Consider the following 71,199-nt stretch of genomic DNA (forward strand, 5'->3'; position numbering starts at 1 on the left):
ACAAGAGCGGTGTGATACGGTTTCATTGGCTGTCCAGCTTTGCCCACCCCACTTTGCATATACCCCGCCTACTTTGCATATAAGCGGTTGTTGAGATGATTTTATCACTCTTGACGAAGATTAACGGAGGCGTGTGGCTGTGTCACATGTTATTAATCGAAACGTTGAGTCATTGTTTGTTCAATTAAAGTTTGGAGATCTTACCATGGAGTCATTTGGATTTACTCCCAACCGCAAATCTTTGCTTATATATATATATATATATATATATACACATATATATATGAAGGAGCGGCGCTCCAACGCGAGTCGAAAGAAGTGACCCGACCAAAGACGGAATTCGTCCGAGTTGCTTTATTGAAACAAAACAGCTCAGGTATTCTGACAAAAGCCCGTTTATCAGGCAGCAATATATATACACATTTATGTCGGGAAGTTTGCCCGGCACAAGCTATACCGGGCATGCCCGGGTGTCAAGGGCGAGCCTTGGAAAGGCGAGTCTGGACCTGCCCGGGCGTGTTTGGCTGCGGCCTGGCAAGTCGAGGCTGGGCGTGCCCGGGCGCTCTGGACGAGCACTGGAAAGGCGAGAGCGGGCATGCCCGGACGCTCTGGGTGAGCCCTGGAAAGGCGAGAGCGGGCATGCCCGGACGCTCTGGGCGAGCCCTGGAAAGGCGATAGCGGGCATGCCCGGACGCTCTGGGCGAGCCCTGGAAAGGCGATAGCGGGCATGCCCGGACGCTCTGGGCGAGCCCTGGAAAGGCGATAGCGGGCATGCCCGGACGCTCTGGGCGAGCCCTGGAAAGGCGAGAGCGGGCATGCCCGGGAAAGATGAGACCGAGCGTGCCCGGGAGGTTCGGGCGTGCCAGGGAACAGTGAGTCCGGGCATGCCCGGGAGAGGCGCGTCTGGCCGTGTTCTGGCCGGTGCAAGGCGATTGTGTGCATCCAGCGGTAACCACTACATATATATATATATATATATATATATATATATATATATACATATATATTGTTACAGACACGACTTTGATGTTAAGGTGGGCCGAGCGGAATGGCCGTCGTGTCCGCACAAATTACCCGATTGTACTCGAACGTTGACGGAGCCGCGCTACGCTGGATCAATAAGGAAAAAGAAGACACACGGCTGGATTATAATGACAGACACCAATGTTTCGATTCTCAATTATATTCGTACGGAAAAGGTTAGATTACAGGGGCTAGAGGTATATCACAGGAAGACAGGCACTTAGACACAGGCTTATCTTAACCCCGGACAGACGACAGGTAAACGGGACAACGGCTGACTCACACGGGGATTGATGGCAAGGAAAGGCAAGTAGCGATGGCTCAAGGTGCACTCTTGGCTCAAGGCAGGGTACAGTCCGGTCCAAAGATGCGGGGAGGTCACAGCGCTCGGGGGGGACGTTCTTTCTCAGGCGGGTCTTTCTCTCTCAGCGATCGCAGGCAACGTTCTTTCTCAGGTGGGGCGCATCTGACTCAGCGCTCGCAGGTACCTCTTTCTCCAGCTGGGGGCGCATCTCTTCTCACTTCCGGTCAGTCGCCACGTATATCCGGCGGGGAGTGACACGCCCTCGGCTCGCTAGCGCCGCCCCAGATGGAATCGGTCCGCCCTTCTGATTGGGTGCGGGGGGTTACCAGGCTCCGCCCTTGAGGAGGAGCTGACAGCCAGCCCCTCCGTGGTAACCCCGTGGAGCGCGTGGTCAATGGCGCTAATCGAGCCGGTGTGAGGACGCATCCTCCCCCGCGCCGCCGCCATCTCCTCTGTTGTTGTTGTAATTGTTGGGGAAGAGGATGGAAGGAGGTATGGGAAAGGTCCTAAACTCACTACTGATGCCATATAATCACATTCTGGTGCAACGAAGAGTCAGAATTAATGGAAACGAGTCCTTAACTGACATAGATTAAGAATAACTAGGAAGACGTCCTATAGTTGTCTACGTGTGTTGCGGTGGGACCTGGGCACGACATTTAATGGGGGAAAAAAAGGGGAAGGTCGGTTCTACAGAGTGTTATTTACATGCAATGGGACTAGGGAATGGGGGATTGGGGAAAGTTGGGGAGTATTGGAGAAATAGGGGAATATTTACAAGCGGATATGGAGGCCAAATTCCATATTCGCAACATTGCACCCTTCTCTACCCTCGGGGCGTCCCGACCCGATAAATTTTTACCTAGTTTAGTGTGGCACTCAGATGTAGTCCCTCTACTATTAACTCTACCCTGAGTGCGACAGTTTTACAGATGTTCACAAATGAGTAAATATGTCCCCCTGCGACGTTGCACCCTTCTCCTCACAGAAACACACCCACAGGATAACCGAATCCGGAAAGAATTCTCAAACTACACATACAGCCGGTAGGGAGCATTATTTACAAGACTACGCTGCTATTTACACTACGATCCAGGACCTGTTTTTGGAGGAACACATGCAGATGTTATGCATAGAGAGAGCGCGCTTGCCAACATCGATACACCAACCCACGAGTGCTCTGTGGCCGACGGCCTTTAATAACGTGCAGAGCACCCTTCCCGAGCATCAAAAGCACCACCCCACCACCAATCGGTGCAGTCACCATTGTTCATTGGAATAAAAATAAATTCGACAACCCCTAACCCTGCAGGTGTCTCTTGCTCTTCTTGTGGTGCACTTGGTGTTAACTAAAAGTGGTTCACCTGTATGGCATAGGTGCCACGTTGACCCATAGGTCCATCCCCGGGTGGTGCTTGGCCGCAAACGAACTGCGGTCCATTGTGGGTGGCCACAAACATTGCGGTCCATATGGTGTATCGATCCCGGCAGCAAACAGCGAAAGTGCAGGCCCACAACTGCGCAGCCAGCACCTCTCTCTCCTCTCTCTCTACCCCAAAGCCAGATCCTCGGAGGTGGGGGACAAAAGAAGCAGACAAGTGAGTAAGTTGGTAAGGGCGCAAAAGTGCACGCAATATAAGGTAATGCACACTGGGGGCACATGGGAACCAGGTGAGACAGGTACGTTCCTATCGTACGCCCCCCCCCACCAGGTAACCTACATGGCCCCTCCCTTACCCCTTACTGTATCCACACAACACAACACTACTCATAAACATCTACTTTACAAATCAACAAACATCCCTACTGTCTTCCCCGTTCCTCCCATATACCAAATTCGTCTTCTCTCCCTCCTAACCAATCAAATTTGCCATTTTCAACTCTCATCAAAATTTGCCATCTCCAACTGAACATCAAAATTTGCCATTACCAATTCATCATCAGTCCCTCCTAGGGAGGGAGAGATGGAATCACCCCAATGTCTCATCCACGTCGTGATGCGTCTCACAAATCCACACAGCGATTCATCTCCTGCAACAAAACAAAGAAAACACAGGTGTGGAGTCATCATCATCACCACAGGTAAGTGGCTGCGTATGGTGCGACAGGTTCATCAATCCTAACTATTTCCTAAGTGACTTTAACAACTTTACACTACCCGGGGTCTTTCTCCGGCCAAACCATTGGCCCTCTTACACTATGGGTTCTAAAAACCAATTCCCATTGGCCAAACTGTGGTGCGCTTCAATTTGGGGTCTCACTCCCCCGATTCATCTCCCGGTGCCCTCGCACAATTTCTGGGCTGCGGCGTGTACCTCTCCCAGTGGGTCTACCCACCTGCACACCTCCACCACTGCAGTTGCCTCCGAGCTTACCTGCTCCTTGCCCTAACCTAACTACTTGGGGAAGGCCCTCTGGCACTCTCCCCACTCGGTGCCCTCTCTGGCACTGGGCTACCCGGGTCCGTCCTCCGGATCCTCGGGCCCCATCCACAACTCTACCGGCTCCCAGAGCCCACCTGCGGCCTCACCTGGCCGACATCCTCACAGTGGTGGAGTGCCCAACCAACTACACGCACTAACAGGCTACACGCCCAGCCATTTCCACAACACTAATGCACCCATTCACAACACCATTCTGCAACCGCACCACAAGTGCCAATATCCAACCACAATTTACCTGTACCCTCTACCTAACACTTACACTACCCGCCCCGGGTACTCGTGAAAGGGGGTCCACTCTTCCCCCATCCACACCTTCGCACCATGCACACCACTCCGTACCACTTACTCCAACTCTCTCCACACACCTGTACTTGCACACCTGTGCTCTCACACCTGGTGCCACCTGCACCCTTCTCTCCCCAAGCGCATTCGCGCTGATCCACAACACCCACTACTCACACACTGCTCCACACACCTGTCCAGTTGCACACCTGTGCAATCACACCTGTTCAATTCTCACACATACGGCATCATCTCAGCTAACGACTCCCCTCTGAAACTTGCGCTTCCCAGTCGTCCCTTTAAACTATTGCGCTCCCACGTCATTATCATCCACACTAATCTACCTGCGTCCCCACTACAGGTATCAGTCACTAACTAAACTTAACGTCACCTAATGTCATCTTTCTAGATCCCTACAATATAACCTAACCCACCCGGGCTAGTTTTCACTGCCATACACCCCATAAACTATTGCTCCTTTGCCCCACACCTGTGAGGGATGGTGGATTTGCCATCCCACCACATCGGGGGTCTCTCACTACCAATTTTGCACATCAAATTTCAACAAATTAAAAATTTGCCAATCACTGCCCATCATCTGCCAATCACTACTGCCAATCCCTTGCCAATCATCAAATTTTGTTTTTCTCTAATTTTGGGTCCAAAACACTAACCTCATCACCCAGTCGACTCACTAATACCTCTCGGTGCGCCAATTCCTGTCCAAAGCCCGGCTTCGTAAAGCCAAGCAATGGATACTGGTTGTTTTGTGCCGGCGGCTGGATGCGTCCGGCATTCGGGGCAGGGACGGGGGCTTACCCGTGCCGAGATCCCACGCACCATCTCGGCACGGAGCCATCCAATGTCCCGCTCTCGACCTGCCGGCACGTCTCACCAAAAAGTGGTCGCCATGACGACCCTTTCTATCGGGCTGCCAGCTCCGCCTAGTGGAGCACAGACGCGGCCGTTCAAAGCGAGGCCCAGCGTGGATCGCGCACGGCGGTCCTTTCGAACCCGCCGTGGCTCGGATCCCCGCTGGTTCTCGCGGCACGCGAAGCCCGGCACGCACCGAGGGCCCGATTCGGCTATAAGTCGTTCTAAACTCTACCCCGTCTAACGTCGATGCTTCACCTGGACGCTTACACCCCGCAGCCCGTTCCTTGCTCACACATCCAGCCGTGCCCATGCTCCTCGTACCTTTCCTTACACACCCAGGTACCCTCATTCCACTCACAGCCTTGGTCACACACCTGACCACCGAACACTTTGGCACACATTCGTTGGTCGCACACCTCACCAAAACACCTCTTCGCGCCCCCTCCTCAGTCACCTCCTCTGTGACAATCACAGGTGTGCCCTCATTCGCACACCCAACCACGTGCCTCACTACCAATTCCAGCGTGCATTCCCACTCACGCTCTACCATTCCAGGTGTGCATCCTTCCATCCCAGGTGTACATCCTCGCTCACCTGTCACAACTAACTCACGCTCCATGTCACTCTCACTACTTTCACCTCCATTCCTGACAGCGCACTCACCCTTACTCTTGACAGCGCACTCTTTCCTCATGCACCTGTCCGTCACACACCTTTCTCGCGCACACTCTCCAGTTACACCCTCTGTAACACTCACCACAGGTGGACACTCTTCCTTACTTCTGACAGCGCACTCTTCCCTCATGCACCTGTCCGTCACACACCTTTCTCGCGCACACTCTTGCGCACACTCTCCCGTCACACCCTCTGCAACACTCACCACAGGCGTGCATTCTTCCTTGCCTTTGACAGCGCACTCTTTCCCCATGCACCTGTCCGTCACACACCTTTCTCGCGCACACTCCTGCACACACTCTCCCGTCACACCCTCTGTAACACTCACCACACCACGCTTCCATGTGCTCCCTCGCACACGCGCTACGACCGACTCACTCTCGCCAGCACCCTCACTCCTTGGCACGCACTTTTTCCTCACACACCCCAGAGTCGGACTTTCTCGCACACCTCTTTTTTCGCACACCAGACCTGTCGCACACTTCACCAACGGCCTCTCACGAACACCCGGGTCCATCTCGACCCCCAAGCTTCTTAAATCCCCTGGCGCATCATACGCACGACCATATTGGTCACCACTTACACCGGGTCCTCTTCCTCTTCGCTTCTCCTCCATCACCTGCGAATCCCTCATCCGGTTAATGAGCACATCATCACGATCCAAACACAGACTTTGGACCAATTCTTTTATCTCCTCTTTTATTTCTTTCTTATCCCCTCTCCGTCGCTTCTTAATTTCGCTCATCCCTTCTTCCACTTCTTCTAGTTTCTGCTTCACCTCTTTCACTCCCCGGTACGTCTCCTCCAGCTCATCCTCTAAGGCTACCTTGACCGTTTCCAGGTGCGTCCTCACCTGCCGGTCCTTCGTCTCCATTACCTCTATCACCTCGTCCAACCTCGTTGTCAGTCCCTCACGTACCATCTGACATTCCCTCTTCGTCGCTATCAAGTCGTTTTTTATGTCGTTTTGTGTCGCTTTTAAACCTCCTAATACCGCAGTGTTCCTTTGAACCTGCTCCACTAACTCCGTCTGTCCCACCGTCAGCTGCTCCACCTCCTGCGTCAGGTCCTCTATGCCCCCTTGTAACTTTACAGTCCCCTTTCTCACCTCCTTCTCCATGTGCTCCTTACAGTGCCTCACCTCCTCGCGCACTCCTCCGACCTCCTCACTCACTCCTCTTCTGATCTCCTCTCCCATCACTTGCATCTCCTGCCCAGATGCCACCCTCATCTGCTCCATTTCCTCCCTGTGAGCATCCAGTTTGGCTTCTACCCCCATTCTGACCCCCTCTATCTGCTGCCCCATTTGGTTAACTTCCCTTTCCGCTTGGTCCCTCATGTCCCTCAATTTGCCTTCCATGGTGTTTTCTAACCCCTCTAACCCTTTTTGCATCCCTTCCATTTGATTCTCTTGAGCGGCCATTCTGTTTTCTACCCCCGTTAACCCATGTTTCACTCCCTCTATCTGATTCTCTTGAGCGGCCATTCTGTTTTCTACCCCCATTAACCCATGTTTCACCCCTTCTATCCCATTGTCTAACCCCTCTAATTTCTTGTCTAATCCCTCACCGGTACCCCTCGCTTCGTCCCTCATTACCCCCATTTGGCCCTCCAATCGCTCACCCTGAGCATCCATCCGGTTCCCCATTCTGTTTGCCATTTCTTCATTATTCTGGGCCATAAGGGCCTTCATTTGTATAAAAAACAAGTTCCAATCCACCAGGGGCGCTGCCACGGTCGCCGGCGCGGTGACCAGCGAGGCGCCATTTTGCGTGCTTGCTACCCTCGCTGTTTCGCTCTCCTCACGTGTCTCAATTTGGTCCTGGACCGACCCTGCTTCACTCTCCCCTACCGGACCCCAGCCGTCTTGATCCGCCATAGCGCGACTTGCAAAATTCGAGTTTCGTAAAACAAATCCAAATTTTTTTTTTTTTTTTTCGTTATAATTTCGGCGAGCGCAGTAACCGCGGGACCGCGCTCCGAATCGATTCGGTCGAGCGCCGTACGCGCTCCGGCTCGATTTTCCCTCCCAAAATTTGGGCCTAACTAATTTAGTCCCGGGTCCGAATCCCACTCCTGACACCAATTGTTACAGACACGACTTTGATGTTAAGGTGGGCCGAGCGGAATGGCCGTCGTGTCCGCACAAATTACCCGATTGTACTCGAACGTTGACGGAGCCGCGCTACGCTGGATCAATAAGGAAAAAGAAGACACACGGCTGGATTATAATGACAGACACCAATGTTTCGATTCTCAATTATATTCGTACGGAAAAGGTTAGATTACAGGGGCTAGAGGTATATCACAGGAAGACAGGCACTTAGACACAGGCTTATCTTAACCCCGGACAGACGACAGGTAAACGGGACAACGGCTGACTCACACGGGGATTGATGGCAAGGAAAGGCAAGTAGCGATGGCTCAAGGTGCACTCTTGGCTCAAGGCAGGGTACAGTCCGGTCCAAAGATGCGGGGAGGTCACAGCGCTCGGGGGGGACGTTCTTTCTCAGGCGGGTCTTTCTCTCTCAGCGATCGCAGGCAACGTTCTTTCTCAGGCGGGGCGCATCTGACTCAGCGCTCGCAGGTACCTCTTTCTCCAGCTGGGGGCGCATCTCTTCTCACTTCCGGTCAGTCGCCACGTATATCCGGCGGGGAGTGACACGCCCTCGGCTCGCTAGCGCCGCCCCAGATGGAATCGGTCCGCCCTTCTGATTGGGTGCGGGGGGTTACCAGGCTCCGCCCTTGAGGAGGAGCTGACAGCCAGCCCCTCCGTGGTAACCCCGTGGAGCGCGTGGTCAATGGCGCTAATCGAGCCGGTGTGAGGACGCATCCTCCCCCGCGCCGCCGCCATCTCCTCTGTTGTTGTTGTAATTGTTGGGGAAGAGGATGGAAGGAGGTATGGGAAAGGTCCTAAACTCACTACTGATGCCATATAATCACATTCTGGTGCAACGAAGAGTCAGAATTAATGGAAACGAGTCCTTAACTGACATAGATTAAGAATAACTAGGAAGACGTCCTATAGTTGTCTACGTGTGTTGCGGTGGGACCTGGGCACGACATTTAATGGGGGGAAAAAAGGGGAAGGTCGGTTCTACAGAGTGTTATCTATCTATAATTCCAGTAATCTCTGTCTGTCTGTCTGTACGTTTGTCTGTGACCGCTGTTTCTCGACAACCACGGGTCCGATATACTTTTAACTTGCCAGGTATATTGCTGGGGACCCGAGGATGTGCCTTTTCAAGGTTTCATATTAATCGGACAATTACTTACCGAGCTATGTCCAAAAAACGATTCAACCAATCAGAGAGCAGCGAACGATCGCGTGTGCCAAACGTGGCGGGCACACTCTGCCTCGGATGGCACATTTGAGAGCGTATTCATTTATTTCACGTTTGCAAACTATGTTGGCGTTAAACTATGTTTTACAACTAATAAAAACGAATTTGCGATTCATTCGCTTTCCTGCGCGTTTGTGCACGCGATGGCGATTTCTTTACCAAACTCCGGAAGCCGTTCGCTTTGGACCAAACCATTGCATGTAAATAGAGGGGGGGGATTGTCACCACTCGCAAGCCGTTCGCTTTGGACCAAACCATTTCATGTAAATAGAGGGGGGGGATATAATTTTAGATATAGATATAGTACGGGCATGCCCTAGTTTACATGCAATGGGACTAGGGAATGGGGGATTGGGGAAAGTTGGGGAGTATTGGAGAAATAGGGGAATATTTACAAGCGGATATGGAGGCCAAATTCCATATTCGCAACAATATATATATATATATATATATATATATATATACATATATATATATATACATATATATATATACTGAAACGCAAAAGAAACTTACCACCTTTGAAACCTTTAAATATCAACAATAACACTGCGTGTAGTAAATGTGTGAACTTATTTGTGGACAATAGTGTCCTCACTGTCAGACAAAACAGTCACGGATGGTCACTTGAACCTTCAATGGTCACTTCATAGCACAGCTGTTGAACAGCCGTTTTGACTGTCAGTGATTAGCCAAGGGGTACGGGATGATTTTAATGAGCTGCACGTGATGTCTTGATATTGGCTTTAAAAAGGCCAGTGCAAAATGGGCATTTCAATCAACATGCCACGATTGTCAAGGGATCAACGGCAGCGTGCCCTGGGCATGCTGCAAGGTGGACTGAGCTACCGTGAGGTGGCACATCGCCTTGGCTGTTCACACCAGACGATATCGGCCCTGCTGGACAGAGACACCCTCCACAACTCTGCAGATGACAGACCTCGATCAGGGAGGCCAAGAGTCACCACTGCAAGGCAGGACAGGCAGATGGTCCGAAGTCACCTGCGGGATCGATTCCGTCCAGCATCCCGCACTGCGGCAGAAACTCCGGGGCGTGCAAACCCACGGATCTCCAATGATACTGCACGAAGACGACTGCATGACTATGGTCTGACTGCCAGAAGACCATACAGAGGCCCCGTGATGACGGTTGCCCATCGCCGCAACCGTCAGAGATGGTGCCAGCAGCATCAGCGGTGGACCTTGGCGCAGTGGAACGAGGTCGCTTTCAGCGATGAGTCAAGGTTCTGTGTGGACAGTCCTGATGGGCGTGAGTGTGTCTGGAGAAGAACTGGTGAGCGATATGCCGATTGTTGCGTGCGTCAAGCCAACAGGTGGGGTGGCCCAAGTGTGATGGTGTGGGCAGCCATATCAGGCCGGTACAGGACGCCACTGGTGGTTGTGGATGGGAATCTTAACGCCCAGCGGTATGTGGATAACATCCTGCGACCTCATCTGCTGCCATTCCTGCTAGACCACCCAGAACTGAGAACCTTTCAGCATGACAACGCTCGTCCCCATGCTGCTCGCTTTACCACTGCATTTCTCCAAGGCGAGAACATCAACACCATGCAGTGGCCTGCGCTCTCTCCTGACCTGAATCCCATAGAGCACCTGTGGGATGAGCTTGGGAGACGCGTAGTTGGCAGGGCCAGGACACGGGCAGAGCTGCTTCAGACATTGAGGACTGAGTGGGACAGAATCCAGCAGCAATCCATCCAAAGACTGGTAGGCAGTATACGCCGACGATGCACTGCCTGTATCCAAAACAATGGTGGCCATACACGCTATTGAAAGGGGACTGACATTGCATCCTGTGCTGTTCTGTACTGTAGAACAAACTGATGAGATGGTGTATCTTGGTCAAAAACTTGACATGTCATCAATAAAATGTCAATGTTTCAATTAGCAATTGTTGGTTTGTTTTATTTTGAACTGTTACAATTTTATTACATTTCAAACAAGTGGTAAATTTCTTTTGCGTTTTCGGTCTTTTTGAAGTTGGTCAAAATGGTCAAATTTTTCGGTCAAAATGCCCATTTTGCACTGGCCTTTTTAAAGCCAATATCAAGACATCACGTGCAGCTCATTAAAATCATCCCGTACCCCTTGGCTAATCACTGACAGTCAAAACGGCTGTTCAACAGCTGTGCTATGAAGTGACCATTGAAAGTTCAAGTGACCATCCGTGACCGTTTTGTCTGACAGCGAGGACACTATTGTCCACAAATAAGTTCACACATTTACTACACGCAGTGTTATTGTTGATATTTAAAGGTTTCAAAGGTGGTAAGTTTCTTTTGCGTTTCAGTATATATATATATATATATATATATATACATATATATTGTTACAGACACGACTTTGATGTTAAGGTGGGCCGAGCGGAATGGCCGTCGTGTCCGCACAAATTACCCGACTATACTCGACGTTGACGAAGTCGCGCGATGCTGGCTCAATAAGAAAAAGAAGACACCCGGCTGGATTACAATAACACAATACGACACCAGGGGTTCAGTTCTCAAGACCTCCGGAGGAGGTTATATTAAGGCGGAAGGTTAGATTACAACTACAAGAGGGACAGCATAGAAAGACAAGCACTTAGACACACTCTTATATTAACCCCGGACAGACGACAGACAAACGGGACAAGGCTGACTCACACGGGGGTTGATGAAAAGGACAGCCGGGTAGCGATGGCTCCAGGTGCACCTGGGCTCAAAGGTCAGAATCGACTCGGTCCGGTCCAGAGATGCAGGGAGGTCACAGCGCTCGGAAGGCGACGTTCTTTCTCCAAGCTGAGGCGCATCTGACTCAGCGCTCGCAGGTGGCTTTCCTTCTCCAAGCTGGGTGCGCATCTGACTCAGCGCTCGCAGGTGGCTTTCCTTCTCCAAGCTGGGTGCGCATCTCTCCTCAGCCTCAAAGGTTACTCGTGACTCCAAGCTGGGGGCGCATCTGACTCAGCGCTCGCAGGTGGCTTTCCTTCTCCAAGCTGGGTGCGCATCTGACTCAGCGCTCGCAGGTGGCTTTCCTTCTCCAAGCTGGGTGCGCATCTCTCCTCAGCCTCAAAGGTTACTCGTGACTCCAAGCTGGGGGCGCATCTGACTCAGCGCTCGCAGGTGGCTTTCCTTCTCCAAGCTGGGTGCGCATCTGACTCAGCGCTCGCAGGTGGCTTTCCTTCTCCAAGCTGGGTGCGCATCTCTCCTCAGCCTCAAAGGTTACTCGTGACTCCAAGCTGGGGGCGCATCTCACGTCACATCCGGCGCGGGGCCGCGTATATCCGGCGGGGAGTGACACGCCCTCGGCTCGTTAGCTCCGCCTCGTGGAATCGGCACGTTGCTTCTCATTGGGTGCGTGCGGGGGGTTTACCAGGCTCCGCCCTTGACGAGGAGCTGACAAGGAGCCCCTTCGTGGTAACCCCGTGGAGCGCATGGTCTATGGCGCTAATCGAGCCGGTGTGAGGACGCATCCTCCCCCGCTCCGCCGCCATCTCCTCTGTTGTTGTTGTAATTGTTGGGGAAGAAGATGGAAGGAGGTATGGGAAAGGTCCTAAACTCACTACTGATGCCATATAATCACATTCTGGTGCAACGAAGAGTCATAATTAATGGAGACGAGGCCTTAACTGACATAGAATAAGAATAACTAGGAAGATGTCCGAAAGTTGTCTACGTGTGGTGCGGTGGACCTGGGCACGACATTTAATGGGGGAATAAGGGGAAGGTCGGCTCTACTGATTGTTATTTACATGCAATGGGACTAGGGAATGGGGGATCGGGGAAAGTTGGGGAGTATTGGAGAAAATAGGGGAATATTTACAAGCGGATATGGAGGCCAAATTCCATATTCGCAACATTGCACCCTTCTCTACCCTCGGGGCGTCCCGACCCGATAAATTTTTACCTACTTTAGTGTGGCACGCAATGTAGTTCCCTCTACTATTAACTCTACCCTGAGTGCGACAGTTTTACAGATATTCACAAATGAGTAAATATGTCCCCCTGCGACGTTGCACCCTTCTCCTCACAGAAACACACCCACAGGATAACCGAATCCGGAAAGAATCCTCAAACTAAACATACAGCCGGTAGGGAGCATTATTTACAAGACTACGCTGCTATTTACACTACGATCCAGGACCTGTTTTTGGAGGAACACATGCAGATGTTATGCATAGAGAGAGCGCGCTTGCCAACATCGATACACCAACCCACGAGTGCTCTGTGGCCGACGGCCTTTAATAACGTGCAGAGCACCCTTCCCGAGCATCAACAGCACCACCCCACCACCAATCGGTGCAGTCACCATTGTTCATTGGAATAAAAATAAATTCGACAACCCCTAACCCTGCAGGTGTCTCTTGCTCTTCTTGTGGTGCACTTGGTGTTAACTAACAGTGGTTCACCTTTATGGCATAGGTGCCACGTTGACCCATAGGTCCATCCCCGGGTGGTGCTTGGCCGCAAACGAACTGCGGTCCATTGTGGGTGGCCACAAACATCGCGGTCCATATGGTGTATCGATCCCGGCAGCAAACAGCGAAAGTGCAGGCCCACAACTGCGCAGCCAGCACCTCTCTCTCCTCTCTCTCTACCCCAAAGCCAGATCCTCGGAGGTGGGAGACAAAAGAAGAAACAAGTGAGTAAGGTGGTAAGGGCGCAAAAGTGCACGCAATGTAAGGTGATGCACACTGGGGGCACATGGGAACCAGGTGAGACAGGTACGTTCCTATCGTACGCCCCCCCCCCCCCCACCAGGTAACCTACATGGCCCCTCCCTTACCCCTTACTGCATCCACAAAACACAACACTACCCATAAACATCTACTTTACAAATCGACAAACATCCCTACTGTCTTCCCCGTTCCTCCCATATACCAAATTCGTCTTCTCTCCCTCCTAACCAATCAAATTTGCCATTTTCAACTCTCATCAAAATTTGCCATCACCAACTCAACATCAAAATTTGCCATCACCAATTCATCATCAGTCCCTCCTAGGGAGGGAGAGATGGAATCACCCCAATGTCTCATCCACGTCGTGATGCGTCTCACAAATCCAACAGCAATTCTCATTTCTGCAACACAAACAAAGAAAACACAGGTGTGGAGTCATCATCATCACCACAGGTAAGTGGCTGCGTATGGTGCGACAGGTTCATCAATCCTAACTATCTCCTAAATGACTTTAACAACTTTACACTACCCGGGGTCTTTCTCCGGCCAAACCATTGGCCCTCTTACACTATGGGTTCTAAAAACCAATTCCCATTGGCCAAACTGTGGTGCTCTTCAATTTGGGGTCTCACTCCCCCGATTCATCTCCCGGTGCCCTCGTACAATTTCTGGGCTGCGACGTGTACCTCTCCCAGTGGGTCTACCCACCTGCACACCTCCACCACTGCAGTTGCCTCTGAGCTTACCTGCTCCTTACCCTAACCTAACTACCAGGGGAAGGCCCTCTGGCTCTCTCCCCACTCCGTGCCCTCTCTGGCACTGGGCTGCCCGATCCACACCCGGGATCCTCAGGCACCCACTCACAACTACCGGCTCCCAGAGCCCACCTGCGGCCTCACCTGGCCGACATCCTCACAGTGGTGGAGTGCCCAACCAACTACACACACTAACAGGCTACACGCCCAGCCATTTCCACAACACTAATGCACCCATTCACAACACCATTCTGCAACCGCACCACAAATGCCAATATCCAACCACAATTTACCTGCACCCTCTACCTATCACTTACACTACCCGCCCCGGGTGCTCGTGAAAGGGGTCCACTCTTCCCCCATCCACACCTTCGCACCATGCACACCACTCCGTACCACTCACTCCAACTCTCTCCACACACCTGTACCTGCACACCTGTGCTCTCACACCTGGTGCCACCTGCACCCTTCTCTCCCCAAGCGCATTCGCGCTGATCCACACACTCACTACTCATACACTGCTCCACACACCTGTCCAGTTGCACACCTGTGCAATCACACCTGTTCAATTCTCACAAACACGGCATCATCTCAGCTAACTACTCCCTTCTGAAACTTGCGCTTCCCAGTCGTCCCTTTAAACTATTGCGCTCCCTCGTCATTATCATCCACACTAATCTACCTGCGTCCCCACTACAGGTATCAGTCACTAACTAAACTTAACGTTACCTAATGTCAATCTCTTCTAGATCCCTATCATTATCCAAGCCCTCCCTGGCTCGGTTGTCATAGCCACCCCATAAACTATTGCGCATTTGCCCCCCACATGGGAAGGATGGTGGATTTGCCATCCCACCACATCGGGGGTCTCTCACTACCAATTTTGCACATCAAATTTCAATAAATCAAAAATTTGCCAATCACTGCCCATCATCTGCCAATCACTACTGCCAATCCCTTGCCAATCATCAAATTTTGCTTTTCTCTAATTTTGGGTCCAAAACACTAACCTCATCACCCAGTCTACTCACTAATACCTCTCGGTGCGCCAATCCCTGTCCAAAGCCCGGCTTCGTAAAGCCAAGCAATGGATGCTGGTTGTTTTGTGCCAGCGGCTGGATGCGTCCGGCACTCGGTGCAGGGACGGGGGCTTACCCGGGCCGAGATCCCACGCATCACCTCGGCGTGGAGCCATCCAATGTCCCGATCTCGACCTGCCGGAATGCCTCAACAAAAGGTGGTCGCCATGACGACCCTTTCTATCGGGCTGCCAGCTCCGCCTAGTGGAGCCTGGACGCGGCCGTTCAAAGCGAGGCCCGGCACGCACCGAGGGCCTGCTTCGGCTAAAAGTCGCTCTAACCTCTAACCCGTGTAACGTCGATGCTTCACCTGGACGCTTACACCCCGCAGCCCGTTCCTTGCTCACACATCCAGCTGTGCCCATGCTCCTCGTACCGTTCCTTACACACCCAGGCACACCCATTCCACTCACAGCCTTGGTCACACACCTGACCACCGAACACTTTGGCACACATTCGTTGGTAGCACACCTCACCAAAACACCTCTTCGCGCCCCCTCCTCTGTCACCTCCTCTGTGACAATCACAGGTGTGCTCTCATTCGCACACCCAACCACGTGCCTCACTACCAATTCCAGCGTGCATTCCCACTCACGCTCTACCATTCCAGGTGTGCATCCTTCCATCCCAGGTGTACATCCTCGCTCACCTGTCACAACTAACTCACGCTCCATGTCACTCTCACTACTCTCCCCTCCATTCCTGACAGCGCACTCACCCTTACTCTTGACAGCACACTCTTTCCTCATGCACCTGTCCGTCACACACCTTTCTCGCGCACACTCTCCCGTTACACCCTCTGTAACACTCACCACAGGTGTACACTCTCTCGTTACTTCCTCCGTAACACTCACCACACCGCGCTTCCATGTACCCCCTCGCACACTCACTCCTCGGCGTGCACTTTTTCCTCACACACCCCATGGTCGGACATTCTCGCACACCTCCTTTTTCGCACACCAGACCTTTCGCACACTTCACCAGTGGCCTCTCACGAACACCCGGGTCCATCTCGACCCCCAAGCTCATTAAATCCCCTGGCGCATCATACGCACGACCATATTGGTCACCACTTACACCGGGTCCTCTTCCTCTTTGCTTCTCCTCCATCACCTGCGAATCCCTCATCCGGTTAATGAGCACATCATCACGATCCAAGCACAGACTTTGGACCAATTCTTTTATCTCCTCTTTTATCTCTTTCTTATCCCCTCTCCGTCGCTTCTTAATTTCGCTCATCCCTTCTTCCACTTCTTCTAATTTGTGCTTCACCTCTTTTATTCCCCGGTACGTCTCCTCAAGCTCATCCTCTAAGGCTACCTTGACCGTTTCCATGTGCGTCCTCACCTGCCGGTCCTTCGTCTCCATAACCTCTATCACCTCGTCCAGCCTCGTTGTCAGTCCCTCATGTACCATCTGACATTCCCTCTTTGTCGCTATCAAGTCGTTTTTTATGTCGTTTTGTGTCGCTTTTAACCCTCCTAATACCGCAGTGTTCCTTTGAACCTGCTCCACTAACTCCGTTTGTCCCACCGTCAGCTGCTCCACCTCCTGCGTCAGGTCCTCTATGCCCCCTTGTAACTTTACAGTCCCCTTTCTCACCTCCTTCTCCATGTGCTCCTTACAGTGCCTCACCTCCTCGCGCACTCCTCCGACCTCCTCACTCACTCCTCCTCTGATCTCCTCTCCCATCACTTGCATCTCCTGCCCAGATGCCACCCTCATCTGCTGCATTTCCTCCCTGTGAGCATCCAGTTTGGTTTCTACCCCCATTCTGACCCCCTCTATCTGCTGCTCCATTTGTTTAACTTCCCTTTCCGCTTGGTCCCTCATGTCCCTCAATTTGCCTTCCATACTGTTTTCTAACCCCTCTAACCCATTTTTCACTCCCTCTATCTGATTCTCCTGGGCAGCCATTCTATTTTCTACCCCCTCTAACCCATGTTTCACCTCTTTTATCCCGTTGTCTAACCCCTCAAATTTCTTTTCTAATCCCTCACCGGTACCCCTCATTTGGCCCTCTAATCGCCCACTATTAACCCTCATTTGGCCCTCCAATCGCTCACGATTAACCCTCATTTGGCCCTCCAATCGCTCACTATTAACCCTCATTTGGCCCTCCAATCGCTCACCCTGAGCATCCATCCGGTTCCCCAATTGGTTACTCTGCAGTTTGAGGGACGCCTGCATTTGCGCCATAAATTGCTCCATGAGGACCTGCATCTGGGCCATCCCTCCCACTTGTGCAGCGGGTGCGGCCGCCGTAGCTATGTGCGAGGCGCCATTTCGCGCGTCTGCTACCCCCGCTGTTTCGCTCTCCTCATGTCCCTCATGTCCCTCAATTTGGTCCTGGACCGACCCTGCTTCACTCTCCCCTACCGGACCCCAGCCGTCTTGATCCGCCATAGCGCGACTTTCAAAATTCGGGTTTTGTAAAACAAAACGAATTTCGGCCGCTCCAAATTTTGACCAAATTTTTTTTTTCCTCTATTCGTTTTTTTTTTTTCAAAATTTGGTCGGGCCTCGAATCTCACTCCCGACACCAATTGTTACAGACACGACTTTGATGTTAAGGTGGGCCGAGCGGAATGGCCGTCGTGTCCGCACAAATTACCCGACTATACTCGACGTTGACGAAGTCGCGCGATGCTGGCTCAATAAGAAAAAGAAGACACCCGGCTGGATTACAATAACACAATACGACACCAGGGGTTCAGTTCTCAAGACCTCCGGAGGAGGTTATATTAAGGCGGAAGGTTAGATTACAACTACAAGAGGGACAGCATAGAAAGACAAGCACTTAGACACACTCTTATATTAACCCCGGACAGACGACAGACAAACGGGACAAGGCTGACTCACACGGGGGTTGATGAAAAGGACAGCCGGGTAGCGATGGCTCCAGGTGCACCTGGGCTCAAAGGTCAGAATCGACTCGGTCCGGTCCAGAGATGCAGGGAGGTCACAGCGCTCGGAAGGCGACGTTCTTTCTCCAAGCTGAGGCGCATCTGACTCAGCGCTCGCAGGTGGCTTTCCTTCTCCAAGCTGGGTGCGCATCTGACTCAGCGCTCGCAGGTGGCTTTCCTTCTCCAAGCTGGGTGCGCATCTCTCCTCAGCCTCAAAGGTTACTCGTGACTCCAAGCTGGGGGCGCATCTGACTCAGCGCTCGCAGGTGGCTTTCCTTCTCCAAGCTGGGTGCGCATCTGACTCAGCGCTCGCAGGTGGCTTTCCTTCTCCAAGCTGGGTGCGCATCTCTCCTCAGCCTCAAAGGTTACTCGTGACTCCAAGCTGGGGGGCGCATCTGACTCAGCGCTCGCAGGTGGCTTTCCTTCTCCAAGCTGGGTGCGCATCTGACTCAGCGCTCGCAGGTGGCTTTCCTTCTCCAAGCTGGGTGCGCATCTCTCCTCAGCCTCAAAGGTTACTCGTGACTCCAAGCTGGGGGCGCATCTCACGTCACATCCGGCGCGGGGCCGCGTATATCCGGCGGGGAGTGACACGCCCTCGGCTCGTTAGCTCCGCCTCGTGGAATCGGCACGTTGCTTCTCATTGGGTGCGTGCGGGGGGTTTACCAGGCTCCGCCCTTGACGAGGAGCTGACAAGGAGCCCCTTCGTGGTAACCCCGTGGAGCGCATGGTCTATGGCGCTAATCGAGCCGGTGTGAGGACGCATCCTCCCCCGCTCCGCCGCCATCTCCTCTGTTGTTGTTGTAATTGTTGGGGAAGAAGATGGAAGGAGGTATGGGAAAGGTCCTAAACTCACTACTGATGCCATATAATCACATTCTGGTGCAACGAAGAGTCATAATTAATGGAGACGAGGCCTTAACTGACATAGAATAAGAATAACTAGGAAGATGTCCGAAAGTTGTCTACGTGTGGTGCGGTGGACCTGGGCACGACATTTAATGGGGGAATAAGGGGAAGGTCGGCTCTACTGATTGTTATTTACATGCAATGGGACTAGGGAATGGGGGATCGGGGAAAGTTGGGGAGTATTGGAGAAAATAGGGGAATATTTACAAGCGGATATGGAGGCCAAATTCCATATTCGCAACAATATATATACATATATATATATATATATATATATATATATATATATATATATATATATATATATATATATATATATACAGTGGTACCTCGGCTTACGAGTGCCCCAACGTACGAGTTTTTCGGGATACGAGCCGTCGCTCGGGCGGTTTGTTGCTTTGGGATACGAGCCGAGATCCGATGTACGAGCTCAAAAAATTTATTTTTTTGAATTTTCCGGTTGTGGCTTCCGGTTCCGGTCACGTGGTTATCTTGCCGTGAAAGCATCTCTGCTTGGATATAAAACACGCAATCGTCGAAATACATTAGCGAGGAATCTCCTTGCTCCAGCCGGTGACGTCATCGGCGGGGATCCCCGCCTCCAGAGTGGCTGGTCACGTGACCGCCAAAGCGTGTCGCGCGTGCGGGTATAATGAGCTACACCTGTGGATCACGTGACCACGGAAGCACGCCTCGCTTGAGAGGCATGGCTTTCGGTTTGCGTTTTGCTTTATAAGGCGCGATAAATGGGCTTTTGAGTGTTAGCGGTTCATGGCGTTGACGGTTCATGACGGTTCATGGTCAAAAACCCATTACATCAATTTTACCAGGCACTGTACAGTAAGTACAGTGGACACCAAATGCACGGTGGAAGGCTAGAAGTAGAAGATCGTCCAAGACAAGTGAGAATAAGCCATACTTTGGAGATGACGTCATTCGCTGGTCCGATAACCAAAGATGTGGTATAAAAAACCAGGTGAGCTAACAATGCAGCAATGAAGGAATTCGGCCAAGGCACCGGCACACAACGACCTACCTACATCGAAAGACTCAATGCCAATGGTGACAGAAGCCAAGACGGCCGGCTTAAACACCGCCGAAAGACCACGGTGTACCAACTTACGATGCAGAACATCTTGCACTTAATATGATGACAACAGGTGCCATCCTCTGACGTACCATTACAGGTACAGGTACAGTACACGTGAGCACAGAGCAAAAGTTCACTGAAACCGAGATTAAGAAAAAAGAAAAAACACCTCGTGGTCCGTGCTCGATATCCGAGTTTCAATCTTTTCAAACACATGATGCTCTCGGTCACGGTATCTCCTGCGAGCTGCTTCTCCTTCAACCACACAAACAACAACTTCTCCATATCTTCATGGATAGAGGTCCAGTTTATTTCTTTACATTCTCTTGTATTATGTACAGTATATACGAGGTCGTGCTTGTTTATACATTATTTGTTATTTATAAAGTACATTTTTGTTATTTAAAAGCACCTAACAAAAAAAATTGGTGTTTTTTTTTTGAGGCTGGAACGGATTAATAGCATTTCAATGCATTTGAATGGGAAAATTTGCTTTGACTTACGAGCGATTTGGCTTACGAGCTCCGTCACGGAACGGATTAAACTCGTAAGCCGAGGTACCACTGTATATATATATAGATAGATAGATATATATATATATATATATATATATATATATATATATATATATATATATATATATATATAAATATATATAGATATATATAGATATATATATATATATATATATATATATATATATATATATATATACTGTATATATATATTGTTGCGGATTTCAGAATCCTGTGTCTTTTTTGTATTGTTGTAAGTGTCATGTGTAAAGGTAATAGGTCATCCTCCTAGTTACTCCATATACATACACGTAACCAATCATATACCCTCTTAAATAGTTATCTCCTTATTCTATGTAGTTGAAGGCTCTGTTCCCACTAGTTGAGACTGCATTGCATCAGATGACATAAGGTAGAATCCCCTGTCTAGTGCGAAGCCTCAATTGCCAACTGCAATTGCCTCCATTGAGCACGCGGTCGGTTCAGAGAAGAAAGGCGTGTCTCCACCTCGTCATCAAAGGGTGGAGCCAGGAGAGCCCTTGCCGACCAACCAAACACCAGGGGTTTGGCTTGGGAGGGGCGGAGAGAGAACGATAGGGGAGGTTCGAGGGTGTGGTCTATATAACCTGCGGCGGGACGCCCCCACACTCACAGGGAGATGAGCCCTTGGAGAGCACGCGACGCACCCCACCTGAGCGATACCTGCACCGATACCAATACCTGCACCCCACCGGAGCTGAACCACAGCAGCTTTGATTTCTGAACCACCGCAGCTTTGAACAAACCGGAGCTGAACCAACAGCAGTTTTGGCCACAGCAGCTTTGAGCGTCAAAGGCGGTTTTCGGCCGCGGCTACACTACGGCGGCTGCTCACTCCCGGCCCGACCATTCTCCTGCTCCAGCTGAACCTTCCTCTCCTTCCTGCCATTCCTGTCATCCATCCATTCGTGTGAGTCTGACCGTAGTCTGTCTTTTGTCTTGTCCTGGGGTTAACTAAGACTGTTTAGGTAAGTTAAAATTGCACTGTTTCCTTCTGGTTCTTCCATCCTTCTGTATTTATTTTATTATCTTTCCTCCTCCTTGGTTCTTTTGATTGTGTAAATAATAGTTAGTAATAAATCATATTTGTTCTTCCTACCTTTGCTCTTCTTTCCTTTACATCCGTTTCGTCCTTGTCTTTTCCCTCATTGAATACCTGTGGCACGATTTGGCCAACGTTACGAATCGGGTCAGTTCTTGTTAATAGTTCGTGCCGCGGTTGCTAAACCGCTCGGCAATTAACATCTGTCCGCGGTCGCGAAGGGGGTTGCGCTCCTGCCTCTCCGGAGGGAGCTGTGCAGCGTCAGGACTCACGTCGGTCAGTCACGAACAAGGGGACTAATCCCCCCTTCTTAAGGGGAAGAAGGCCGACATAGAGATCCGCAACAATATATATTATTTATTTATTTATTTGTATTTAGTTATTCATATTATTTAATTATTATTTCATTTTTATCATTTAATTATTTTATTGCCAATGTAGCCAAAAATTATCCTCACCACACGTGAGTATAAATTCATACACAATTTCTATGGAGACGGAGGAATGTCAGCAAGCATCTAACCACCATATGACCACTGTGGAAGTGAATCCAAATAACTTATTTAATTATTATTATTATTATTTTATTATTATTTAATTATTTTATTGCCAATGTGGCCAATTTATTTTCCTCACCACACGTGAGTATAAATTCATGCACACAATTTCTACAGAGACCGGATGTTGCGGTCCGGATGTTGCGGATGTCACAATTATTGCGGATCTCACCGTCGGCCCTTTTTCCCCTTACCAACGGGGGATTAATCCCCTTGTCTGCGACTGACCGATGTGAGTCCTGAAGCTGCCCAGCTCCCTCCAGAGAGGCAGGTGAGCAACCTTGTTCGAGACCGCGGACAAGATGTTATTTGCCGAGCAGATTAGCAGCCGCGGCTCGAACCATTAGCAATACTACACCCGATCCTAAACGTTGGCCAAATCGTGCCACAGGTGTTCAATGGGGAAATCACAAAGACGAACGGATGTGAAGAAAGGAAAGCAAAGGTAGGAAGAACAGGATATATTAACCAATTACTATTTACCTGGTGTTGGGCTAGCGGCTAGGGTGCCGGTTTAGGATACCTAGGATCCTGGGTTCGAATCCCGGTCAATTGCTGAATTAACGCCAGGGGGGTTGACTCAGCCTGTTCATCCTTCCGAGGTCGGCTAATTGAGTACCAGTTCACTGGTAATTCCCTGTTTGTCGTTAAAGGCGGCAAAAAGGGTTGGCGTCAGGAAGGGCATCCGGCCGTAAAACATTGCTTCAAAAAGGGGACCAAAAAACAACAACAACCACGGTGCCCGAAAAAGGCCAACCCCCTCTTGCGGGGAAAATGGCCTCTAAAGGTGGTTATATATCTATCTATAATTCCAGTAATCTCTGTACGTCTGTACGTCTGTACGTTTGTCTGTGACCGCTGTTTCTCGACAACCACGGGTCCGATATAATAATAATAATAATAATAATTCATTTATTTTGTATAGCACTTGAAACTTGCCAGGTATATTGCTGGGGACCCGAGGATGTGCCTTTTCAAGGTTTCATATTAATCGGACAATTACTTACCGAGCTATGTCCAAAAAACGATTCAACCAATCAGAGAGCAGCGAACGATCGCGTGTGCCGGCGTTGCGAATGGACCAAACCATTCCATGTAAATAGAGGGGGGGGTTATGTGGTCGTTGCGAATGGACGAAACCATTTCATGTAAATAGAGGGGGGGGGGGGGATTGTCACTGTACTCGCAAGCCGTTCGCCGTTCGCTTTGGCGTTGCGAATGGACCAAACCATTTCATGTAAATAGAGGGGGGGGATATAATTTTAGATAGATATATAGTACGGGCATATATATAGTACGGGCATGCCCTAGTTTACACAATCAAAGGAACCAAGGAGGAGGAAAGAAACGCAAATAATTTACAGAAGAGGGAGACACAGTGCAATACTACTTATCTATACAGGCTTAACTTATTCCCAGGGACAAGACTATGTACTATATTGCTTTGCTATGCATTATGTTTTGCACTCTGTCAAAGCGTCTTTGGGCTTCCTGAAAAGCGCTATATAAAATAAATGCATTATTATTATTATTAAGACACACAAAACAAACTCACGGACACAAATGGATGAATGAGGGCAGGAACGAAAGGCTGGAAGGGGAGGAAGGTTCAGCTGGAGCTCGCTCCCGCACGGGATGTCGGGCTGGACATTGACGGCCACCGATGCCACCGCAATCTGGTTCCCGCGTAGCAGCGGGTCGAAGCTGTGTGTCGAAGCTGCGTGTCAAAGCTGCGTGTCACAGGAGGGGCTGGACTGCGTCGTCTCTCTCCCGGCAGAACCGCAAGCCTGACTTGGTTCGGCGCAATGTTGTGGTGAGGCTATTGCCCAGAAACAACTTGCTTTCGTCTCCTGGAAAACAAATCCAATGGAAGGAAATCTCATTTCCTTTCACAAAGCCCGTAACAAGTGTGTGTCCACCCTCAGGAGAGCCAGGAAACAATATCTCTCCGTTCTCAGGACAGAACTCTCTTATCTGTCTCCCTCTTCCAAATCCTGGTGGCGTCTGGTCAAATCTGTTTCTGGTGTTTGTTCCCCCTCCATCCCCTCCCTCACCTCAAACGGCCACACGGCTGACTCCGCACGTGAAAAAGCTGAATGCCTCAACTCTGTGTTTGCCTCTAAATCTTGTGTCCCAAACCCATCCCTCTCTGTACCCACCGTACCCAGTCGTACCCAGCTGCTCCTGGACTCTGTGTCCTTTCCTCCTGACAAGGTGTTAAAGTTTCTGTCAACCCTCGACTCTGATTCTGCAACTGGACCTGACGGCATCAGCCCACGCCCCACGGGTCCTAAAATCTTGTTCTTCCGCTCTTTCACTCCCTCTCTCTGTTCTCTTCACCCTCTCTTTTGCTCAAGGTCATCTGCCATCTGTTTGGAAATCTGCCAACATCACCGCTTTGCACAAAAAAGGTGCAAAAACAGATCCCAGCAACTACAGACCAATCAGCCTTCTCCCAATTATCAGCAAAGTCATGGAATCCATCATTGCTTCAGATATGAAATCTTTCCTCTTCTCCAATGGCTTGATCTCTGATCATCAATTTGGTTTCAGACCTGGTCACTCTACTCTGGACATGCTGCTTCTGCTTTCTCAACAATGGATGGAGGTCCTCAATGCCAAACAGGAAATTAGAGCTGTCTCCCTTGACATATCACGTGCCTTCGATACGGTCTGGCACCCTGCTCTGCTCACCAAACTCTCCTCTTTTGGTATCCATGGAAATCTCCACGCATGGCTGGCGGACTTCCTCTCTAGTCGTAGTCAACGTGTGGCCCTGAATGGGTTTCTCTCATCTCCTCTTCCTGTTCAGGCTGGAGTTCCCCAAGGCAGTGTTCTGGGCCCTGTGCTTTTTCTGGTCTTCATCAATGATCTCTCTGACTCTCTTGAAAATCCTCTCTATCTCTTTGCTGATGACTCTACTCTCTGTCGCTCCATTCTTCATCCCTCAGATCGGCAGTCTGCAGCCTCCTCACTCTCTGCAGACCTTGACAAAATCACAGACTGGGCAAACAAGTGGAACATGTCTTTCAATCCTGACAAATCTCACACTCTTACGATGTCTCTCCGAAAAGACCGACTGGACAACCCTCCCATCCACTTTCTGAATAATCCTCTCCAAGAAGTTCTGTCACTCAAGTTTTTGGGTCTCACTATCTGCCATGATCTTTCCTGGGAAAACCATATTTCAAATCTGGCCTCCAAAGCCAGTCGCCGACTGGGCATCCTCCGTCGTGCGAAGTCCTTCGTTGGCACACCTGAGCTCCTCACCACATACAAGGCTTTGATCCGCAGCTCAATGGAATACTGCTCTCCCCTCTGGGCTGGTGCTCCTGCCTCACACCTAGCTCGTCTTCACGCTGTTGAAACCAAAGCATTCAGAATCATTGGAATCTCCCGCGATGAAGCTAACTCCAAGGGCCTCTCACTCACTCACCGCAGGCAGGTTGGTGGTCTTTCCGTCTTCTACCGACTCCTCTCTGGCCTTGCCCCCCCCCCAGCTCTCTCTGGGCTCTGTCCCGCAAATATTCCTACAGGTCGCACAAGATCTGCCTGCAACCCTCTTATGGTTAAACTGCCAAAATCAAGACTCTCTGCTCACCTTCACTCCTCTTTTCTCCCGCCCCTGGAACAAACTCCCTCACTCTCTTCAATCCCACTCTACCCTCCAGGTCTTTAAAACAGCTGTTCACCACCATCTCTTATCTTCCCCCATCCAAAACCTTGATCTTTTCTACCCCCGCTAATTTCACCCCAAACCACTTTTTTAAAATACCAACTTCTGTCCTGGAAGTCCTTGGTGTCCTTGTGTTTTATACTTCTCCCCCCCCCCCCCTTCCCACGCCTCCTCCCCCCAAGCCCTCGCCCTCCCACACATCTCCTTGCTCTTAAATGTTGTGTGCTCTCAAGTGTTTGTGTGCTTCCCCTTCTCTTGTCTTCCGCTCCCTCTTTTTATATATTTTGTTTGTCTAGTTGATTTGTTTGTGAAGTAAATGTCAGCTCTTTCACGAGCCTCGATTCAGTATCCAAAAAAAAAAAAAAAAAAAAAAAAAGAGACGGAGGAATGCCAGCAAGCATCTAACCACCGTATGACACGTGAGGAGAAATTCACACACCTAATTTCTACACATGCATATTCTTGGTAAGCTCCTCTTATTCCAAAACTAAGGTCTGTTTATGGTTTGTGAAAGCATTAACACTCCCAGAAGATTCGTCTGACCCCCAACATCTCCCCCAAGAGTCTGTCCACCCGCGAATCCAGCCAAATGGAGGGTTTGGTTTCATGATATCCCTCAAGATGATTCATCTGCAGGTATTCAAACTCAAACTGAGGTAGTTTCGTCGGTGGGTCAATGCCGGGCTTGCCGGCTCGACATAAATAATGTACAATCGAATAAATATTGATCATGATTTCGAGGAGCGAGATGCATCGCTTCACACACGATTAGATGAGATCGTACAACAACAAACAATCATCCTCACCTCATTATTATTGTCATCATCGTCGACCTTTTTTTCGTCAAACATACCGATGGAAAGACGGCTTCGAGCCGCACGAAATCGCAGTGGAATTGACGATAGTAAAGATTTCAGGAATGAAACTTGAATCTGTCGCGTCATTAATACCGGCATGCCAAGATGGCCACCGGACGGCATACCAAGATGGCCGCCGGACGGCACCCCAAGATGGCCACCCGACGGCACACCAAGATGGCCGCCGAACGTCACACCAAGATGGCCGCCGACGGCGCACCAAGATGGCCACCGACGGCGCACCAAGATGGCCGCTGGAGCACTTCAAATCGGCCTCACTCTCCCTAATGGAGAGACACGTTCTGCGCCTCCAGGTTTATTATAACATCTCCGTGGGTTGGTACAGTATCTTGGTTGCTGATCTATACAGTAAAGCTGGCATCTGGTAAGCCGTAAGGTTATCCTTGCATGAAATTATCCTTGCATGAAAGTTCTCATGTATTTTCTATTTTTAAAAAACATTATCATGAAAACAAAGCTTAAATCAATGAGCAAAGAATATGTTTTGTTATATGAAAAGAACATTCACTCGTCCTCTATATAATGGCCATGATAACGTAGTTAGCGAGAGAAGGTACATTTTATGTGACAGTGCTTCTTCGTCGGAAATCTTTAGTAATTATGCTAATAAAACTTAAAAAGTGAATCACAAACCAAATAATCGATGAATTAACGATATAAAGCAGATACTACAGTTTGTTGATTTCATGATGACGTCCGTCGTGTCCAACGTGGCTCGTGAGTGGCTTGAAGTTGAAGGTAATGTGGAGGTTTGGGCGCGTCTGTGACATATGCATGTACCAACACACACGTACACACACACACACACACACACACACACACACACACACACACACACACACACACACACACACACACACACACACACACATATTATATATATATGTATCTCACACACACACACATGTACCACTACCATTACCATTCGACCGCTACAAAACAACATAACAGTAACAGTAACATCCCCACCAACCCGCAACCGCTACTTCTACAACTACCCTATTCTCCCCACACCACCAACTACCATAGTCTCGTCCTCTCCACCAACTACCATAGTCTCACCCTCCCCACCAACTACCCTATCCTCGCTCTCCTCACCAACTACCATACTTTCACCCTCCCCACCAACTACCATATCCTCGTTCTTCTCACCAACTACCACTCTTCACCCTCCCCACCAACTACCCTATCCTCACTCTCCTCACCAACTACCATACTCTCACCTTCCCCACCAACTACCCTATCCTTGCTCTCCTCACCAACTACCATACTCTCACCCTCCCCACCAACTACCCCATCCTCACCCTTCCCACCAACTACCATACTCTCACCCTCCTCACCAACTACCCCATCCTCACCCTTCCCAACAACTACCATACTCTCACCCTCCCCACCAATTACCCTATCCTCACCCTCCCCACCAACTACCCCATCCTCACCCTCCCCACCAACTACCCTATCCTATCCTCGCTCTCCTCACCAACTACCATATTCTCACCTTCCCCACCAACTACCCTATCCTTGCTCTCCTCACCAACTACCATACTCTCACCCTCCCCACCAACTACCCCATCCTCACCCTTCCCACCAACTACCATACTCTCACCCTCCCCACCAACTACCCCATCCTCACCCTTCCCACCAACTACCATACTCTCACCCTCCCCACCAACTACCCTATCCTCACCCTCCCCACCAACTACCCCATCCTCACCCTCCCCACCAACTACCCTATCCTATCCTCGCTCTCCTCACCAACTACCATATTCTCACCTTCCCCACCAACTACCCTATCCTTGCTCTCCTCACCAACTACCATACACTCACCCTCCCCACCAACTACCCCATCCTCACCCTTCCCACCAACTACCATACTCTCACCCTCCCCACCAACTACCATATTCTCACCCTCCCCACCAACTACCCTATCCTTGCTCTCCTCACCAACTACCATACTCTCACCCTCCCCACCAACTACCCCATCCTCACCCTTCCCACCAACTACCATACTCTCACCCTCCCCACCAACTACCATATTCTCACCCTCCCCACCAACTACCCTATCCTTGCTCTCCTCACCAACTACCATACTCTCACCCTCCCCACCAACTACCCCATCCTCACCCTCCCCACCAACTACCATATTCTCACCCTCGCCACCAACTACCCTATCCTCACCCTCCCCACCAACTACCCTATCCTCACCCTGCCCACCAACTACCCCATCCTCACCCTCCCCACCAACTACCCCATCCTCACCCTCCCCACCAACTAACCCATCCTCACCCTTCCCACAAACTACCCTATCCTATCCTCACCCTTCCCACAAACTACCCTATCCTATCCTCACCCTCCCCACCAACTACCCTATCCTCGTCCTCCCCACAAACTACCCTATCCTCGTCCTCCCCACAAACTTCCCTTATCCTCGTCCTCCCCACAAACTACCCTATCCTCGCTCTCCTCACCAACTACCCCAGTCGCAACTCCCTTTGCTTGCCTCAGTTTCCTATCAATACATCTCCCCCCTTTTTCTAGTTAGGATGTGAAGTGATGGTGCAGGTTGTGAACCAATAATTAAAGAGTGCATTCGTGACCTTGTTGACCCAGATTGCGTCTCTCTGACCAGTGTGGTGATGTTTTTGCACACCTGTGTATTTGAGCTGTCAATAACTTTTCAGGTTGACATGAGCAACAAGCGAAGGTGGCTACCTGAAGCTTTCAAAACCAAACGACCACGGCTCGTGCCTGCGGCAAGTACCAGCGAAGACATCTGGGGCGAGGATCTGCCACCTGAAGGTAGTCGCTGGGCATCCAGCAGGGCTGGTTAGATGAGGAAAACTAAACATTCCATTGCAATTCTCATTTTCTTTGTAACTTTCTCCAAACCAATAGAGAAAAAGATTTTTGATATTTGAGTTTTTGAGTTTGCTTAAAAGGTCCAGTTTGCAGCAGAGAGGCTGAAATGACCTGTTTAATGAAGAGCAAAGGTAAATTTGAGGTTAAAGGTCAGGAAACTGAAGGTTGATATATATATATATATATATTTTTTTTTTTTTCTCTCATAATCCAACATTTCTCCAAGATGTCCCCAGTGATACACTTACAGCCCTACACCTCCTCGCGGACTTGTTGCCCAAGATCGTGCTCGACGAACTAGACTTCCCTCCCATCGTCTTGAAACACCAGCTGTACAGCTTGCTGCACGATCGCACCACCGTCGACCGACAACTGGTAGGGCGAGTGAGCCTTGGGAAGCGCTGTTGTCTGGTGCATTTAAAATGTTGTGCCAGTAGTCTGTTTGGCAAATCTGTTACGGATTTTTTGAGAAACAGCCGTTAACCATGAAACTCGACATGATTTGATCATGGCGAACTCGCTTGGTGCCGCAACGGTTCGAGCGTGCCCTCCGAGTCTGGGTGGTCAGTGGTTTTCACTGGATGAGTCGTACCAATGACTTTAAAAAACATCAATGGTACGTGCTGCTTCCTCATGCTCACCGCTTTAGAGCGTGGAGAGAAAAGAGACTTCATAAAGATGGCGTCGCCGGGTACCCATAGTGCACCGAGGTGTTACGTCACTTCCCCCAAGCTCAGCGGCTGTTTGTCTGAAGTGAAAATTGGTTTCTCATGGAATTGTCCACATGTGCGTACGTAACTTGTTACAACTCCTCCAGGAACCCAAGACTCGCTTAAAAAGGAAAACGGTTAATCGAAAACCTTACACGACACATTCTTGACAAAAAAAGGACATATCAAAAAGTTGTGGACGGATTCGGACGAAATGTGGAGGACAGGTTTGGTGTGTGACAAAGCCGAATTGACTGGATTTAGGTTCAGGTCCCAATCCAGATCCGGCCTATCAGTGGATCTACAAAACGTAAACTGTTAAGTCTGGCAGAGGTATGTGCTCTACCGAGTGCCTGTTCTATTTCCTTACTGCGTTTGTCTTCTGATCGCATTCGTATAAACCTTTGCACCAAGGAATCGCTACGCAAAAGTGGAAAGGTGCAGGTTTTGGCCTTGGGCTGTGCCCCGGATACCTACGCTGTGGTCACGGCATCCGGTTATGCAACGTGGGTCCGAGCCTCGTCGTCCGGCCAGCCCTGGGACGCCGTGGCCGAAAGGTTTCTACGCCAAGTCTGTGAAGTCTCCGAACACGGCGGTGACATCTGGTTGCCACGAGAACGTCTGATTGAGGATCTGAGATTCAGCGACGCTGATGTGACGTAAGCAGCACCTTTTGTATTTATTTATTTTGTCTCGACATTCACTTGCATCACTCGCGTCTTGATGATTGCACAAAAGCCGAGTGGCATTGTTGCCGCGTTTGGCAACTTTAACCAGACTTTTTGGAGTAAAGATTGGAGTTTCCGCTTTGAGTCTTGGAGGTCGAAGCAAACGGGGAGGTTCCTGAAGCTAATCTGTTCGACACTACTGCAGTCACATGATACAGTGGAGGATTTGGGAGGCCTTCGCGTAATAGTTTTTGAAATGATGCATTATTATTGAAGGTCTGGAAGGAAGAATGAGATTGAAGAATGTGGAAGTTGGTTCCACGGGTGGGGGGAAAAAGAGGAACAAATGAGTGGAGGTGAGCAGTGATTCTGGATTTTTGGAGGTACACCAGAAGGGGGTCGATGGTGGACCATGTGGGATATAGCACGTAGAGAGCAGAGTGTACAAGACCAGGAGGAGGTAGAATACAGACCACCAGATTGTCTGCAATGGTGAAGTGATAGGCCCTTTGATTAAGCTTCATTGTGGGAGATTCCAATGATCTTGAAGGCCTTGGTTTACACACAGAGCAAGATGTGAGGCAGGGGTCCAAGCCCAAAGGAAAGAGCAGTGCTCCATCAAGCTGTAGGTGGATAAGAGTTCAGGTGAACCAAGGAAGGACTTTGCATGACAGTAGCTGCCCAGTCAGTGACTGCCTGTGGAGGCCAACTTTGAAATACGGTTTGCCCAAGAAATATCATGGCTGATGGCGAGACACAGGTGTTTGACTGATTGAACGTCAAGATTATTGTAAATAAAGTAGATGGCGGAGTGGAGGTTGCCAGGTGGTCGTTTCGGAGAGGGTGAAGGTGAGTGTGAGACTTGTCAGGATTAATAGACACATTCTAAGTGTTTGACGAGGTTGTGGTTTTTTTTTAAAAAGTCTGAAGAGACAGAAGAGGTGGCTGTCTGTCTAAAGGATGAGTAATGTCATGGCAGAGGGTGGAGTTGTCAGCAAATAGATAATGAGGGTATTCCTGGGTGTCCAAGTGATCATTGAAGGAATAGGACTGGGCCCAGAACCCTGTCTTGGGACACTCCAGCCTTGACGGAGAGGAGATTAAAGGATTCCGTTAATGTTTCATATTCAGGCTGCTGGTTGCATCACTTTCTGGAAGCATGGCAGTACCGCTGATGCAGTGCCCGTTATCAGTAAGCTGGTACTAATTTTGCCGACCTCGGAAGGATGGCACGCTGAGTCAACCTACCCGGTGTTAATTCAACGGAATTGACAGGTGCTCAAACTCAGGACACCAAGATCTCAAGCCAGCCACGTCAATCGTTAAGCCAACACCAGGCTTAGGATTCCATTGAGAGCGACACGTTTGCTACGAGAATAGAGGAAGTCAGTAAGCCATGTGTGCAGTTGGCCTTGGAATTCCGTAGGCAGAGTTTGGAGAATAAGGCCGGATGCCAGACAGTATCAAATCCTCGAGATACGTCTAGAGAGACGGTCCTGATCTCATGTCTGACATTAAGGGCCTCCATCCATTGTTGGGAAGGTCTAAGTATCCCGTGCAAGGTAGAGTGACCTGGTCTACCCCCATTAAACCCCCACAAGGCCACCTTTCAAATTTCCAGTTTGTCCTTCCTGAGAGTTTGCTTCTGTATCCATCTTGTCAATCATGTGTCCCCCTCTCCTCCCTCTCATTGCTCCCCACATCCCTTACTTGTCCAAGTCTCCCTTCTTTATACTGTTCCTTTTGTTCCGTTACATTAAGGTTTGGATTGGCACAAAAATTGTTCCTCCTTTGCTTTTCAGCCAGCTCGTTAATGCGGGTTTGCTCACAGCCAGGGCCGTGGACAGCTGGTGGATTTCCATCCCCGGACTTGGGAAGTTCGTCAAACTCTACTTGAAAGGTGAATGCGTCTATAGAAGGGTCATGTTCTCCAAATGCGTTCTCGTCCATAAAACTTACCACATGGACTGCGTTACAGGCCGCAAGGCTGTACTGTTGGCAGTTCGGAAAAGTCGCCACCATGAGATTCTGGAGTCCGAGTTGAAGAACCGACGCCTGGGCCCTGGTGCACGCCTCGGTCTACCCTACTTGCTGCATGACGTCATTGGCGCAGACCTTATACGGTGGTGAGGATAGTCAAAATGGTGGACTGGTGGGTATTTCCTTGGAGGGGTGTTTGAGAAGATACGAGTCATAGTTTGCTGAAGGGACAGAGGGAGAAATTGATAATATCTCCATATTCAGAAAACAGGTATTAAGTGGTTATCTTTCCATCAGTTTGGTTCAAAACTTTTTGGCGTTGGCGACTGTTCCGTGAAGGTTCTTCCTGCCAGGTTTCTGGATTTGGATGGTGAAACTGCATTCTCTGAGATTGGATGAGATCGCCATCAAAATGGGCCACAAAGTGGTGACCATTTTGGGGATCGATCACAAAATGACATCCTCTCGCGGTGGATGATCAAATTTGTGGAAGAACTTTCTTCACTTCGCGGAGTCAAAACTTTCCTTCGCTGGCCTTTTGGAACCAGTGTTTTGGCCTTTTCGTTAACAGCCGGTATTTGGCTTGACTATGTGACATAAATAACCTTGGGGACATAAATCCACCTTATTGGTGGAGTGATGGGTTTCATGGACTCTTATCATGGTTCATCTTTTCTCGTTTCAGTATAAACACGACTTCAGGGAGGATCTTGCGATTGGTGGCGGATTGACGTTGCGGACCCTGGCCTCCGCGATCCAAAACTCATTTCTTTGTGGCTGAACCATCTGATGGTACGTTGGCCACGTGACGAGCGCTTTGCCCGTGTTTGAACCTCAAAAAGGATCCTGAACTCAGATTGCCTCTTTCTCTCGCCAAAACTCCAGGAAGGGCGTACTGTCTTCGCTTGGAGCACGGAAGACATAATAACAATACCTGAACATTGCAGTCCAACCTTGTTTCTTTCTCTGCCACAGTAATGACGTCACAGCCATCGATCTTAAATAGACCCAACCCAGTTTGGTGTCAACTTCTAGGTAGTACACATAGTAATGAAAACTTGTCCCTCTGGAGTACAATACCACTTTGTCCTTTATGAACCAAAATGATTAAAATTACTCTGTCAGGTGCATTGGCATTGTGCACCTTTTCATAATTCTCATGACAAACAACAAAAAGCACTTGGATATCAATAAGTTATTGGAGTTTCTGGAATCATCATTATTTATTTATTTATTGCATGAGTCGATGTCACAGTTGGAGCTAACTCACAGGCCCTGGTGCTGGTTTAGGGGGTTATTGATTTAAAACTGTTACTTAACTCGTTTAGAATTACCTTCCATTTTATCCTTCCTCTTCCACCTTGTTTACCCGAAGGCCGAGTACGTAAGTGTATGCCAGCAATACAAGTCCTCAAACCACCAACCTCTGCTGTCTTGTCAATGTTGTGGATTCACCTGTTGTATCCATGGCTTATGGGGACGGCCTGTATCGATGTGAGCTAGTTGTTCTTCGGAGTCGGTACAGGAACCGGAGGATTGGCGAGCAGCAAATCTCTCACCGTTATTTAAGAAAGGATCCAGAGAAGATTTGGGGAATTATAGACCTGTTAGTTTGATAGCAGTTGTGGGAAAGGTGTTGGAAACATTAGTTACGGACCAGATGAGGAATCATTTACACACACACACACACACACACACCTGTTAGACGAGAGAAACACAGCCACAGAGCTTGGGGAAAGTGTCACTTCTTGAGGTACCCACAATAATGGACCCACTTTTCTCAGCACGGCATTTCCTCAGTTGGAATTTCCTTGTCCCTATGGAAGCCAACCTATGGTTGTTCGTCTATGTTCTGTCCTTGAAATGCTGAACGCCAAGCAACGAAGCAACGTGTACCATTTAAAAAGTCTCCGGTATAACTAGGCCGGGGTTTGAACCACCAACCTCCCAGACTCCGAGCAGACGCTCTAAGCATTCCACCACCGAATGGATGAGGGAATGGCAGTGGACATAGTAAATGTAGATTTTAAGAAGGCATTTGATAGGGTGCTGCATCACACAGGAGGATGTTAGCCAAGGTGAGGGGCTTTTGGAGTGGCTGGTCAGGTAGATAACTGGACATGTGAAAGGAAGCAAAGACTGGTTGTGTGGGAGGATGCAAGTAGTGGGGTACCTCAAGGATCAGTACTTGGGCCATTATTATTCATAATTTACATCAACGATTTGGATCGTGGGGTGAAGAGCTGCCTTTTTTCTTACACCAAGTCGAGGCTCATAGCAGAGCTAGAAACTTGTAAATTTGCAGATGACCCAAAGCTTGGAGGTACGGTAAGGTAAATAGCAGAAGGGGTAGTGATCAGATTCAGGAAAGTGTTGATATTTGCATAGATTGGGTAAAGATTGGCAAATACAGTTTAATCTAAACAGGTGAAAGGTGCTGGGGATGGGAATGGGCAAGAATAATACAAATAGAGATCACATGATGCAAGGGGCAATATTGGACACGGGAGAAGGATCTAAGGTGGTAATAGATACGGGAGGGTGGAGGTGGAGTAGGTAGACAAGGCAGTGCCAGGTAGCTATAGGTAAAGCAAACAGGGTGTTGTCTTTATCTGTCGGCCCATAGAGGGATAAATTGTACATTAAAAGGTAGTCTTAACACTACAGGAATTTAGTGAAGGCCTCATCGAGAATACTGTGGAGTTTTGATCACCGCATCTGAGGAACGACATAGCTGCCATTGAGGGTTCCGTGCAGGGCTACTAGATCGATTCCTGGCCTACCTAGACTCAGCTATAAGGAGTGGCTGATGGAGACACAACTTTATGCATTAGAATGGAAGAGGTGATTACGAGTAGATATTATAGAGATAATATAATGAAGGGTATGGACAAAATAAGTACAGAATAATTATTCCGCACAACAGACAGTGATAGGAAAAGGGTCCATAGCCGGAGAGTGAAGAAGAAGAAGAAGTTAGGATGGTTGTAAGATGAGGGGTCTTTCACTCAGAGTAGTTGATGCATGGAATGGTCTTCATGAAAGGTAGTGACAGCAGAAACAGTAAACACGACGTCATGCAGAGCATGCATGATACTTGCAAAATCCACCTCCCCCCCCAAAAAAAATGTTGCCTCTTGATCAAAGCTCGATGAATCGGATGAAAATTGATGATTTTCAGATGAAAATAGATTTTGGAAGTTTGACCTTTGACCTCAAATAGTTGGTTTCCCAATTCAGTGATGCACGATGTAATTGCTGTTTAATTTTCAAATTAATCGGATGAAAATTAACGATTGTTCTGATGAAAATTGATGATTTTTGAAGTTTAATCTTGAGTTGACCTTTTGACCTTAAAAAATAGCTAGTTTCTCAATTCAGTGAGGTACTATGCAATTTTGCCTGGTGTTTGCCTTACCTGTTAGGGTGCCGGCTTGGGATCCTGGGATCCTGGGTTCGAATCCCGGTCGATCGCTGAATTAACGCCAGGGAGGTTGACTCAGCCTGTCATCCTTCCGAGGTCGGCAAATCGAGTACCAGTTCACTGGTAATTCCCTGTGTGTCGCAAGAGGCGACTAACAGGGTTGGCGGCAGGAAGGGCATCCGGCCATAAAACATTGCTCCAAAAAGGGGACCACGGTGCCCGAAAAAGGCCAACCCCTGCTCTGCGGGGAAAGATGGCCTCTAAAGGTGGTTCATTTCATTCACTATGCAATTGCTTGTTAACTTTCAAATTAATTGGATGAAAATTGATTTTTCAGATGAAAATTGATTTTGGAAGTTTGACCTTTGACCTCAAAAAAAGTTGGTTTCCCAATTTAGTGACAATATGCAAATGCTGTTCAATTTTCAAGTCAATTGGATGAAAAATGACAATTTTAGAAATTAGACCTCAAGATGACCTTTGTCCTCAAAATTAATAGGCTTCTTATGACCAATTCTACCATCTGGTGAAGTTTCGTGAAGATAGTTTTTAAAATTGTGACCTGTAGGCGACTGACATACAGACAGACAGAATAACGCACAAGACCAACCAATATACTTGAAAAATCTTCGATTTTGCAGGTATCTATCTATAATTCCAGTAATCTCTGTTTGTACGTTTGTACGTTTGTTTGTCTGTGACCGCTGTTTCTCGACAACCACGGGTCCGATATACTTTTAACTTGCCAGGTATATTGCTGGGGACCCGAGGATGTGCCTTTTCAAGGTTTCATATTAATCGGACAATTACTTACCGAGCTATGTCCAAAAAACGATTCAACCAATCAGAGAGCAGCGAACTATCGCGTGTGCCGAACGTGGCGGACACACTCTGCCTCGGATGGCACATTTGAGAGCGTATTCATTTATTTCACGTTTGCAAACTATGTTGGCGTTAAACTATGTTTTAAAACTAATAAAAACGAATTTGCGATTCATTCGCTTTCCTGCGCGTTTGTGCACGCGATGGCGATTTCTTTACCAAACTCCGGAAGCCGTTCGCTTTGGACCAAACCATTTCATGTAAATAGAGGGGGGGGATATAATTTTAGATATAGATATAGTACGGGCAATGCCCTAGTCTATCTATAATTCCAGTAATCTCTGTGTGTGTGTGTGTGTGTGTGTGTGTGTGTATGTCTGTGTGTGTGTTTGTTTGTCTGTGACCGCTGTTTCTCGACAACCACGGTTCCGATATACTTGCAACTTGCCAGGTATATTGCTGGGGACCCGAGGATGTGCCTTTTCAAGGTTTGAAATTAATCGGACAAGTAGTTACCGAGCTATGTCCAAAAAACGATTCAACCAATCAGAGAGCAGCGAGCTATCACGTGTGCCGAACGTGGCGAACAGACTCTGCCTCGGACGGCACATTTGAGAGCGTATTCATTTATTTCACGTTGGCAAACTATGTTGGCGTTAAACTATGTTTTAAAACTAATTAAAACTAATTTGCGATTCATCGTAACTGCGATTTGCGACCTTCCGGACAGTGAAGACTTCACTTCCGCAGCCAATCACAGAACGCGTTGTTGCGTAGGCGTGGCCGATGTGAGAGCGAGCCGAGCGCGTGCGCCATTACGGTTCGTAATTCGATTTCTTCCGGAGAAAATAATAATTTCTCGATTTCTTATGCGCATTATTTCTCCCAATTCAGTCAGAGCGAAGGGCGGAAGCGAAGAGCGTTGTTTTTTTTGTTTACGGGCGTACGGGCGGGGTAGAGCGTACGGGTAGCGTTTTTTTTTTTTTTTGGCAAGGAACGGGCACCCACGTACGGGCATGCCCTAGTTTATCTATAATTCCAGTAATCTCTGTGTGTGTGTGTGTATGCGACCGCTGTTTCTCGACAACTACGGGTCCGATATACTTGAAACTTGCCAGGTATATTGCTGGGGACCCGAGGATGTGCCTTTTCAAGGTTTCATATTAATCGGACAAGTAGTTACCGAGCTATGGCGATTTCTTTACCAAACTCCGCAAGCCGTTCGCTTTGGACCAAACCATTGCATGTAAATAGAGGGGGGGGGGGGATTGTCACCGTACTCGCAAGCCGTTCGCTTTGGACCAAACCATTTCATGTAAATAGAGGGGGGGGATTGTCACCGTACTCGCAAGCCGTTCGCTTTGGCTTTGCGAATGGACCAAACCATTTCATGTAAATAGAGGGGGGGGATATAATTTTAGATATATATATATAGTACGGGCATGCCCTAGTCTATCTATAATTCCAGTAATCTCTGTGTGTGTGTGTGTCTGTGTGTGTGTATGCGACCGCTGTTTCTCGACAACTACCGGTCCGATATACTTGAAACTTGCCAGGTATATTGCTGGGGACCCGAGGATGTGCCTTTTCAAGGTTTCATATTAATCGGACAAGTAGTTACCGAGCTATGGCGATTTCTTTACCAAACTCCACAAGCCGTTCGCTTTGGACCAAACCATTTCATGTAAATAGAGGGGGGGGATTGTCACCGTACTCGCAAGCCGTTCGCTTTGGACCAAACCATTTCATGTAAATAGAGGGGGGGGATTGTCACCGTACTCGCAAGCCGTTCGCTTTGGACCAAACCATTTCATGTAAATAGAGGGGGGGGGGGGGGATTGTCACCGTACTCGCAAGCCGTTCGCTTTGGACCAAACCATTTCATGTAAATAGAGGGGGGGGATATAATTTTAGATATATATATAGTACGGGCATGCCCTAGTAGTTTAAATTCGAGTTAGATAGGTGGAGAAGCGTTGGGTATCGAGAAGTACATGGATGTTGGCAGGAATGGTGGATATCTGAGGTATGGATTGGTGATTCCATACCCGCGTCACCATAGTGATGTCTGGTCCATGAGAGGGTGTCATCAAAAGGTGAATTTGTGTTCATTCCTCACCTCAATTTTCCTCACAATGTTGCACGTGTGTTCATTTCTCACCTCAATTTTCCTCACAATGTTGCACGTGTGTTCATTCCTCACCTCGATTTTCCTCACAATGTTGCACGTGTGTTCATTCCTCACCTCAATTTTCCTCACAATGTTGCACGTGTGTTCATTCCTCACCTCAATTTTCCTCACAATGTTGCACGTGTGTTCATTCCTCACCTCAATTTTCCTCACAATGTTGCACGTGTGTTCATTCCACACCTCAATTTTCCTCAGTGTTGCACGTGTTCATTCCTCACCTCGTTTCCTCACAATGTTGCACGTGTGTTCATTCCTCACCTCAATTTTCCTCACAATGTTGCACGTGTGTTCATTCCTCACCTCGATTTTCCTCACAATGTTGCACGTGTGTTCATTCCTCACCTCGTTTCCTCACAATGTTGCACGTGTGTTCATTCCTCACCTCGATTTTTCTCACAATGTTGCACGTGTGTTCATTCCTCACCTTGCAACTGCGTTCGCACCATTTTTCCGTCCATTATTTTTCACAAAATATTTTTTCCCGTACTATACATGTGTGTAAAACACCACGATGACATCTGTGCTCGGCCCACTCTTCTCATCGCCACTGCACCCCTCACACCCCTACCCAAGTAAATTTAAGTTGATAAAATGTTCGATTGAATTGACGTGTCGTCATCGTCGTTGCACAGGCTCGATAGGCAAAATGGCCTCTTCCTGCACCCATGTTCCTTGTTTATTATAATTATTTAACTCCAGTATCATCCTGTTCTCGTTTTCTCTCCCTTCCTGTTCATTCGTTCCCTCGTTTAAAGTTTCTAACTGTTGCCCCACTCTGTGGTCACCTCGTTTTGAAAGACCATACCCTCCATCACCTCTCTTCGATCTTGTAAAGAAAAGCACACATGTTATATGGAAATGTTTCCCAATCCATGCAACGATTGCCACAACTACTGGGTCCATTCCCAAACTCAGAATTATTTCCATTCTCTTACCTTGTGCAATTTGGTGCTGATTCTGTCTTCGCACAAATTTATTTTCAGTCTTCCAACGTGGTGTAGGTAGCAGCAGCAGCAGCAGCACCTCCACCGCTGAATGGAAATTTCATTTTGAAAATGACGTAAAATAAGTGTATAAACAGCTTTTTATTGAAAGTGGAGATGAAAAAGGATTTTCTGTGAATACAAACCGCAAGAGAAGGACGAACAGCGCGTGCTGAGCAACAAAGCAAATCGAAAAAGGTCGTTTATGAAACTTGCATTTCAGCTATTTCCTTACTTCACGTGAATTTGAGGATTATTTTCGGCATCGAGCACTTCTGACTTGCTAAATCAAGAAGTGTTTTGAGATCGCATCCACCAGCTCCTGCTTGCGTGCCCCTGCTGGGATGACGATGCCGTACCTGCGAGACACGTCCTGCAGGCCCTTCACGGTCAATCGACCGACTGTGCCCTCCTTTGCCATCGCCTGCAGCTCTTCCTTACTGCCCACGGCTGCTACCGCCTGGCTTCTTGGCTTCTTGGCGGGCGCACTCTCTCCTGCCATTCCTCAAAAGAACAAGACCACATCATGACTTGAGAGTTCACCAAACTGGAAGGTCGTGTACAACGATCATCATGTGAGGAGAACAAAGTTGGAGTTCGGAGGAGAGAGGGTGAAGGAGGAAGGGGTCAAAGATGGGACAGAGTTGGTAAAGGGAAGTTGAGACTGTGGGCAGTGAGGAGTTGTTGAAGACTTTCGGTTGGGGGAGGGAGATTGAGGAGTTGGGGGAGGGAGATTGAGGAGTTGTGGATGGAGGAGGGAGATTGAGGAGTTGTGGATGGAGGAGGGAGATTGAGGAGTTGTGGATGGGGGAGGGAGATTGACGGGCTGTGGATGGGGGAGGGAGATTGAGGAGTTGTGGATGGGGGAGGGAGATTGAGGAGTTGTGGATGGGGGAGGGAGATTGAGGAGTTGTGGATGAGGGAGGGAGGTTGAGGAGTTGTGGATGGGGAGGGAGGTTGAGGGGTTGTGGATGGGGGAGGGAGGTTGAGTTGTGGATGAGGGAGGTTGAGTTGTGGATGGGGGAGGGAGATTGAGGAGTTGTGGATGGGGGAGGGAGATTGAGGAGTTGGGGGAGGGAGATTGAGGAGTTGTGGATGGGGGAGGCAGGTTGAGGAGTTGTGGATGGAGGAGGGAGATTGAGGAGTTGTGGATGGGGGAGGGAGATTGACGGGCTGTGGATGGGGGAGGGAGATTGAGGAGTTGTGGATGGGGGAGGGAGATTGAGGAGTTGTGGATGGGGGAGGGAGATTGAGGAGTTGTGGATGGGGGAGGGAGATTGAGGAGTTGTGGATGAGGGAGGGAGGTTGAGGAGTTGTGGATGGGGAGGGAGGTTGAGGGGTTGTGGATGGGGGAGGGAGGTTGAGTTGTGGATGAGGGAGGTTGAGTTGTGGATGGGGGAGGGAGATTGAGGAGTTGTGGATGGGGGAGGGAGATTGAGGAGTTGTGGATGGGGGAGGGAGACTGAGGAGTTGTGGATGGGGGAGGGAGACTGAGGAGTTGTGGATGGGGGAGGCAGGTTGAGGGGTTGTGGATGGGGGAGGGAGATTGAGGGGTTGTGGATGGGGGAGGGAGGTTGAGGAGATGTGGATGGGGGAGGGAGGTTGAGGAGTTGTGGATGGGGAGGGAGGTTGAGGAGTTGAGGCTGGGGGAGGGAGATTGAGGAGTTGTGGATGGGGGAGGGAGATTGAGGAGTTGTGGATGGGGGAGGGAGATTGAGGGGTTGTGGATGTGGGAGGAAGATTGATGAGTTGTGGATGTGGGAGGGAGGTTGTGGATGTGGGAGGGAGATTGAGGAGTTGTGGGCAGGGCGGTGGATGATTGAAAGCTTTGGGTTGGTCGGGGTTGGTTGATGACGATGTTTGTGAAGGGAAATGGAAGTAGAGGATATGAAGTCGCATTCTACATTGCGCGGACGTTCTGCAGGTACCCCGTCGTACTTCTCCAACTCTCATACCTTTTTACAATCATATAAGCATTTTAAAAGGGTAAGTTCCGAGGAACAGACTCACCAGACTTTTTCTTGTTCCCATTGAGCTTGTAATTTGGTGGGAATGTCATCTCTGTCAATTCTCTGAGTAATTGCCCTGCACGTTTCTCGATCCTTTCAGTTGGTGGAACTGTCAAGAGAAAAACAGCAGATGCTTTTATTATTATTTGCAAATGGGTGTTCAAAATTTTTTTAAAGTCCAATTTTGTTCATCCGATTCCGGTGAAAACACCATGAAACAATCCCAGTTACTACAGTTATGGCACCTCCGGTGGTGAAAAAACACAACTAGAACGTCACTCAGTAGACCGCATACCTCCACCAGTCTGAACAGTTCACGTTTTGCATCCCACTGATAGGCCATATCTGGATTCGAACCTCAACCAATGTCGAATCGGCTTGTTCTTGTCACCTAACAAACCCACCCGCTTTTCATGTTACAAAACTCTAAGGATCTTTAGTCAATCGGTGTCCAACCAGTAGGTGGGTGTAGGCCAAACTTCCGTTTATTTCAGAAATGAAGTGCGCAAGCGATACAAAAACACCGGCCTGGCACCATACACGGCAGAGCAACTGATGATTGGCTCTTCTCCCAATACTGTCATTTCTTCACGAGGCGTGAAGCCGAGCTAGGTGTGAGGCAGGAGCACCGGCCCAGAGGGGAGAACAGTATTCCATTGAGCTGCGGATGAAAGCTTCATCAATGATCTCTCCGACTCTCTGGAAAATCCTCTCTATCTCTTTGCTGATGACTCCACTCTCTGCCGCTCCATATCTCAACCCTCAGATCGGCAGGCAGCAGCCTCTGAAAAACCCTCCCATGTACTTTCTCAATAATCATCTCAAAGAAGTTCTGTCACTCAAGCTTTTGGGTCTCACTATCTACAATGATCTTTCCTGGGAAAACCACATTTCCAAGCTAGCCTCCAACGTGTCATCGAGTGGGCATCCTTCATTGTGCAAAGTCCTTCCTTGGCACAACTCAGCTCCTAACCATCTACAGCTCATTTTATCCGCAGCTCGATGGAGTACTGCTCTCCCCTCTGGGCTGGAGCTCCTGCCTCACACCAAGCTCGGCCTCACGCTGTAGAAACCAAAGCTTTCTGAATTATTGGAATCTCCCGTGATGAAGCCGATTCTGAGGGCCTTTCACTCACTCACCGCAGGCAGGTTGGTGGTCTTTCTGTCTTCTACTGACTCCTTTCCGACCTTGCCCCCCCCTGCTCTCTCTGTGCTGTCCCCCAAATATTCCTGCAGGACGCACAAGATCTGTCAGCAACCCTCGTCTGGTGAAACTGCCAAAATCAGCACTCTCTCCTCACCTTCACTGTTTCATTCCTCTTTTTTTTTTTCTTCACCCTTGGAACAAACTCCCACACTCTCTTCAATCCCACTCCATCCTCCAAGTCTTCAAAACAGCTGTTCACCACCATCTCCTATCTTCCCCCATCCAAAACCTTGTTCTTTTCTACCCCCATTGATCCACCGCAAACCCATCTCCTTCAAATTCCGTTTTCTTTCATTGAAGTCCCTGTCATGTCCATCTTGTTTATCCCATGCACCCCCCCCCCCCCATCCCCCCATCCCCCCATCCCAGCCCTCTCCATTCCTCAGATCTCCCGATATCCCTATTCCCTACTGGTGTTGTGTTTCCCTCTCTCGTTCCCTCGTCTCCTGCTCCCTTTGGTATATGTTATATGTGTTTGCTTTTATACGAGCCTCGACCTAGTATACAAAAAAAAAAAGTCACTCCAACATAACTTGTCAACTTTTTACTCGACAACATTTCGATTAATTATATTACCTCAAAGATTGTGGAGTCATACATCTATCTATAATTCCAGTAATCTCTGTGTGTATGTGTGTGTGTCTGTGTGTGTGTGTGTGTGTGTGTTTGTCTGCGACCGCTGTTTCTCGACAACTACCGGTCCGATATACTTGAAACTTGCCAGGTATATTGCTGGGGACCCGAGGATGTGCCTTTTCAAGGTTTGAAATTAATCGGACAAGTGGTTCCCAAGGTATGGTCACCGTACTCGCAAGCCGTTCGCTTTGGCTTTGCGAATGGACCAATCCATTTCATGTAAATGAGGGGGGGGGGGGGGGGGTTCTGTGGTCGTTACTGCCACGTGCAAGCCGTTCGCTTTGGCTTTGCGAATGGACCAAACCATTTCATGTAAATAGAGGGGGGGTTCTGTGGTCGTTACTGCCACGTGGTTTCAAAGTTTTTTTTTGTTGTTGTTGTTTGCACGCATGTTTTTTTGCACGCACGTACGGGCAAGCACGTACGTGCGGGCACGCCCTAGTGTCTATAATAAACAATTAGTTCAATAGCAACTCGTAAGTATGCAAGCGTCAACATCGTACCGAACTAATACACCGCCTGACTTTCACTTGTAAATAACTTGTGACGAAGGTGAAAGAATTCGAAGCAGAAATCCAACTTTGACAAGACTGGCAAGTCTCCAAAAAGCAAGACTTACGCGTGTAGTCTTGAACGGCGTCCACAACATCCCGATCCAAAGCCAGAGCTTCGAGGTTGTTGAAGTGCGTTTGAAGCACGGGATTACTAAAGCTTTGGGGCCTGTGGGAAGGTCAAAGTGATGAAGATAGTGCAAGGTCAATGAACCAAACAGTTCACACGATCCTCACGCTGTATGCATTTACGTTGCGGCATCATCAGGAAGATGTGATTATTTGAATTATAAAGTTCGAATTGCAAACATGGCGACTTGTGAAACTCGATGGTGTTGATCGACCAAGTAAATTGTACTAATGATGATGATGATGATGATGATCACAACACTCAGTTGATGCCAGCACTCACATGAAAGAAAAGTTGAGTTTTTGTATCACGGTTTTGGCTTTAGCCACAAGTTCTGGTTTTACAGATACCACGGGTGGCTCCTCCACATTCCTGATGTCATCAGCGAAGGGCAGGAAGATCATGTGGAAACCTGCGCAGGCCGACGCTTGAGTCAAAGCAGCACTGACTCTCAATACCAACCGTGTCATTTAATCCTTTCCTTCGCAAGCATATTTAACAAGCATTCCGAGTATTGCGCTGCAATACATGTCCCCTACCAAAGTTCAAAGTGCCATAACTTTGTCTAAAATGATCGAATATGCAAATTTATGCACGGTTGATGCTGGTTTTCAAACTTGATCTGAGGTATGCTGAGACACGTGTGTCATGCCTCGCCTCGTTGATAAGCCCGCATGGTCGCTCCATGGAGCAGCCTGCACGTATTCCACTGTGTGAATTATATAATTACCAACTCACAGTCTGAGGTACTAGCGATTCAAGAGATATCCATTTTTAAAATATTTTCGTTTAATTAACGATATCTGCCAAACCACGTGACCTATCGCAAATTCCAAAAGGACATTTTAGTAGACTGACATGCTGAACAGATCTGTGAAGTTTCCCCTCGATTGGATCAAAAATGAGGGAGCTCGGTTTTAAAGGTTCATGCTTACAAACGTCATAACTCTGAAACCATGTGATGCATGACGTCATGCTCGTTGACTTTTTTGTTCGTCATGGGTATGCGATTCTGCCTGTAAAGTTTGGCCTCGATCTGTTCAGCCGTTGCAGAGAAAAAGGGGTTTTCGTGTTTTCATGAAAAACAATATGGCGGCCAAAACCACGTGACTTGTGACGTCATAATTACCATTCAAATATTCTGCAGACCGAGTCCCCCCCATGGTTAAAATTTGATCCCAATCGGTGTAATTATTGCAGAGAAAATGGTTTTTAAAGGAAATTAAAACTTAAAATGGCACTGAGTTGAGGATCATCAGAATGATCAGAATTCCCAAAGTTCAAATTGCCATAACTTTGTCAAAAATGATCGAAACGTCGTGAAGTTCGAACTTGATCTGTAACCTATCATGAGGAAACCATGTACCAAGTTTGAAATCATTAGCATTAATAGTTTAGAAAAAGTCCGCAAAACTGTTCTTTGTGTGACGGACTGACGGACTGACGGACGGAGGGACGGAGTGCAAACCTATAGTCCCCTCCGGTGTACACCGGTAGGGGACTAATAAGAGGTAATCGTGTGGAGTGAGGCTGTAGGAGGAAGGAAATGGTCAGAATCACCTCCGGGCATCAGCTGCACCTTATGCTCATCCACTTCCTCTTCCTGTGGCACGAGTGCCACGAATCGTGGTGGTAAGTTTTTCCGCGCGGTGTAGCGGCAGAGCGCAAACACCCGCCTCGCCCAGCACCGTTGCAGCAGCGCCACAAACAGTCGCGTGCTTCCTGTCATGATACATGAACCGTGGAAACAAAAAATCCTCACGAACTTCATACGGAACATTTGAACCTGCAATTCGTGGCGTGAACTCGCGGGTCGCTCCATCGTATCCAATTACCGAGCTAAGACTGCAGCCTGAAACGTCTCAGATGGCAACATAATCAGTTTTCTGCAATCGCTCGGAATTCGAATTTTAAACTTTCACGTTGCATCATTTTCACGTTGCATCAACATGCGTAGTCCAATTTGAGGCAAGGCTGCAAATATCAAGAGGCCCAGTTCAAGCTTTGCACATGTAACCGTACCTGTGATGGAGCTCTCATCTGGATACAGAAACTGAGCAGGTCGCACGTGGTCTTGTGGTTTGAGTGCAGTCAACGGTTTGAACCCGATGAGCACGAGTCCTGGCTCGAAAAACCTGCGCACCTCATCAGTCTCGTCACGCTCAAAAACGATCTGCCGTTTTCCATAGGTCTGCAAGGACAGACAAAATGCATCGTCAACTGGTCTCGTCACTGTATGGTACATCAGAATAACGAGCTGGTGTGTTTCTCTTGTGGAAGACCTGGTCTGATGATCCTTTGCAGGTATGGGGAAAAAATGGTATAGCCGGCGAAGCCGGTGTTGTGAATGAACGCGTACGTATTATGTTGAAAAGCCAGATTTTTCTGGATCTCTTGAGAATTTCGAAGCTTTGACGCACCAAATCGCTCAATGGAGGCCGCCATCTTCCGGATGTGGAAGTATGCATAACAAATTGAAAAAGGTTCAATAGGAGTTTGTTTCACCCGTCTTTTTTGATTCACAATCTTATGCACCTCTAATTTGTAATTAAAATACTTTAAGACCAACCTCGGCCCGCACGGGCCTGGTTATCTTCAACGAAAATCGTCACCAAACACCGGAACCAATGAGATTCGAGCATTTGAAAAAATATTTCAAAAACCAAATCGCTCAATGGAGGCCGCCATCTTGCGGATGCGGAAGTATGCACAAAAAAATTGCGAAAAAGTTCAATAGGAGTTTGTTTCACCCGTCTTTGTTTGATTCACAATCTTATGCACCTCTAATTTGTAATTAAAATACTTTAAGACCAACCTCGTTCCCCGGGCCCGCACGGGCCCTGGTTATCTTCAACGAAAATCGTCACCAATTACCGGAACCAATGAGATTCGAGCATTTGAAAAAATATTTTAAAAAGCTTTTTACCACATTTCGGACGCTGAAAACGGCGTCAAATATTCTAAAATTGACGAAGAATTATATTTTTAGAAATCTCGCGGCCGTAGGGGATAGTTTTTCACGGCCGGAAATATCCGAAGTTGAGACGGAATTCATCGAATTAATCAAGAAGGAAATTTTATCAATTTTAATCTCATCCAGAATGCAAATGGTGTCATTTTGAACTAGGTACGGTACCTACTACACCTACCTACTACCAACTGCCTAACCTACTGATGCCATCGTGATGGGTAAAATAGTGGCAAGAGGCTTTGGCTTCGCCGGCTCATTGCGGCTTTGCAGTCGGGTACTAGTATTTATCATGGGATGCCATCACAAGACATTCCAAACGAGGACGGATCTTAACGAGGCAAGGTAATGATCCGATGCTGGACCCAAAGTACCATCCAAAAAGTGTAACAGTACGGATTGTTAATGTACAATTAATATCCCTGCTAGCAACACACGGAAGCAGGAAGAAGGTTTATCATCCAAACTTAACGGAAGTAAAAAACCCAGGAGCTCTCCTGCTGCCCCTGCAGCACCTTAAAATGGCATCACAAAAGTGAACATTTTGACATCTTTCGTGCCGACTTACTTATACATCAGACAATCTCAAAATGCCACATTCACCGGATTAACATCAACTTGGTTTTTAAACGACAAAAACGTCGAGCAAAAAAAAAAAAAAAAAAGATGAAGAAGATTCTAATCCACTTTCATTCTTTTTATCTCGCTTTTCTCAATATCTCCAAATTGAAAAACCTTCATTGAATGTAAACACTTCTTCCTTTTAAAGCAATTAACATTCGAAAATGCTTCACTTTCCTTACTTTTTCGTCAAGGGTACCCCACGTGTTCTTCAGCACAATCTAATGCTCTTCTTCTTCACGATTATTTTATAAATCTGGCTGTCACCTAAGTGCTTGGTCCATCAACCCTCCTGCTGCACCTCCAGCACCACATTTCTCCGTGCCTTCAACAAAAATTCTTACCACCTATTCCATGATCTTTATGGCTGTATATCTAATCTGGGAATCTTGAGAAGTCCCGTTTTCAGACGTTGTCTACTCACGACAATCAAATCCCCTTAACATCATTTCAAGGTGTCAGCACCATCCCCCACATCTCCTACAGCCTGAGTCCTTCAAACCCTACATCTTCTATGTGCCCTCCTCCTCAGCATCTCTCCACTTCATGTCCCTTCTTTCTGCATCCCGCCTCAAAGCCCCCATCTCCCTCTTTCTGCATCCCTCCTCAAAGCTCCATGTTCCTCTTTCTGCATCCCTCCTCAAAGCTCCATGTTCCTCTTTCTGCATCCCTCCTCAAAGCTCCATGTCCCTCTTTCTGCATCCCTCCTCAAAGCTCCATGTTCCTCTTTCTGCATCCCTCCTCAAAGCTCCATGTCCCTCTTTCTGCATCCCTCCTCAAATCCCCATGTCCCTCTTTCTGCATCCCTCCTCAAAGCTCCGTGTCCCTCTTTCTGCATCCCTCCTCAAAGCTCCATGTCCCTCTTTCCTGGCCCTGGAGTTGCACTTTACATCAGAACTCGATTTGTCACTGCCCTTGTACTGATAATTAATTTGTCGCAAGGTCCGACACCTCCCAACCCACAGGAGTACATCTGGCCGGGGTTCAAACCACCGACCTCCCAGACTCACACCGGACGCTCTAACCATTGCACCACCGAATCTGATTGAAAGATCGTTTATCAAAACAAAATGCAACAGGGATGCGTCCTCCAACATCACACTCGACATAGCCCTACCGGCATGGCTTAGTCGCATGTTTAGAATCATCAGAATTTGATGTTTTCTGATGCCATTTAAACCATAAACAAGAAAAATAAAAACGTTGCTTTCGGGTTTTGCACTTTCTTTGATGATCACCATTCATTAATATGGTCGATGAAACCCACCTGAGCCTTCTTGATGTCATTTCGCAGCATAAGGCGTGCAGTCTGTGCATGGTACAGTCGGGTCTTACTTCGCACTGGCTCATTGTTCGATCGTTGTAGTTTCATTGGGGCAGGTTTTGAAGCAGAACGGACGAGGATGTACACGCCAACCCCCAACTTCACATCACCACCAAGGGTTAGTACCAGCCTACGGTATGCCAAGACATGAAAAATGGTAAAAAGTTCCACCAGGAATGGCTCAATATCACATTTTGAGTTAAAATATTTCCATTTCGACCCCTGTGACCGGAAAACGACACACACCCTGGGGCATGACCTGGGGGTCAACAACAACAACAAAAAAAGAATTGTTACATATTTCATGTGTGCGCCAATGTTGATGCACACGTTTCATTAAAAAATGATGCACTCTTGCACTTTTGTGCCATGTGGTGATCATAACTACCAGATTTGGTGATTTTCTGCCCAACCGTTTAGTAGGATATAGCGTGACGGACGGACAGACAGACGGAGCTGAATACAATATCCCCGGTTTGTTTGTTTTCAAAACGCGTGGGGATGAGGACACAGAGAAAAGAGAAATTCCTGTTGCGTATGCTCACCTGACCTGGGCTCTTGGTCGACTTTGCCGCAATTTCAGACATAATTGGAGGTCGTCCAACGTCGAAGCAGGCTCTGTATCTTGCATGCCATCACTCTGATCGTGCGATATCACATCACAGTAGAACAGAGAAAGATCAAAAGAGTTGGCTGTGCCAAGAGGCAACAATGATAGCTCTTCACCTGTCCAGAACCAGAAAAGAACAAAACAAAAAAGGTTTTATTTCAGAGCTTTGCCAACAAAACTAGAGCGAAGTCCATGGTGCTCCATCACAAATCCCCACCCTTCCCACCTAAACCGAAGTTGAAAGATGGCAAAACGTTCCACCAGGAATGACCCAATATCAAATTTTGAGTTAAAATATTTTTTCCCATTTTGACCCCTGTGACCCCAAGTCTCCACCCTCTGGAGCAGGAACCCGGGGGTCAAATCCAATAAATCGGTAATATTTCATGCATCCCCAATGTTGATTGCATCCATAAAGTTTCATTAAAAATGTTCTAAAATGTGCCCCTAATTGCATTTTTGGGGACTTGACATTTTGACCCTGCCTCAGGGCCCCAGGGGGTGGAGCCAAAAATGTGCCATGTTATGATCACAACGACAGTTTGGTGAATTTCTGCACCACCTTTTAGGAGGAGATGGCATGACGGACAGACAGACAGAGCCGGTTACAATATCCCCTCAATTTTGTTTTTTTTAAGTGTGGGGATAAGAAGGAAATGATCAAAGAACAATACAAGCAAAAGTTTTAAGAAGACAAAGAAGAAAGTTGGTGGGGAGGGGCTCGTGATGGTTTTTGGTTGTACAAGGAAATGTTAGCACATGAAGGAGTGAAATGATAGAGAGTAGTAGGTTAAATGAGCCGATAAAGGATCAAAGAGGAACAGGTAGACAAAAACATCGCACACGAGAGGATCAATGGCAGAAAAAGGGGCGAGAGAGAGGGGTGGTGAGTGGATCAGCGAGTCAAAGGTGAGCAGGGGCAGGTGTGGGAGAAGCATGAGGTGACATAATATACAGGTACCATGGACCACAACCCAAAAAGATGAAAGTAATCATCATGTGTGCTTGGAGTAAAAGGTTCAATAAACAACCTGTCTTGAGATGTCGAGAAGGTGTGAATAAAAACGAGAGAGACCAACAGCCTGTTCCTCAAAGCAGAGATCGACTTCAACAAGTGCCCGCGTCACGGAAACATTACTTTAAATGAGAACAGTACCCCACAGAGTGCATACTGCATAATTTACGTTTTGTATCCCACTGATTGGAGCATCATCATATGGTTGGAGATAGAGGGGCCAGGAGTGGGACAAATGCTAACGGTGTGATATTACAGGCCGATTCTTACCATTTCTCAGTAGATCCGCAGCCTTGGTGTGTGCGAGCCTATTGAGCTCACGGTCACCACCATGGGGGTCATCACGGTTTGTCAGTATTATTATATTGCGATGAGCGAGTGTTGCTCGTGCTGATGAGAACACGTCCCCACATTGCCACAGCGCATGGTGCAGGTGGACCAAAGGGGCATGGCCCAGCTTGTAATTCTCAGCCAGGTTCTGCAGTTCCATAATCCGATGAGCAGCTGATAGATAAATTAAAATATCACACATTCCTGAAGGTTCAGGCTGCTGTGTAATTCTAAACAAGTAAACAGGAAAATTGAAAAGAGAACGATGCAATCCTGCAAGCTGGCTTACCCGGAAACCTACAGAGCTCTTTTTGTAATATGGGGCCTGTCTTAAAAAGGCTCAAACAATAAAAACAACGTGCAGAACTAAAATTGCCCGGGTGGCCAAAACCAACACTGCAATTCTAATGTGCTGATAATGCGAAGTTGATGGTCCATCCAATTACAGTACTTACGCTGGCTTTTCCTTTTCTGCATTCCAACTCTTATCCCTATCTACGACATTCTCATTCGAGTTCAACCATGTTTCCAAATTTGTACAATGTTGTATGAACTATTTTAATATTGTTACCAAGACTACATTAAAAAAGAAAAAAAACCAGACTTGGTGCATCATACTTTGATTCACTTTGAGTCCTTCTGGGAAAGTCAAGAGTTTGATTCCGACCATGGCCAAATCGTCCTAAAGAGTAAAAATTGTATGTGCTGCTTCGTCACTTGATGCTCAGTATCTAGACATTCTAGAGAATAGAGCACAGACAAACCATATGTGTTGCAATCACATTGGGGTGGAGGGATGAGGGGAGATTTCTCCTTAAAATTGCATGCTGACTGCAGAAACAAGTGACACCACAAGATGGCGAAACCACGGTAACCACAGTGCCCCAGGAAGTTGCGTCACTTCCCCCAAAGTGCACGGCTGTGTTTATCAGTCTTAAAAAGTCAAGTATTGTATAGTAAAGTTATTCTCATAAGAGTTCAGCAATTTCGTCAAGATTTGTCCTCTGTCTACATGTGCGTCATTTGTGTGACAGCTCTTCCATGAGCCTTATACCCTGATAAAAAAAAAAAAAAAAAAAAAAATAATATATATATATATATATATATACATGTACAGTCGGAACCCGCCAAGTAGTCACAGTTGATAAATTGCAACCTGCTTTGCTATTCGCGGCCCTATGGCCCATGTATTCGCAGTTTTTTGCGGGCGCAAAAAAAAATTCACGAGCCGTGAGCATGGCACAGTTATAAACCCAATCTTTCACCAGCCACACACAAAGCAGCTGGGCATACGCAAAAAAACATCTTCGAGCAGCGAGCATGGCCCGCTTCTACATTTGCAGCGCTGTGCTTCGCATTTTCACGACTTTCACCGCTTTGCGGGATATCCCATCATTCACACTGTGAATAGCTTCACCTGATATCCCGCCATTCATACGGTAAACGCTGTTTCACATGATATCCTGCTGTTGAAATGGTAAACATTGCTTCACGGGATATTCCACCAGCTGCATAACACGTTATCACCGCAAGTTACTGTACAGAAAGAAAACACTCCACTGTATCTATTAGTGCAATTAGCTGTCTCCCTTTTCCTCATTGAAACAATGGCACGGCATGCATTTGCAGATTTTGCCTCGACATTCGCGGATTTTCATGAATCGGGAACCAATCCCCCCTTTTTCTATTGAAACAATGCCCCGCCATTCGGGGTTTCGCAATTCACGGCAATTTCAAGGAACGTATCCCCCGCAAATAGCGGGGTCCGACAGTAATGTATCCCCCGCAAATAGCGGGGTCCGACAGTAATATATAGTAATGATGGATCGTGGGGTGGACACAAGGTCAAATCCTTCACCCGGACAATAACCAATTTAGTGACAGATGGTCATTAGAGACCGTACGCCAGGAAAGCCGAACAGATCTTTTCTTCAGTTTCTGATACACACAAACGAATGAGATCTGTCACTTTCAGCCGATTTGTCCATCTGAGAGGATGGTTGCCAAGCAATATACCAAGAACAAACTGCTGCGGTTTTAAAACCGAGGGATTTTCATACTAAATTGCGAACGGCCGCGAGTTTGACTCGCGCCACTGTTATTATTCCCAAATTCCAAAGCACGAACCAGGCCAACATGCTCGTGGTGAGAAAACACGTTTATTATAGGAAGCAAAGAGGGATATGTGCTGCCCTGAGGTCTCCGAAAACTGTCACAATATTGTTACGGTCCATGGATTAGATGTTATCTTTTTACCGAGCGGTGGTGTAACCGCGGCCGAACAGTTGTTCCCCGACTAAACCCGATTCACCCGATTCACCCAAACGTTGGCCGTATCGCGCCACAGATACTCAATCTGGAAAACTCTAAAGCGACCGAATGCAAAGAGGAAGAAGAAGACGTACAGAAGAGTAACGGGGTTTATTATGTACACATACACAAGCAAGAAGAACAGTCACGATTATTTACAGGGGACATGAGACGCAGGCGACACAGTGCAAATTACTAGCTTATCTAACAGGCTTACTTAATACCCAGGACAGAACAAACGAAGACACAGACTCACGCGGGGAATTGCAGAGTGGATTGACTGGAAGGAGAGGAAAGTCCACTGGGTCCGGCAGCACGATCCGCACGTTCTGCAGCCGCCGTTCCTTCGCGGCCCTGCTCCGAACTGCCGTCCAGGCCCCTAAGCGGCTGGCGAGCGTTGTTGCTGCTGCTGCTGTAGACGCTGCCACTGGCGAGCAAGGTGACGAATAGCAGGCTTTTGCGCTTCCCTGGATGACCTCTGCTTTTGGACCTCACAACTCAGCTCTGCTCTGACGACCCAGCTCTTTCCTTTGCACCTCACCTCACCACGCAGCTCAGCTCAGCCTTGGACCTTTTTGCAACTCTCTTGGACTCATCTGCTTGTCTCCTTTTTGGGGAGCGTCCCCACGGCGGGTTATATAGGCCCCGCCCTTCACCCTTTGCGAACCTCCCCCAAGCATTCTCTCTCCGCCCTCTCAAGCCAAACCCCTCGTTCTGGGTTGGATGAGCGGGGCCGACTTACTCCTCCCCTCTATGACGAGGTGGAGACCCGCCTTTCTTCCCCAACCCTGCCTCGTGGTCAATGGCGGCTTTGGAGGGGATGTAATTGCCAAATTGAGGCTTGGCCATTACGAAAGGGGAAATGGAGGTTTTTGGGAATGGGAATGAAGGGAATCTATCTTATTTCACTCGGTGCAATGGAGTGTCATCTTAATGGAAGACAAGGCCTTACCCTAAGACACATAATAAGATATAAGCTACTGAACAAGGGTTTTATCGGGTCCTGCAATGTGGTGTTTCATGGAATAACTACCGAGACGCCCTTTTTATCTTTACACAACTCCGGAGGCAGGAGGCGCAGAATAAACAATAATAATAATAAAGCACACAATAAAAAAAAATACAGTCCTCATATCCGCAACAATATAATATGCAAATATCCTCTTCATCTTTTTCCCCTAACTTACACATTTGATAAGATTTGCATCCTGATATTGCTACTAAAGTGTCTCATTTTAAATCTTGAACAATCACTCGGGTATAAAAATAATGTGCGGCTACAAATGTCGACCGTCTGTGCCTCACATGGTTCATCAAGATCATGAAAGACGGTGACGTGCTTAAAGTGCTCCTTGGTCTGTGACTCGGTCCCAAAGAGAACCACAGCAACAAGGTCTCGATCACTGGCGCATATCTTGTTGGAATATATATTTCGGATACCCTGCAGACGGTGACATGGGCAATTCAAACAAATTATAATGCAGGGGATCCAAAGCTCATGCAACTTCAAAACGAATTACTGACATTGCCATGATCAGTCAGGTCCATTCACCCTTCAGCAAACGTCGCCAGACAAAAAAAAGACGGGTAAAAAACAAACCTGCATACACATTTGAAAATGCGACAGTTCCATATCCTTGTCCTTTATAAACATTTCCTTAGAAGCATCCACCAGGTACATGACACTGTCACGGCCGGCGGATTTAAAACCTCCTGCGGGGTACACAAGTGAAACAAATCATTATTTTTTAATCCCCCAAACTTTTTCAAAATAAATAAAAAAGCAGGAGAGTGGTGTGGTCTGTCTGTCCGTTTGTCCCGCTAACTCCTAAATGGTTTGGGAGATATTCACCAACCTTGGTAATCACCACATGGCATGAATATGCCAGAGCAGTATCATGGGGCGGGGTCAAAAGTCGAAAAATGCTATTGTGGGCACACGTTTTAATGAAACTTTTATATGCAATAAACATTGGGAATGCATGAAATATGTAAATATTTTTTGGATTTGCCCCCAGTTCATTTCCCAAGCGGTGGGAGCTTGGGGGTCACGGGGATCAAAACGGGGAAAATAAATGTCAACTCAAAATTTGATAATGGGTCATTCCTGATGGAACTTATTTTTAGCATTTTTCACCTTTGCTCTTGGTGGGAAGCGCAAGGATTTGTGATGACGTGCCATTGACTTCACTCGAGTTACAGGTGAAACTAGAACGGCACTCGGTAGAGCGCACACCTCCGCCAGGCTGTGCAGTTTGTGCGTTGTATCCCACTAAAATGCCAGATCTGGATCCGGATGTGAACGAAAATCTAATCTGCTTGTTCTCGTCACCAAACCAACTAATCCACCTAGTTTTGTCATAACTCGTCCATAACTTTTTGAGATATTGTGCTATATATCGTTTTTGGTCCCATCTCTTAATGTGGAAGAATCATTCGTATCCAGATGCAGATCTTCACCAAAATCTAATCATTTGGTCCTTGTCACACACCCGACCTGTCCACAACGATTTAAGATATCTTGTACACAGACAGGTGAAAACATAACCTCAACCTAACTTCGGTGGCGGAGGTAACTAGAGTGAAATCGATGACGCTCCTGATTCTATCAAGGTCTGCAGAGAAGGAAGAGGATGCCACCTGTCTGTGTGAAGGATGAGAAATGATCCAGCGTAAGGTGGAATCATCAGCAGAGATGGGCAGGATTTTCCAGGTGATCACAAAGATCATTGATGAAGATGAGGAACAAGTCTGGGCCCAACACGAGGCTTAAAACGAGGCGTGGCACTGTGCTTCATACCAACTCTTCATCATTAAATGAGAGAGGTGTTGCCATTCTCCAAAGTGTGGTCGTGATGGTAAAAAGTGTCACCCGTCAGTTTGGATCCACCGCACCAACACCACCCAGCATGGACTAGGCAAGTACGGAGACACGAATGCTTATCAGCATCCTCCTCACCCTCCTAATCAGCATCATCCTCCTCCTCCCTTCATCCTCCTCCTACCTTCTTCCTCATCCTCCTCCTCCCTTCTTCCTCATCATTCTCACCCACCTCATTATCAGCATCCTCTACCTCCTCATCCTACTCCGCCTCCTTGTCCCCTTCACCCACCTTATCATGCTCCTCCTCCTCCCTTCTTTCTCACTATCATCATGATAACTCTCCTCTCGTTTCATGCATCCTCACCTCACTCACCATTCTCACCCCTTCTTCCTCATCCTCCTCCTCCCTTCTTCCTCATCATCCTCCTCACCCACCTCATTATCAGCATCCTCTACCTCCTCATCCTACTCCGCCTCCTTGTCCCCCTCACGCACCTTATCATGATCCTCCTCCTCCTCCTTTCTTCCTAATCATCCTCACCCAGATCATTATCAGCATCCTCTACCTCCTCCGCCTCCTTGTCCCCCTCACGCACCTCATCATGATCCTCCTCCTCCTCCCTTCTTTCTCACTATCATCATGATAACTCTCCTCTCTTTTCTTGCATCCTCACCTCACTCACCATTCTCACCCCTTCTTCCTCATCATTAGCCTCCCCCACCTCATCAGCATCCTCCTCCCTTCTTCCTCCTAATCCTACTCCCCTCCTTGTCCCCTTCACCCACCTCATCATGATCCTCCTCCTCCCTTATTTCTCAGCATCATCATGATGATAACTCTCCTCTCGTTTCATCCGTCCTCACCTCACTCACCATTCTCATCCGTTATTCCTCATCATTATCCTCACCCTCTACCTCCTCCCTTCTAATCCTGCTCCCCTCTTTGTCCCCTTCACCCACCTCATCATGATCCTCCTCCTCCCTTATTTCTCACCATCATCATGATAACTCTCCTCTCGTTTCATCCGTCCTCACCTCACCCACCATTCTCATCCCTTCTCCGGGTCACACACACCTCCACCTCCTATCTCATCTAATCTCTCGAACCTCATCTGAACTTCATGCCCCACCTCTTCCTCATACTGACCCTGTCCCCCTCTCGGCAATACACAGAGATGATCCTGAACCTACAACTTCACCCGAAGTCATTAATAGTCCCCAAATCAAAAGCCCAGCCGAGGTGACGCGTTGGGTCGCGGGGTGCATTCTTAGGGGAAACATAAACAGAGCAAAGCCAAACTCATCATTGGAAGCACCTCGCGTCACACATTTGGAAACGTAGTAATAGTATAAGCATGTAGCATAAAAGGGACTTTAAATAAAGTTAACTTAACGACGTGAAGCTGCAATGCGAACCTTCTCGTCTTTCATCTTCGTCCTCCTCATCTTCCTCGTCCCTGTGCTCGTAGAACGCGCGCCAGTTACTCATGTCGATGTTTTCGCGGGAAGGTGTACCTTGAGCTGAGAGGAGGAGCCAAATTATGATTCATAAAACGGGACAGATTAAATTAATTTTTTAAAATATATAAACACTACATAAGGCCCCATAAAAAAGTATTATCTTATCACCCTTTCCAGGCTGAAGAAGTGATGAGGGAGGTTTTTATTATTATTATTTTTTTTTTTTTGCACACGCAAGGGATCTAACGGTCATTGTGGTAACTGCGCATGCGCATAAAGTAAAAACTATCGATCCGATGACTTCCGGAGCGCGAAAGGAATCGTCCGCTTTTCGAGCAAAAAAAGACCGGAAAAAAATAAAACAAGTCAGGAGACGACGATGGTTCACGAGCGAGCGGTATTCAATGACAAAGGAGTATAAACCAAAACAGGCCCGGAAATGTCAAAACGAAGGTTACTGATCTTGAAATGAGATAGAAAATAATGTATAATCAGTTATGAGGTTAGTTAGCCACACAATACCGAAAATTCGGTGAAAAATGAAATGAAAAAAAAAAAAAAAAAATGGATGGATGAATGAATGAATGAATGAATGATTGAATGAGTAAGTAAGTAAATAAATAAGTTTTTAAAAATCGAGCTCCGTGGGGCTAGACACAGGACATTGGCCTAACCAAATACCAAAACCCCTGTCAGATTCCACCAAACCCCTCGGAGAAGATGTAGCTTGAACTCGATTACCCCCTAAAAATACATCTTTTTCGGGCGTGGCTCCGCCCACAATGGGCGCAATACGCCCACTCGAGGCAGGACACAACTAGATCATGACATCAACCTCCCACCCGTTTCATCAAGATCGCATGATATCATCGGGTAGTTATGCTGCGGACAGACATACACACACACACACACACACACACACATGATGAATATAGTTGTCACTTGATAACTTGTGAACCAATAAAATCGGAATTCTACCAAAAGTGATGCGCGGGAGGGTGATAAGATAATACTTTTTTATGGGGCCTAATATGTATCCATCTTTAGTATTTTTATTGAAATATGTGTAATTATGTACTGGCAGTTTAGTTTTGTAGTCCATGGCATTGGTACAGGGACTTAGCAGGAGACCTTGCGAGTCCATGGTCCACACAGATGTACCTGCTTCCTCATCCTCATCACGCTCTTTCTCGGCTCTGGCCGCATCATTCCATGAGCGGTGACTTTCATATTGCGCGTCGGGAATATCGCCGGCTTTCCATCCAACACAAACGTCACATTGGTCCTTTCTGGGGATAAATAGTGAAAAGTTTTGACCTTTGAAAGTTTCACTAAACTTAGTGATCCCCATAGCTCTGACGCCCACTTCAGCAGCTGCTCGGGCGTATCGTCTCCTCAACGCAGCTTTGGTCGTCCCTGGTTCCAAAAAGTTAATATTTCTGTAATTGTCCAGTTTGCGGCAATAATGTGACGGACCCGTGCTGAGACTGTCCAGCCAAGCAATTAGAAACTGTATTTCCGTAGTCGTCACTTTTTTGAATTTACCCGTTTTACTTGCTTTAGACTTTTTCGGCCCTGCTTTTGTACTCAGCCAATCGTTGATGGTGCGTGTTGGCTCTCCCAAGGTGTTCGCGAAAAAACCGCGGCAAACGTTCACATCGCTACGATCTGGGAGCTTTAGTGTGTATGAATTCACAGGTGTCATACCTTTACCTGTTTTTTTATGAACCATGGCTTTAACGAATTCACGTTTCGCCGGCCACGAATCCAACCTCCAATACTCTTCCCGAATCCAATTCCTGTCAGCTGTGCTTACAGTAGCACACCTATTAAAACACACCTTAAGCTCGCATGGGCGTAAGGGAGTTTCGGTCAAACCCGGTTTGTCTTGACCGCGCCGGTTCTGGTGCTCTTTGCCACTCAGTCGTCCTCGTTTCGCGCGCGCTTTTTTCCACGTAGCTGGTCGTGCTCTTTTATTGCGACGTATAGGGTCTAGTGGTTCCGAGGGCGGTGACAGCTCGGGTACCTCACCATCACATGAAGTTTCCGTCGCCATCGAAAGTAAATTAAAAAAAAACACTTAGATGACTATTTAATTGATTTTAAAGCGTAAAACGTAATTCGTGTTTAAGCGCCGAACGCAGTTGAAAATGGTCGCTTACGCCCGTGTAGTCGCTTAGGTCAAAAAAATTTGACGTTTTGAAAACGTAAGTGAGGAAAACGTACGCGTGCAAAACCTGCCTAGTGCATTAGTGACCATGAATCGCGACGGAAACGGAAAGAGAATTCCAGCCTCATCATCCCATAATGCATCGGGGTTAACATAATAATCATAGATATATTACTACGTGTTTATATATCTATGATAATAATAGCCTAAACAATAGAAGGTGTCACGTGACTAATTATAAAAGTTAGTTAAAAATAAAAGTTAATTAAGTTAAATAAAAATAAAATGAAAATAAAAGTTAATTAGTGACTGATTATAAAAGCCAAAATTTCCCGCGGTGATATACGATGAGCGGAAATGACTCGGAGTTGAACAAACACATTTTTTTCGGCGAAAAAAACGTGTAGGCCTATAGACATTCTATTATGAAATGACAGTAACTCGACACAATAACCAATCACCGGATAACAAAATGTCATTTTCGATAAAATTCGACTTGAGCAAGAATGGCACGAAGGCGACGATATATAACTTGGATTTAGGATGCAGTTTTTGTCATACTTTCAAACAACATAATTTTAATGACAGAAACATGTGAATTTTTGTCAGTAAAAATCGAAAAACGTGCTCTCGCGATCTTTGGGATTTTTTAAAAATCAGACGTCATTTCCGGTATCACTGATAACGTTGATTTGGCATGTTAGATCTACAACAATCTATCTTACACTCACATTAGAGGCGTTGTTTTGAAACCTCAATTCTTGGTATTTCAATAAGAGTGACACATTATTTAGAGTATTTTTCTGTGTAACTTCCTAGTGTTTGTCGTCGATTTTTCATAGTTGGACGTTAATTAATTTTAGGGAAAATAATTTCTGCGACTTCCGTTTAGATTTAGTCTGTGGTCTCTGTCTCTAAGCTTTCCCTCCTACCTGAGGCGCTTTATTAAAAAAATTGTTTTGACTTTATTTATCTCCATTCGATAGGACAATTTTTTTTCCATCACGGATTTTTTGGACATTATTTGATCAAAATAATAGCAACCACCATAGACCCCTTTATTCATATCAGGGAGGTGATTCACTGTAGTCGGGGTGGATGTGTTTGAGGCGAGTTGTGAAGTGCGTTCGTGAAGTCTCGGTGGTCTCGGCGGCTGAATTTCAGGGAGGCCGCTGGCTTCGTCCTTGGCGGTGGAATGGCTGAACATGCGGGGAACGACCGGCGATATTCGGATCATTCGGCGGGTAAGAGGGAATGATAGTGTAGATTATTTAGAGTCGCTTGTAAGGGCGCTGTGTGCGTTTGCTTGTGATGTTGTGTCTGTCTCGTGAGACATGGCGGGAACATCTCGCTGTGGTTGTGTTGTGTTGTGTTGTGTCGGCATTGTTGAATGTTGTTTCGGACTGAAGACGTCATTTCATCCAATTTTGGCCTTTGCGTTGGCTTTCCTTCGTTTTTCCCTGTTCTTTGACCCGCAAAGTAATTTCGGGAACTTTCGTTCAAATTTCTATTACACGTTTTTAGGCGTTTTCCTTAGCCTAATCGAAAGCAAAGGCCTTGTTTTTAGTAGGCCTTGAATTTGATTGGATTTTTTTCAAAACCAGCTCTCGGATGAAATAATGGCCTGCTAAATTATTTACGTCGTTTTCCCTTTATTTAAAGCACTTCTATAGTTAAAACTGGCACGAAATAGCTTTAAACCCAATTTTGAACAACCAAACGCGCCTCTTTTTTTTTTTTTTTTTTCGGTGAGGTCGCTACCGCGAACTAAACCGTCATGGCGCTCTTGCGCGAACAGATTTCGCCTCATCAACTCCGAGTCTCCGATAAACGTCTTCTACTCAAGCACCACTCTCCTCTTCCTCCAAACTGCGCACTCAGTCCTAAAATAATTTGACTTCGAAACAATGATATTCTTGCCTCTCCTTGTCCTAGTCATGACGTGTAAAACGATCTTTGATTATCACCGGTTCAAAATTGAAGACTTTTCTATCGCAAAGAACATGAGCAAGTGCTTATTCTGAGCATCACAAGATCTAGCCATGGATCTTGTAAATCAGTTGAAAGGGGGGAGGTGTTGGAGGGGGAGGGAAGTGCATCAAATTGTCATTCCATGGAATGCAAATCAATCCACATGGGATTGTAGAGGAACAAATAACACATTTTTGAGAGACCGCACATGGTATTTCCCAGCCATGCCTGAAATTGATTCCAGATCGCATCGAGATGCTTTAAGTTGAACATGCAGGGATTATTGGACAGCGATTCGAAGTGAGGTCAGGCTCGGTAGTCTGAATGTGGGATCGATGGAGGGGAGAGTCGTGAAGGTAGTGGAGATGATGGAGGGGAGAGTCGTTGAGGTGGTGGAGATGATGGAGGGGAGAGTCGTTGAGGTGGTGGAGATGATGGAGGGGAGAGTCGGCGAGGTGGTGATGATGGAGGGGAGAGTCCTCAATGTGGTGATGATGGAGGGGAGACTCGTTGAGGTGGTGAAGATTATGGAGAGGGGAATTGTTGAGGTGGTGGAGATTATGGAGGGGAGGGTTGTCGAGGTGGTGGAGATGATGGAGGGGAGGGTAGTCAAGGTGGTGGAGATTATGGGGGGGAGGGTCGTTGAGGTGGTGGAGATGATGGGGAAGAGAGTTGTTGAGGGGGTGGAGATATGGAGGTGGGAGTCATCAAGGTGGTGATGTTGGAGGGGATAGTTGTTGAGGTGCAGATGATGGAGGGGAGAGTCTTGAGGTGGTGGAGATTATGGAGGGGAGGGTCGTCGAGATGTTGGAGATTATAGAGGGGAGAGTCATCAATGTGGTGGAGATGATGGATGGGAGAGTCGTTGAGGTGGTTGAGATTATGGAGGGGAGGGTCGTGGAGATGAGGGAGGGGAGAGTCGTTGAGGTGGTGGAGATTATGGAGGGGAGGGTCATCGAGATGATGGAGATTATGGAGGGGCGAGTTGTTGAGGTGGTGGAGATTATGGAGGGGAAGGTTGTCGAGATGATGGAGTGGAGAGTCGTTGAGGTGGTGGAGATTATGGAGGGGAGGGTTGTCGAGATGGTGGAGATGATGGAGGGGAGGGTTGTCGAGGTGGTAGAGATGATGGAGTGGAGAGTCGTTGAGGTGGTGGTGATTATGGAGGGGAGGGTCGTCGAGGTCGTGGAGATTATGGAGGGGAGAGTCGTTGAGGTGGTCGAGATTATGGCGGGGAGAGTTGTCGAGGTGGTGGAGATTACGGAGGGGGGTGGGGAGAGAAGTCAACGAGGTGGTGGAGATGATGGAGGGGAGAATTGTTGGGGTGGTGTAGATTATGGAGGGGGTAGTTGCCACGGTGGTGATGTTGGAGGGGAGAATAATCAATGTAGTGGAGATGATCGATGAGAGAGTCATTGAGGTGGTGGAGATTATGGAGGGGAGAGTCGTTGAGGTGGTGGAGATTACGAAGGGGAGGGTTGTCGAGGTGGTAGAGATGATGGAGTGGAGAGTCGTTGAGGTGGTGGTGATTATGGAGGGGAGGGTCGTCGAGGTCGTGGAGATTATGGAGGGGAGAGTCGTTGAGGTGGTCGAGATTATGGCGGGGAGAGTTGTCGAGGTGGTGGAGATGATGGAGGGGAGAATTGTTGGGGTGGTGTAGATTATGGAGGGGGTGGTTGCCACGGTGGTGATGTTGGAGGGGAGAATAATCAATGTAGTGGAGATTATGGTGGGGAGAGTCAGCGAGGTGGTGGAGATTATGGTGGGGAGAGTCAGCGAGGTGGTGGAGATTATGGTGGGGAGAGGTGGTGGAGATTATGGAGGAGGGAGTCATCAAGGTGGTGATGTTGGAGGGGACAGTCGGCGAGGTGGTGGAGATTATGGGAAGGAGGAGGTTAGAAGTGTTGTGTATTCAAGAGACCAAATAGAAAGGGGACAGGGTGAGGAGGTTGGCGTATACCAGCTGCTGCACATGGGAGGAGATGGAAGGTGAAATGGTGTGGGAATAATAGTATCGGAAGAGATCAGCAAGGATGAGGTCAGAATGGGAAGATGGGAGAGACGGATAGTTGTGGCATGGGTGGTGAAACGGAGGTAAATGGTGTGTATTATGTCGGTATATGGGCCACAGACGGGAAGGACTGAGGCATGTGGAATTCAGGGATGAAATGGATAGGATGATGGGAATGGTTGAGCTGGAGGTGATGCTGTTCATTGCAAGGGGCTTTAACACTCATGTGGGAGTAGTGGAGCGAGGAGAAGAGGAACGTGTTGATAAATGTGGTTTGGGAACGAGGAATAGAGAGGGTCCACAGCTGGTGTATATGATGGCGAGAAATTGTTTAGCCAGAGCTAGTTGGTTCTTACAGAAGCGGGACAGCCACAAGATTATAATACTGCATTATGGGGTCCTTCACAAGGAGACTTCTATGCAGGAGGAGGTCATTAGGCCCATCAAAGCCTGTTACCAACCGATGGTTGTCTGTCCATGCTCTATCTTTTTTAAATGCTGAGCATCAAGCAACGAAGCAGCAAGTACAGTCACGTGAAAAAGTAAGTACACCCCATGTAAAGTTTTGACTTTTTCAACATATTTAAACATACATTTAAACATACATTAAACATACATACAACATTTAAACATAAACATAAATTGACTTTGATCAATTTGATCAATTTGATCTTCATTTCAACGATATTGATAGATAAAGGTGATATAATATAACAAATATTATGAAACATTTACATTTTGTAGTCCATTGTATAATTTAAATAAACATAAATGCAAATTTCTCATGTGGAAAAAGTAAGTACACCCTTGGCTCGAATAGGTGGTATTGCCCCCTTTGGCAGAAACAACCTCAAGTAGGCGTTTCTTATAACTGCCTACCAATCTCTGACATCGACTGGGAGAAATTTTTGCCCACGCCTCCATGCAGAATTCTTTCAGCTGTGCGATGTTTGAGGGGTTTCTTGCATGCACAGCTCGTTTCAAATCCCCGCACAACATCTCAATGGGATTTAGATCCGGGCTTTGACTTGGCCATTCCAGAACCCTCCATTTCTTTCTTTTTAGCCATTCCTTGGTGGATTTACTGGTATGTTTAGGGTCATTGTCATGTTGCAAGGTCCACCTTCGGTTGAGCTTCAACTTTCCGACAGATGGCCTCACATTATCCTCAAGCACCCTCTGGTTCAATGAAGAATTCATAGTGGATTCTATGATGGTGAGATGCCCAGGCCCTGATGCAGCAAAGCTGCCCCAAACCATAAAATTTTCCACCACCATGCTTTACAGTTGGTATCAGGTTCTTGTGGTCAAATGCTGTCTTTGGTTTTCGCCAAACATGTCTTCTCGTACTGTGGCTAAATAGCTCTACCTTTGACTCATCTGTCCAGAGCACATTGTTCCAGAAGTGCTGATCTTTGCCGAGGTGTTCATTGGCAAACTTTAGTCTTGCCCTGATGTTCTTTCTGGACAGCAAAGGTTTCCTCCTGGCACACCTCCCATGTAGATCAAATTTGTGCAGCCTCTTTCTAATGGTAGACTCGTGCACTTTGACATCAACAGTAGCAAGAGCTACCTGTAGGTCCCGTGATGACATTCTGGGGTTCTTCGAGACTTCTTTCAGCATCTTGCGGTCTCCTCTCGGGCTGAACTTGCTGGGGCGGCCTGGCCTGAACAAGTTGGCAGTTGTTTGGAATCTTCTCCACTTGTAGATGATCTTCCGGACAGTCGAATGATTGATTTCAAATTGTTTGGAGATCTTTTTAAATCCCTTCCCAGACTCGTAGGCATCTATAACCTTCTTTCTGAATGCATCAGAGAGCTCTTTTGATCTCGGCATGGTGATGCCGCACACTTCAACAACAAAGAGCAACCAAACTAAATGTCTGAGGTTTAAATAAGACAGGTTCCTCCAAGATCCTCTCTAACGATGTTCTAATCATTTGCACCTGAGCTGGTGCACCTGATTCTAATTTTAGGTATTTGAAGTAGTGATAAATGTAGGGGTGTACTTACTTTTTCCACGTGCGAAATTTGCATTTATGTTTATTTAAATTATACAAAGGACTACAAAATGTAAATGTTTCATGATATTTGTTATATTATATCACCTTTATCTATCAATATTGTTGAAATGAAGATCAAATAGCTGTATGTTGAAATATGTTGAAAAAGTCACAACTTTACATGGGGTGTACTTACTTTTTCACGTGACTGTACCATTTTAAACTCATTGGTGTGACTTTGCCCGTATTCGGACCGCCGACCTTCCAACCTCAGAGCAGATGATCCAACCATTACACCACCGAGTCTGTTTAGAGATGGACGGCACTAAGTGGAACTGGATCTGTTGGTAGTTAGGAAGCAATCGTTGTGGGGGATCAAGGACTGTAAGGCAGTAGCAGGAGCATGTGACCACCCAGCACAAGCCTGTGGTGTTTGTTGTACGCATGTAGAAAAGGTGAAAGTTAAGAGCCGGGGTTGGAAGTTGATAACATGGGGAAGTGCAGGAACAACGTCACTGTAGAGTAGAAGGAGAGGGTGATGGCAAAGAATGAGGAACTTGGTGAAGAAGCCAAAGGTTTGGAGGAGTGGAAGTACAGAGAAGCGTTTCGGGGAATTGTAGTAGATTTGTGTGTAAGGAAATCAGGAAAGTGTACATCATCAAGGAAAAGAAACCATGTATGTTGAACATAGGAAGAAGCGAAGGTAGTCGATGAGATAAGGGTTCGGGTTAGGATAGTGAAGATGAAGGATCGAGGGGGACAACCAGATGTAGGGTTGATGCACTTGTATCGGCAAAATGAGAAAGCAGCGAGAAGAGCTGTGGATATGACGCGGAATGATATGGAAGAAATATTTATAAATTGGTTCATGTCGGCCCGACCATAAACTGGAACAAGGATGTCTCGAGATGGTTGGGGGAAGAAGTGGTGATTAACAGTGGCGATGTGAATCTAGACAGTGAGTGGGGGGGGGGGGGGGGGGGTCAGGTCAGTATTGAAGGTATGGGAAGGATATTTTAAAGGTATGTTAACCCTATCGGACCCGTTCATTTCGATCCTGTAGCCACACAATGGAAAAAGCTATCGATCTCTATAGAAGGCCTTTGGTTTGGGTGACTTTTGTCGAGAATGGGCCAGAAGGTTGAGTATGGCCGTGGCGACTGAAGTCGACAGCGGGTCTGATAGGGACCAGGGAGGAAGCAATGGCGAGCTGGAGCTTCCCCAGTTATTTGAAGATGACGGAGGAGGAAGAGGTGCATACATCATTAAAGAGGATGAAGAAGAGAAGACTACCAGGCATTGATGAGGTACGTACGGAGATGCTAATTGTAGAGGGAGAAGTTTGAGGAAGAGGCTGTTTAATATATGTTTGAGAGAGGGTTTGATTCCTGAGGATTGGAGGACTGGGAAAATTGTGCCGAATATGGAAGAGGGGCGATGTCAGAATCTGGGGAAGTACAGACGGATTACGCTCCTAAACCAGGTCATGAAGGCACAGGAAAGGATTCTGGATTGGGAGATAAGAGAGATAGGTGAACAACTGGTTTAGAAAGTAGGGCGATTTCGGATCAGATGTTTACGCTGAGACAGTTGGTAGCTATGCAAGTTGAAATTGCATTGGGATTTGTGGATCTGGAGAAGGCCTATGACACTGCACCGTGAGATGGTGAAGGCGACACTGAGATGGATGGGAGTGCCAGAAGCAGAAGTTAGGTTGGTGGAAGGGATGTACAAGGGAACGAAGGGAAGAGTATTGGTTGGTTCTCGGATGTCAGAGGAGTTCAGTGTAAACATTTGTTTGAGGCAGGGAAGTGCTCTGTCCACTCGTGTTTATCATGGCGATAGAGCTCGTAAGCCAGATGGTAAATATGAAAGGTATTCTGGGTAGGATCGTATGTGGATGATCTGGCTTTTCGGGAAGGAGATCTTTCCTGCTTTTGAGAGAGTGATGAATATCAGGTTAGAGGGGAAGGGGATCAGGCAAGTATATTGGTCTGAGTATCTGGGAGGAGTAGGGGAGGGGGTAGGGGAGGGACCCAGGGACCCAGTATGATGGTTGTGTGGAGGAGGTAAAGGGGAGTGCAATTGCATAGAGGAGGGTGGGGGAGAAGTAATGGCGGACAGAAGAAAAAAAAATCAAGGAAATTGAAAGGGAAAGTTTTGTTGTCGTGTGTGACTCCATTACGGTCCGGAGCTGATGGCACTGACAGAGAGGCAACAGTGGTTGCAGGTCTGCGAGAACAACTGGGTCAGGAAGATTACAGGAGTTAAGAGGTGGGGCTGGGGGGGGGGGGGGTGAGGTGATAGAAGTGGGATGGATGATCTGAAGGAGGAGATTGGTAAAAGGTGTGCTGGTCATGGAGGAAGAGGCAATGGCAAAGTAAGTGGAAGCCTGGTGTTGGCGGTTAGGGTGGCTGGCTTGGGATCCCAAGGTTCTGAGTTTGAATCCCGGTCGGCTGTTGAATTAACACCAGGTGGGTTTGACTCGGCCTGTCATCCTTCAGCAGTTGGCAAAATGAGTACCAGTGTACTGGTGATTTCGGCACTGCATCAGCAGCACAACCGTGCGAACCAGCAACGTTATAACAATGGCACCGCTTTTCTCATCATACTCAGAGGGACATTTCCTCAAGAGGAATTTCCTCCTTTCTATGGATGCCAATCAATGGGGATTGTCCGTGCTCTGTCCTTTTCAAGCAAGGAAGTAGCACATACCATTTTTAAAGTCTTTGGTATGGCTTGAACCGGTCCAAACTGGATGCGTATTTTTTTAGGAGACACCACCTCCTTACTGGTTGGCTGTTGGCTGCCTAAAGGAGCTCAGCCACCCTTTGCCGGGTGTTGTTTTTGGTCCTGGCAGGGTGTCACAGTCACCCTTCCCACCAGCAAAGCCAGTGAGGGGTGTCGGTTTAGTCGCCACGGCCAGACCATGCGGCAGGAGGTAGCACTGGGTTACATGTTACCAGTGGCAATCCCAAAAGACTGACCTGACCTTAAATATGAAAGAAGAATAAGAAAGTAGGCAGATGGATTGAGGGAGTGAGGTCAGAGGAAAAGAGGCAGAGATGTGAAGATTGTGTGAGGAGGGATATTGATAAGGTGGTGGTTGGAGAGTGGAGTGAGTTGGTTGAGAAAAGGGAAGTGGAGGAGTATTGTGTTCAAAGCAGGGTAGACGCTTGGTACCATTCAGCTTCACCCCTTATAAAGGGAAGAGAGGGAGAAGAAGAATGGCTTTGATCGAAATTGCTGTAAATGACCCAAGGAATCCTGTGGGAAAATGCAAACGTGATTTGTCTTCGCTGTAAGACGATCATCGTTTCCTTTCATAAGTGCAAGCACACCTTGCCGACTGACTGAAGAACCTGCTCAGTTACACAGGATCACCTTGCTTTGAACACGTCGACGCCTGACTGAAGTTTGCGTTCCTTCCAAAACATTATTGAGAACCTGGAGGTTTTCGTTTCTTGGCCATAGTGATTTAAAGTCGTCGTTTGCGGCAATGTGTTCCATGATCACAGCCACGATCCAGAGTGTGGGCTTTCATTGTGAGAATCTCTCTGAAAACGGTCTCCGATGTCGATGGCTGCTGTTTGATGTTTTAGCACTGTTAAGAAAGTTTGCCATCATTGCCTTGCTCGGGCAGCTGGCTTTACATCCTTGACGTGGCACCAAACGCTGGCGTTGAGCAGAGCTGGTGCCAGGAAATGGACGCAAGGGGGAAAGGCCGGAGAGAGGAGACGACCGGGAGAGAGAGAGGGAGAGAGAAGAGAGGCACAGGAGGCATCGTCGAAGTTCTTCACATTCGCACAAGAACCGGAGCCACAGCCGGGATCGCAGAGAACACGGACGTCGATCTCGCTCTATGAGGTGGGACAGTACCTCACACAGTGGGACAGTTGTCTGCATGTGCTTGTCTAGACATGAGAGCTTGTTAATTTTAACTTGCTTTTGTGTAATGTTGTGTGTGTGTGTGTGTGTGTGTGTGTGTGTGTGTGTGTGTGTGTGTGTGTGTGTGTGTGTGTGTGTGTGTGTGTGTGTGTGTGTGTGTGTGTGCGTGCGTGCGTGCGTGCGTGCGTGCGTGCGTGCGTGCGTGCGTATATATAATGTCTGTTATTGCATTAACTTATCTTCTTTTTATTGCATTGACATGCTCTTCATCTCATCATTCTATCAACAAATCTCCAGCCGTTCTCCAAAGAAAATCCGCAAGAAGAAGCCGTACAAGTATTGGGATGTCCCACCCCCTGGTTTTGAGCAAATCCCACCGCTGCAGTACAAGGCGATGCAAGGTAAGTCACTCGGTCAACCCTCGGCACGGCAGACGTCTCCTGCATCCGATCTTCAT

General features: G+C 47.8%; 4 protein-coding genes across 16 annotated transcripts in view; 3 read left to right on the top strand and 1 right to left on the bottom strand.

Annotated features, from left to right (window-relative positions):
- The first annotated feature begins 27,278 nt into the window (after window positions 1-27,278).
- On the top strand, window positions 27,279-34,706 carry WHR1 (winged helix repair factor 1). 4 transcript variants are annotated; one of them, XR_013623406.1, is made up of 8 exons: window positions 27,279-27,430; window positions 29,748-29,865; window positions 30,152-30,300; window positions 31,050-31,294; window positions 33,106-33,203; window positions 33,282-33,429; window positions 33,969-34,075; window positions 34,169-34,706. XR_013623406.1 is itself a non-coding variant. In XM_068117761.2 (7 exons), exons 2-7 carry the CDS (start codon window positions 29,754-29,756, stop codon window positions 34,012-34,014), a joined length of 798 nt encoding a protein of 265 aa, XP_067973862.1. In that variant the 5' UTR covers window positions 27,282-27,430; window positions 29,748-29,753; the 3' UTR covers window positions 34,015-34,706. The 4 variants fall into 4 exon arrangements, 2 of the variants coding, with proteins under 2 accessions (XP_067973862.1, XP_067973861.1); XR_010984612.2 differs by lacking the exon at window positions 27,279-27,430 and adding an exon at window positions 27,730-27,804; XM_068117761.2 differs by having other exon boundaries at window positions 27,282-27,430; window positions 33,969-34,706.
- Window positions 27,814-29,739, top strand: LOC144892203 (uncharacterized). The gene has a single exon (XM_078777625.1). The coding sequence runs from the start codon at window positions 27,837-27,839 to the stop codon at window positions 29,613-29,615; it is 1,779 nt and encodes a 592-aa protein (XP_078633751.1). The 5' UTR covers window positions 27,814-27,836; the 3' UTR covers window positions 29,616-29,739.
- Window positions 34,707-40,786: 6,080 nt separating the features above from the next.
- On the bottom strand, window positions 40,787-60,681 carry XRCC6 (X-ray repair cross complementing 6). 8 transcript variants are annotated; one of them, XM_068117767.2, is made up of 13 exons: window positions 60,540-60,681; window positions 58,655-58,759; window positions 56,015-56,127; window positions 55,720-55,855; window positions 52,045-52,278; window positions 50,695-50,875; window positions 50,093-50,279; window positions 47,259-47,427; window positions 46,797-46,958; window positions 45,519-45,648; window positions 45,175-45,275; window positions 42,714-42,821; window positions 40,787-41,207 (listed from the first exon to the last, which is right to left on the bottom strand). In XM_068117767.2, exons 2-13 carry the CDS (start codon window positions 58,725-58,727, stop codon window positions 40,987-40,989), a joined length of 1,815 nt encoding a protein of 604 aa, XP_067973868.2. In that variant the 5' UTR covers window positions 58,728-58,759; window positions 60,540-60,681; the 3' UTR covers window positions 40,787-40,986. The 8 variants fall into 8 exon arrangements, with proteins under 8 accessions (XP_067973868.2, XP_067973864.2, XP_067973863.2 ...); XM_068117763.2 differs by lacking the exon at window positions 60,540-60,681 and adding an exon at window positions 59,861-60,282 and having other exon boundaries at window positions 40,787-41,198; XM_068117762.2 differs by lacking the exon at window positions 60,540-60,681 and adding an exon at window positions 59,861-60,257.
- A 1,049-nt stretch (window positions 60,682-61,730) lies between these two features.
- The window catches only part of LOC137427924 (splicing factor U2AF 65 kDa subunit), an 80,520-nt gene continuing 71,051 nt past the window's right edge, over window positions 61,731-71,199 (top strand). Inside the window, exons 1-3 of one of the 3 annotated variants that reach the window (XM_078777629.1) lie at window positions 61,731-62,113; window positions 70,544-70,721; window positions 71,040-71,143. In XM_078777629.1, the coding sequence (XP_078633755.1) occupies window positions 62,065-62,113; window positions 70,544-70,721; window positions 71,040-71,143 (331 nt within the window). In that variant the 5' untranslated portion in view covers window positions 61,731-62,064. Of the gene's footprint in view, window positions 62,114-70,497; window positions 70,722-71,039; window positions 71,144-71,199 lie in introns of all 3 variants that reach the window. The other 2 variants (XM_078777630.1, XM_078777631.1) reach the window with 2 other exon arrangements.

Source organism: Myxine glutinosa, chromosome 5 (genome assembly GCF_964187855.1).
Source record: "Myxine glutinosa chromosome 5, kmMyxGlut1.1, whole genome shotgun sequence".
NCBI classification, from domain to species: domain Eukaryota; kingdom Metazoa; phylum Chordata; class Myxini; order Myxiniformes; family Myxinidae; genus Myxine; species Myxine glutinosa.

What these genes read in the sequence shown, in the direction of transcription:
- LOC144892203 (XM_078777625.1), top strand. Translation starts at nt 27,837, where the DNA reads ATGCATGTACCAACACACACGTACACACACACACACACACACACACAC.
- WHR1 (XM_068117761.2), top strand. Translation starts at nt 29,754, where the DNA reads ATGAGCAACAAGCGAAGGTGGCTACCTGAAGCTTTCAAAACCAAACGA. An exon ending in TTCAGCGACGCTGATGTGAC is followed by an intron (nt 31,295 to 33,105) that starts GTAAGCAGCACC and finishes TTTGCTTTTCAG; the next exon opens with CCAGCTCGTTAATGCGGGTT. An exon ending in GGCGCAGACCTTATACGGTG is followed by an intron (nt 33,430 to 33,968) that starts GTGAGGATAGTC and finishes TTCTCGTTTCAG; the next exon opens with TATAAACACGACTTCAGGGA.
- XRCC6 (XM_068117762.2), bottom strand. Translation starts at nt 60,050, where the DNA reads ATGGGGATCACTAAGTTTAGTGAAACTTTCAAAGGTCAAAACTTTTCA. An exon ending in TGATGAGGATGAGGAAGCAG is followed by an intron (nt 58,760 to 59,860) that starts GTACATCTGTGT and finishes TCCTCCTCTCAG; the next exon opens with CTCAAGGTACACCTTCCCGC. An exon ending in ATTTTCAAATGTGTATGCAG is followed by an intron (nt 55,856 to 56,014) that starts GTTTGTTTTTTA and finishes CACCGTCTGCAG; the next exon opens with GGTATCCGAAATATATATTC.